This window comes from Enoplosus armatus, chromosome 12, assembly GCF_043641665.1.
Source record: "Enoplosus armatus isolate fEnoArm2 chromosome 12, fEnoArm2.hap1, whole genome shotgun sequence".
Lineage (NCBI taxonomy): Eukaryota > Metazoa > Chordata > Actinopteri > Centrarchiformes > Enoplosidae > Enoplosus > Enoplosus armatus.
In genome coordinates this window covers 3,979,561-4,051,322 of record NC_092191.1, presented here as the reverse complement: position 1 = coordinate 4,051,322, position 71,762 = coordinate 3,979,561, and the positions used below count along the sequence as shown (strand labels likewise).

At 39.7% G+C, this 71,762-nt stretch overlaps 4 protein-coding genes and 1 non-coding gene across 5 annotated transcripts; 1 reads left to right on the top strand and 4 right to left on the bottom strand.

The window, feature by feature from the left end:
- Positions 1–1,960: 1,960 nt before the first annotated feature.
- Positions 1,961–2,032, bottom strand: trnaq-cug (transfer RNA glutamine (anticodon CUG)). The gene has a single exon. It is a non-coding gene; the product is annotated as a tRNA-Gln (tRNA).
- A 4,435-nt stretch (positions 2,033–6,467) lies between these two features.
- Positions 6,468–9,048, bottom strand: LOC139294691 (homeobox protein Hox-D9b-like). The gene is made up of 2 exons (XM_070916618.1): positions 8,361–9,048; positions 6,468–6,712 (listed from the first exon to the last, which is right to left on the bottom strand). Exons 1-2 carry the CDS (start codon positions 9,046–9,048, stop codon positions 6,468–6,470), a joined length of 933 nt encoding a protein of 310 aa, XP_070772719.1.
- A 4,574-nt stretch (positions 9,049–13,622) lies between these two features.
- On the bottom strand, positions 13,623–16,868 carry LOC139293840 (homeobox protein Hox-D11b-like). Its single transcript, XM_070915443.1, has 3 exons — positions 16,223–16,868; positions 14,771–14,918; positions 13,623–13,716 (listed from the first exon to the last, which is right to left on the bottom strand). Exons 1-3 carry the CDS (start codon positions 16,866–16,868, stop codon positions 13,623–13,625), a joined length of 888 nt encoding a protein of 295 aa, XP_070771544.1.
- A 7,802-nt stretch (positions 16,869–24,670) lies between these two features.
- LOC139294316 (endoplasmic reticulum junction formation protein lunapark-B-like) lies at positions 24,671–32,417 on the top strand. Its single transcript, XM_070916172.1, has 15 exons — positions 24,671–24,697; positions 25,508–25,549; positions 25,642–25,692; positions 25,788–25,924; positions 26,147–26,205; positions 26,603–26,643; positions 27,061–27,144; positions 27,241–27,292; positions 27,445–27,558; positions 27,883–27,975; positions 28,171–28,276; positions 28,958–29,028; positions 29,157–29,327; positions 30,493–30,582; positions 32,084–32,417. Exons 1-15 carry the CDS (start codon positions 24,671–24,673, stop codon positions 32,320–32,322), a joined length of 1,377 nt encoding a protein of 458 aa, XP_070772273.1. The 3' UTR covers positions 32,323–32,417.
- A 4,954-nt stretch (positions 32,418–37,371) lies between these two features.
- On the bottom strand, positions 37,372–47,867 carry chrna1 (cholinergic receptor, nicotinic, alpha 1 (muscle)). The gene is made up of 10 exons (XM_070916649.1): positions 47,813–47,867; positions 42,102–42,244; positions 40,362–40,406; positions 39,698–39,807; positions 39,388–39,583; positions 39,061–39,298; positions 38,367–38,590; positions 38,145–38,259; positions 37,726–37,850; positions 37,372–37,500 (listed from the first exon to the last, which is right to left on the bottom strand). The coding sequence occupies exons 1-10, from the start codon at positions 47,865–47,867 to the stop codon at positions 37,372–37,374; spliced, it is 1,380 nt and encodes a 459-aa protein (XP_070772750.1).
- Positions 47,868–71,762: the final 23,895 nt, after the last annotated feature.

The window sequence follows — 71,762 nt, the reverse complement described above, 5'->3', positions numbered from 1 at the left end:
GCCTCTTTAGCTGCTAAATGCTCAACTATGTTCACCAGCTCGTCTCCAACTGAGTCTGTCTGCTGTCTGCTGCCCAGCAGGCAGTGTTCAGCGGGCTTTTAGAGCTTTTTCACTGAAAACGAAGCTATGAGAGCAGTGAGAGTGAACTCTCTAGGTAGGTTCATCACTATGAGAGACGCCTTTCACATTGTTTTCACGTTATCATTTGATCCACTATCACATAACAATGTCTCTTATCGTCGCTTTAAGATTTCTGTCATTTTTGTTTCCTGGAGAATAAGCAGTAAACTTCACGACCAGCCTTTCCTCTGCAAACTGAGCCCACAGTTAAGCCTGTTGTCTGAATAATCTGGGAAACATAGCAGACGACTAACTAAGGAAGTGAGGAAAGTAGGTTCAATGAAATCAAAGCACTTTGCTGCAGAATAACTCCTGGTTTGGTCTGATTCCTCTGTTTGGCCCACACTATATGTTGCTAAACTTTTCCCTAAGATGAACCAGATGTCCCAGTTAATGTTGATGTAGCATATTGCTAATTTAGGATGGCCATTTCCCCCTTGGCAGTGTTGCGTTTTGTAGCAATAAATACAAACACTGGATTGTCAAAACAGGGCTGATCACATGTCTTTTATGTGGAGCATCTGATGGAGGCATAATACTAATACATGAGTGCTGTTTCACATTATAGTCCTTTGATAAAAAGCTGTTTATTATTGCTGCTTCATCATCTTTACCCTTTAAAGATGTCAGAAATGTTTTTGCTTTCTGCGAAGGAAGATGGCCATAATAAAAACTGCTGTCGCTAGTTCTTAATCATTTAACTGCCTGACTTAAATTAGTGGTAAATAAGAATATATATATATATATCAATGGCTACAAGTCCACCAGAAGCTTATATCAGAGCATGATCAGAAACCCATTTCATTTTATTCAACACCTTGAATATTCCAGGATGGTCTAATTAAAATAATCATTCATTTATGTTCTTATAATTTATTTACAATGGCTCGTTATGATGTGCAGCACAGTCACTATGAAAGCAGCTGCCATAAAACTTATTTCCATTTTCCGACGGCTGCCACCACAATGCACCTGTACATTTCTACCATTTTAGTTTAAGGGAGTCCAACAGAAAGAGTTTTGAAAAACACAGGGAAAAGTAGAAAAACAGAAAGCATGCAATCAGATGTTAAAGTGCATGATTTCTCCATTTAAATACAACTTTCTGTTACAAGGCTACAGAGTTCAGGGAATTCTTTGATCTTTTCACGGGTTGCTCCATATATAAGACAAAAACTCATAATTAATGCTCAGTTTTTGCATTGTCACTCTTACAGTACTTTTTAATCACGCTTTCCTAATTTTGTTATGAGATTTGTAATTTTTCTCGGTTAAAAGTAAATAGCTCTAAATAAAAACACCATGAGAGAAGAACTAGAATCCGTTTATTTGTGTTCAGTTTTGTGTTGATTGTGTCAGTGCGCTGGCTTTATGGTTGAGACGACAGGAGGCCGGCCAGGTGACTGCAGAGGCCTTAACGTATTGGTTTTATTTATTTATTCATTCTTTTAATTAAGTAGCCTCACACGCCCCTCAGACTGCAGTAAGGCTCCAAGATGCCGGCGTTTTTATCGTTACAGTCTAAAGTAAAACAGGATCACCTAAAATGGCACAGGAGTTGTTATTTAACATTACTGAGTGGCCCTTTCCCTTCATGCATATACAAATTAGGGAAATATAGGTTGAGGTTGATTTCAAGCTTCTAACACTACAGCAGTTGTATTTTCTGCAGGTCTCTCATGCTGAATATTTCATCTTAATCCGCAGCCGTGAAACAGGCCAAACGTCATGGAGTATGAACGCTGTAATTGGCTAAATGCACTGGAGAAGCCGTACAACGTCACTTAATCACACTACTTCAACAAAGACACTTTGTCTCTGAACATCTGAGTGAAAATTCAGGTTCTACTGAGATTTGAACTCAGATCGCTGGATTCAGAGTCCAGAGTGCTAACCATTACACCATAGAACCGCCGTGATGTGGAGCTGCAGCTCAGGAGGTACAACACTCCCACCCAGCGGACACAGTCGGTAACTACACCTGCAGGCAGCAGGGCTGGGGCGTCATTAACAGTCTATTGACAAAGTGGATTTCTAATCATTTAATACTTTTATTCAACGTTAATTTTGTCCCTTTGAAACGACGCTTGTCTCATCATCTTAAAGATTAGAAGAGTGTCCGTATATGGCCGTATAGTGGGCTTAATGTCTTATTTGTAATATATTTCTATGCCTCTGTAAAGCACTGTAAACCGCCTTGTGTCTGAGCGGTGCTGTAGAAATCAACTTGCCTTGCCTTGTACTGCTGTCACTAGTACAACTTCCTCCTCACAATCTGCTATATGGGCATAAATAATCATTTTATTATATATTATAGTTTAGTACTGTGTTACTGCGCCGCAGTGAATTCATTTCACGTTACCGCAGACATTGTTTTGGGAAAAACATTTAATCGGCAGCAATAATTTGACCATTACTTGCCGTCCTATTTAATTTCTGCAGCACAGTAAGTATTCCCCTTGTTGCAGTTGGCTGTTAATGCGGTTGTTTCGTTCATTATATTTCATGACACCTTCTAGTTGGGTCTCATACATTTAATCGGATTTTCTAAACTTGTCTTTTGTTTTTGTTGGGTTTTTTTTGTTCCATTATAATTTTTGTAAAACGAACTAATTACTTATTTATTTGCTGCATATTTCAGTGTGTTTGGGGGTGAAACTGTGTCGTTTGGCAGATTTTTTATTTTGTTATTATGAAATGTTAAAATACATTTATAAAGAAGCTTTCTTGCCTTTCTCAGCTGTCATCGACTTATTCGTAATTCTATGCAAAGCTGTATCAGCGCTCAGTCAATATTTGGAAATAACTCACACACCGCGTGCGTAGTAAGAACTGACATCTTAATCTAGAAAATGAGACGAGAAGGTTCTTTTCTTCCCCTCAAATAAACGTCTTATTCATGGCAGTAAAACAGAAGTGCAGTTTAAATTCTGCCCTTCATTGTAGCTGTGTGACTGTCGTTAAAGCAGTAGGTGTGTTTCTTGTGTTGGCCTAAGTGTTAAATTATCTACAGCCTAAAATCATGGCGGTAATCCGAATTTTACAATTGGTGATCCCCGATACAACTAGTCTGAAGTCGCATTTAAGTAACAAGAAATCCGGATTCAAGCGCCATTCAGGCCTAAACGCCTTTGTTTTACGTTTTAATTCCCGCTATAATGAAATTTCCTGTGTTTTGTGTCTCGTGGTCTGTAGAAACGCGATTGAGGCTGTCTGGTCTCATCTGCAGACAATGACTTTAACATTTAGAAGGACTGTTGAGGCTCCAAGGCAGGAAAGGGTGTCCAATAAAACCATATAGTCACGATGACTGTCTGGGCTAAATTAGGCTGCTTTATGGCACCTCTCTGTGTGCGTCTCTCTGTCTTGAGTGTGGGGAAAGTCACGTTTATTCTCCAAATGCATGCTGTTGGTTTATGACCCTGCAGTAGGATGAGCGCCGAGCAGATTATATGGCCGCAATAAATGAGGGAAGCTACGAGGCGCTGCTCTGACTTTGACAAAACAAGGAGGCAGAAATGTCTCTCAGTGGACCGAGACTCAGACTGCGTACCTGAGAGCGGCGGAACACCTTGACGTTGGAATAATATAATCATAATAAAATAAATCGTGATATAATCCAGTGACACGTCAAACATGAGATACTGCTTCTGTGGTGTTTATCTCTTGTGGGATCACACCATAATAATATAGGATAGTACTATGAGAACGAGGCTAATTGTGTTATCATAAGTAGTCGTTTTAGTGCAGTAGTGTTGTAGTATTTTGTGTTTCTCTATTTGATACAAAAATATAAATAACAAAACAACTGCAATTGAAATACTGTTATAATACTGTAACCAAACGATCGCATAAAACAAAATGTGTATGATTATTAGAGCAGTAGTAGTAGGCTGGTATTATTATTATTATTATTATTATTATTGTGTCCGTATAGTCACGTAATGCTATAAACCGTACTAATACGGCTACTACAACACAAATAAAAGCCTAAAAACGACGTAGTCTACATGAATAATCCGTCGCAGGATGAACTGAAAAGGAACAAGAAAAACAATTAACAATGATGCAATCCATCTTTTATTTCATTAAAAAAAATCCCCCACGAGCAGCATATGGAGGCTGAAGCAGCCGAGAAGGCCTCGTCCCGCCGTCACATCTGGCCTCCTGCCGCTGTAGGCTAACATAGCCTGACGTCTTCCCTTTTCTCCCAGAGAGAAGGTGCTGTCTTTGACTCCATCTCATCCTCGTGAACAAAGAAAGAAAACACTAAAATACCTTTGATGTCTCTATGATGTCCCTATAATGATTCAGCGTGATGTTCCCATTCTAAAATGACATTAGGTTGTGTGTTGTTTCTGTATGTTAGTCCTTGTTCTCACAGGAGGTAACAGTGAAACATAACCATCAGACTGCTGCCACACCATAGCTTAGCCATGACTGGTGTGTGTGTGTGTAGAGGATGATAGGCATCTGCATATTAGACCCACAGTAACAACAGATACACATAGCAACGGTGACAACAACAGCAACAACAACAGCAACAACAACAACAACAACAGCAACAACAAATATGCCCTTTAGGCTACATGCACAGTTTATAAAAACAAAACAAGGAAGCTTATTCTGTTTTGAGGAACAAAATGTTAAAAGTCCTTTCTGATTATTATTTTTGGGGAGGCTGGGGTTGGTTGTAACACAGAGAACTGGTCCAATCAGGAGAAAGATTAAAAACAACAACAACAAAAGGCCTTTTCTGACAGCTTTACTCACCTGGACACACCTGAAATACACTGTGTGCTTTGATGTTGCACTTTTTTTTATTGTGTTTATCTAATGATTTGCTTTGTTTGTTTATTCTATAGTTCAAATTTTGAAAACTTGACACACTTTTCTGTTCCCGAAACAAATCCTCCACACTGAGGTTAAGATAACAAGCGGTGTAATAATCGAAAAGCTTGTGGATTCACATAACACATATTTCAGCATGTTGCAACTAACCTCAGATTGTCCAACTATTATGATCTATATTTTTAGTCCTGGACCAGGGAAAGACTTCTTAGCTTCTTAACTTTTCCTGTCTCATTGTCCTCATTGGTCATTTAAATGCAGTATTGGATCTACAGCCGATATAGCAGAGCATCCAGAGTCACTCCTGTAGCACCTCGCCTTGTTGTCGTGTGCATATTTGCTAAAGTGGCTCATTTATACGCTAAAGCTACACGATGTTGGATGTTTCGCAACAACTTCTCTCTTCTTCTGTAAAAAGTCAGTATTACTAAGTAGTAAAACAGCATTTTCCCATGTGATGATTCCACATACATGTTGTTTTAAATATAGTTATAATTATAATTTCACATGTAACATCTTGACGTGATAGATGTCAACCAGAACCAATGAGACTGAACAGCAGTACATTAAGAGTAAGTCCAGCCAAAGCAAATGTGCTTTGTTCTCCTAAGGTCAAATAACACTCAATCATTACAGATTACAGTGTTTTAAAGCAAGAATATTATCAGATTTCCCCTAACAAAGGGATCAGTAAAGTACAGTCAGTTACATCAGTTACCACAGAAACTACCACTCTCTTGTCTCTTTTAGTGTATTATAAGTGTCCGGCTGCTGTTTGTTTAGGTTTCTTCTCCACAACTATTTTACTTCGATTTCAAATAAACGCTCTGCGACTGTTTTTCCGGCTGTAACAGACATGTGCTCAGGCACAAGATCACTCATGGGATTTATCTTTGATAGTTGCCTCGTAGTACGGCTGCAGTCTCGTCTGGCAACACTGAAAGCAGTTTTTATGAGGACAATAGTTTTTAAAACATGATTCACATTTATGTGGAGTCAAGTATGTGTCAAGTAGTTTCAGTTTTGGACATGTGAGATATACAACCTTATCAAAAACAGATGTGTCTTAAAATGAGCAAAGTCTTTGATATCAACTAGTGTGTTTTACTAGTATCTTCCTGTAAATGTAAAATTTTATTCTGAGCATTATTTACAACTGCCCCAGGTTACAGGTTGACTCTCATCATTTTCATGCAGATGGAAGAATTGTACAGAGATCTCACATGAAAAGGCCAAAAGACATTGATGGGAATATATTTTGTGTGTTACAACACATCCTGGTCTCCCCTGTAGAGTTTCACAATGCAGTTTTCCAAGGCAGCCACGTTAGCTCCACAATCATTTGTTTAGTCACAGCTGATCATGCCAGCTGAGGTTCAAGATGTTGGGCGTCTCGGAGCACCGCATCTCTTTTATCAGCTATAACCTCACCTCCTCTTCGCCTTTCCTGGAAAAAAAAACAAAAAAAACAACCCCCAGCTTCTTCTCCAAATCCATCATTCATTCAAACCCCTCCTCTCCCGGGTCATCAGCTTCTTCATCTTCATCCGTCTGTTCTGGAACCAGATCTTGACCTGTCTCTCTGTCAAATTCAAGAGTCCTGCCACCTCCAGGCGCCGGTCCCTGGTCAGGTACATGTTGTAGAGAAACTCCTTCTCCAGCTCCAGGGTCTGGTGTTTGGTGTACGGACACCTTTTCTTCCGGGTGGACTTGGCATAGATCCAGCTAGCTGATGGGTTTTCTGCAGAAGATGAGACAGGGTGGTAGAGATTTTTACTTTAACCACACCTCACACACACCTAGTATATTTGCTTTCTGACGGCTGGTGTGGATCTGCGTGCCTGTCTGTCTGCCTGTCTGCCTGTCTGTCTGTCTGTGTGTGTGTCTGTGTGCGTGTGTGTGCTGTGGGGAGTTCAAAGACGGACATAAAAATCAAAGAAAATATTCTCAGGAACAAATTTTATGAGCCTGCAACTTTTGGCTCATTAGAAAAAGAAACACCACCACATGCTCAAAACACAGCCCCATAAATAAAGACTCAATTCATTTTTTAAAAACCATATTGCTCCTTTTAACAAGGCGAAAACAGTGATTGAGGTTTTTATTAGCATTAGGGTTGTTATTGCCTTCATTTTACCCATCCTTCATTTCAACAATTTAACATAATGTGACATCATGTATAATTATATTCGTGGTTTCTGATGTAACGAGACCTTTTAAAATGGAAATGTTTTTGGGAGGACAGCAAGCAGCAATAAATACAGTAGAGTGTTCCCAATAAAGATCTGAAGAGTCTAAATCTCAGTCTGAGTGCAGGTAGTGTTGATATACAGTTAAACTGAGCCTCATTTTTAGAATTATTAAACTGCAGTAGGGGAGAAATATCTGAACCTTTGACTGATATGAAATGCTTTATTGGCCACTTTAAAAACATAAAGCAGCCAGAGAGTGCTGTGTAATTATAGTAAGACAGAGAGCCAGCAGGAGAGCAACAAGTATCTGGGCTTGGTAGTCACACACACACAGAGGACATCTTTGCTCAGTTTGCTTCAATTTCTGAATTATTTATTTCATGAACTGGACTGCAGGTTGGCAAAGAGCCGCTGAGCTCTTAGATGAATTGTTTATATGAATATTTTAAACCTAATTTCTGACAGGAGTATATATTCTGTTGCACATACATTTTAACAATAAACCAACAGCCTATTATTAGAATTAAATCTTGCAAAGAAAAATATCTAGTAATAGCCAACTAATTGTTTTATTATAATCATTATTATTATTATTATTATTATTATTACAAGCCCAGTCATATTGTTTTGCTTAACGTCATGTCTTTTATTCAGTCATTGTAATTTAATCTTAAAACACTTTTCTGGATCTTAAGTTAAAAAGATCATAATGATAAAGGTTATTTGTCTTTGTTTGAGGTGCGCAGCATGAAGTTACTTCTGTGCAAGCTATGAAATATAAATGATGACGGTGTTTTTGGATTGACATGCGTGTTTCACATATTGGCTGTATATCACATTTTTGCTTCGAGCATTAATTGCAAGAGAAAGAGGCTCATCACACTCATCAGTGTTCCTCCTGCACACATCCACTCACAGCAATGCAGCGCGAGTCTACCTGCGTTTTCCCTCGAGTGACAAATTGTTAAATAACAACAATAACACCTTAATTATTTTAATGGACAATAAAGTTTTATATTTTACCGTTTACAAGACATTTATAGGGCTATAAAAGTCACACACACTTACTTAGCTACTCAGGCCACGTTCTCCCTCTCTGTCACACACTCACACACACACACACACACACACACACACAAACAAACCTGTGTATGCACATGCTAAAAACATTCCTGAGTTTGGTATATCTGTCTTTACCCAGGTCTGGTAGTTTCTGTGGTTTTCTCTCCTCGTCCTCCTTTTTGGGCTCTGGCTTCCTTCCCAGCTCCTCCACGGTCCCAAGCCGCTCGAGGACCACCTCAGCCGGGCTGGCGAAGCTAGAATCCCCGGGGCTGTCGTGTGGCGGCGGTGAACTCTCGGGTTTAACCGCCTCATACCTCGGGCTCAGATTGGAGAGGTCACCCTGAGCGGGGAGACACCCGGGAAAACCGGCGGACGCGTGTGACAGAGAGGTCTCCGAGGTGGGAGTCGCCCCCTCCCAACAGCGGACGAACCGGCTCTCGGAAGCGGCCGCGGATGCGAGGTGTTCGGCGTGGGTCTGCGTCTGCGGGCCGTAGTATGGGTGGTGGTGGCTCAGGAGGTGATGTGGATGAAAAAGGCCGGGGATGGAGGCGCCGGGGGTGGACTGCAGCTGCGGAGAAGAGGACGAAGAGGAAGTAGGGGTGTTTGTCCAAGGAGAAAAGCCGTTTAGGTTTGTTTGTTTGTTGGAAAAATGTGAAAAATCCGGAATGTGTGAGACGGGGGTCCCCTCCTCCTCCTCCTCCGCTCCCCGGACTGGCTTTGCGCAGCCGGCCGTCGGACCCTGCAAGCCTCCCGGGATGAAATGTGCACCGTACGGCTCCTCGGTCTGGAGCCCCATCATGGAATAATAATTCGTTAGCGACATGTTTATTTTATTATTTCAATAAAAAGACACTTAAGTGCGACTGTAAAACGTTAGATGGGCTGGTATAGTGGCTTACATCCTCCCCTAAAATGGTAGTAATTTTTTTTCCTGCCCATACCTTCTTCTCGGCTGCCCATTGGTTACACTGTGGATCACATGGCTGGACTGTATTTAGTCAGTATAGGAAATAAATCAAATCATTCTTTTGTGCTCAGAAATGTGATAGTAGGCCTACGAGCCTGCTGCCAGGTGGACCTGAATGTAGCATATAGGTTTTTAAAACTCTGTACTTGAAACACCGTTTTACAAGAAGAATAAAAAGTAGCAGGGAGTCGTTTACAAGCTTGTTTGAAGTGTGTGTGTGTGTGTGTGTGTGTGTGTGTGTGTGTGTAACGGGATTGAGATTAACAGAGGAAAGAGGGCCTTTGGCTTTTCTTTGTCTGGTCAAGTGTTTTCCTTGATCTTGAGCTCACGATGAAAATATTGTGCATTTCTTGGAAAACTGAGACAAAACTCTGGTGTTGGATGGCGCGACGTGCTGCGGGCTGCTAACAGGACCCTACATACTGTCAGCTGGCTTTGTGTCAGTCGGCTGGTTCACTGGTCAAATCGTTCCGTTTCTGCTGTTCTGTTTCAGTTATCTGATTTTTTTTAAAGCTCATTTGTTTTTATTTATTTATGCACGCAGACGTAGTCTACTTATTCATTATTAATTAATTGACCAGTACAATAGGCCTACAATTCTAATACCAGCGGGTGCAGAGCCGCCTGGGTTTTACGTGTCAAAAGAGTCTGTTTGTCTGTCTTTAGGTGTTTTGTTCTTGAGACCCGTCTCTGTCCAGAATTTGAATTTTTCAGAAAAGAACTGAAGTTTTAAGTGAGCCTTAAAATAAATGAACATTTCGGAAAACAGGCTTGTTTTTCTTAGCTAATATCTAGATCCATCTATGGCTGTTATGGGCTGCTGCACTTGTGTATATTAGCCTATCGAAATATAAATTATTCTAAGATGCTGAAAACTTTGCAATTCAAAAAACATACTTGGCCTCATGCCAATTAATTGAAAGACTTTCTCCATCCACCGTCATTGTGTCCATGTTTTTGTGTGAAAGTGACATTTCATTGGCTGGAGAAGAGGATGACAAGCAGGATGGGGGCGTGGCTTAAAGACACAAACGACCTGTGTGCCTTTTTCTTTCGCAAATTTTGCAACAACCCTCTAACTTAGACCTTGATCGCTGTCTCTTGTGCACTCTGAGCGCCATCTGCTGGCTGGATGAGTTCAAACAGGAGGGATCCCCAAACCTTCCCATGTAACAGGGCACAAATACTCTGCATCCACGTTAGAGCACAGACTGCATTTGAAAAGATCATTTGAGAATATTTCTTATTAAATATAACTCTAAACTCAAACATTATCACTGTGAGAACTTCCAAGAGGTGACATCATAGGTAGCCCACCTGGAACCACCTGCCTCTGGAAGTCTCAAGTTCATCTCTGACAATCGAGAATTTCCAACTATTCAACACAAAAAGTTTAACAGCAATATCTAAGCTGCCAGCCCTGAAGACCTCTGATCTATTTCAGCAAGCGAATGCACTTTTTTAGAATTAATTTAGCACATTATCAAGTTAGTTTAAGCTCTGTCAACTGGTCTTAGTAATAAAATGAAGAAACACATGAATCAGCGCTTGTAATTTAATTTAGCCGGACCCTTGAGGATTCAGGACAGATGGATGTCATTGCAGTAATTTCCTCTAGGTGGCGGTGTCATCATGACTGCTCTGGTGGTGGAGGTGGGGGTCAAGCTCAACCTGCGGTTACAGAATCTGGAATGTTACTAAAGCTATATGCTAATACTATTTATTACTGTTATTGTTAACTACTACTTTGCCATCACTGTTATTAGCACTAATACCATTACTTTCACTGGTAACACTTTAAGTCCACCCGCCATTTACAAGCATGCAAACATTGTAATAAATGGTTTCTAACACACTATAATGTAGTTGCAGGCAGATAAATGGACATTTTAAGTGTTTATTAATGTATAATATTAGTCAACAATTATAACTTCTCCTATGAAAACATATTTTATATTATTACAACTGTGTTTTACTCTATTGTCATTCATGTGTTTATACACCAGCCTCCACTTATGATATTATACACATTAAAAACACTCGTATCTGCTTACAACTACATTATAGTGTGTTATAAACCATGTATTTAATGTTTATATACTGCGTATAAATGCGGGGGTCAAAATAAAGTGTTGCCATTTCTATTTTTATTATGGATACTGCAATTATTGCAACTACTACAACTGCTGCTGTTTCTGCTACTAACTGCTAATTGCTACTGCTGACACTAATATTAATACTACTACAAATCTTAATACAGCTTCTACCAATACTGCAATATACAACTGCTACTGCCACTTTTTCTCCTTTTAACAACAATGCTGCTGCTGCTACAACTACTACTGCTAAAAATACTACTATTACTAATACTACTGCTGATACTATTACCCCTAATACTGCTTCTTCAACTACTATTATTGGCACTACAATAGCTACACATATGCCTCTACTACTAGTTCTATTATAAGACCTACATTCAACTTGTCAACCATTACTGTCACTACATCATCCATTTCTTTAAGACTGTAAAAATCAAATTAAACAACCCAAATGGTTGGCAATAATAATAAAAGAATATCTGAGTAAACCAGTTTAAAACGTGTCTGTGTTGGTGAACGAGGCTCAGGATGCTTGTGGTTGACTTTATTGTAGGCCATTAGGTTAAATGCCTTTGATTCCAACCAGAAACACAACCTCTCCTTTCATCTCCTTGTCTTGTCTTTTTTTTTTTACATCTCACACAAATACACACTCATGCACACAGACTGAGTGAATGTGTGAGACAGAGAAAGGGAGAGACAGCAGACTGTCTGAATTGCCCCAATAAAAGTCATTAGGTTGAGGAAATGGTGGTTTGTGACGGCGTCTGCGTGTTGTGGCTGTTTTTTTGCGGTTCAAGGTTCATTTGCAGCCTTGGACTCAAAGTCTGGGTCAGAACACCAGAGTGAAAAGAAGAGAGAATTTAAAAACTATCTACTACTTTTACTTATTTTCCTTTATAGTTTGACACTTTTACTCTTCACTTGTGGATGTTTCATTTTATATTTGTGTAAACTTGGGACACAACGACCTGCCTTTTAAAGTAAGTATGGTTTTGTTTACAATTAAGGCATCATCCAATGAAAATGTGAGCCTATTTAATTCTTTCTGGGTATACTTTTTTGTTGCAGAAGTGATCGTTTCATTTTATCACTATGTAAAAACATTCAACACCCTGTGAACGTCCCAGACGACGCTGTAACAAGAACTGCATTCAAAATAAACAATATTTCTGGAGTTTGTGTAAATATTTGCTTATTTTATGAGAAATTCTACTTTATATAGCACATTTGAAAAGTGTCTGAGCAGGTTTGTGTCATTAAAAATTTCCTATTTAAACTTTCACAGTTAGACTAAACCTAAACTCTAAATGTCACATTCATGTCTTTTGGTTTTAGAAGTTTTAGAAACCTTTTGTAGGAAGGATTACACACTCCTCCTTCTCTGTAGTTTCAAAACAAACAACAAACAGTTCCCCTTGTAGAAATATTGTATGAGGTTGTCAAATACTTTAATACATTGTATTAATTACACATTCAAGTGTACATGTGTTGAAATATGATACATAACACAAACATAATATAATACACTTGAAACAGAAGTATAATAATGACTCATTGGTATCATAATGGTATATCATTCAATATTTAAAAACAAGCAATATGATTGCACTCATGTTTACATGCAGTCGGTCTTTACAGCCTAAAAACAAAAGCAAAATGGTAACAATACCAATATTAAATGTCACGAATATCAGAATAATTGATTGTCTTCGCTTGCCTAAAATGATTATACTAATACGCTAAATAGATGGTTAAACTGGATCTCGTGTAGTATTAATATATTGTCATTAGTTATTAACTTTAAGCAAATTCACATGAGCAACAAGGCGACGTCAGGACCACACTCACACCATTACAGTGTCAGCAGTGCAAGTCAGCATAAAAACACGTGAAAAAAGGATGAGTCAAATACTCTCAGAAAAGTGAAATCTAAAACATGAGGCTCCACAGACGAGCTACATGTGCGTTGGCTGTTTCCCCATATTTCGTTTACTTTTTCGTGAGAAGCGTGAAGACTGTATGTCCTTATTCCTTGGACGTGACATGAAGGCCTGAGGCAGAGAGAGGGTTCATTTCTTCACAGTAAGACACATGACTTCAGAGGGACGTTGGGTTCAAATGAGGCAAGAGGAGACGTCTGAATGTGTTCTTGATGAGAGACAGAATATAGGGAAGTTGCGGTTTGTACTCGAGACAATTTTCTCCATTAATAGCGGGAAGGAACTGTGTTTATTTATGATTGCGGTGATACAGTGCTGTGACAAGGTTTGGCAGAGTTGTCACACAGTTTGTGCATGACACTGAAAGAAAGACTGTCTCTTACGTCTCTCAGAAGAGGCGGTATCCTGCGTGGTACTGCAGTCTCTCTGTTTTCATTTTCTTCTCTTTCATTCTTCTGTTCTGGAACCAGATTTTCACCTGTCTGGATCAGCAAAGAATAGAGCAGAAACATGCTTTTACCGTTTGATTTCTTTGTGCTGTTCTTGCTGAGTTTTTTTTTTTTTAAACAAACGCATGCAGAAACACAACAAACGGCAATATGCAATGATGCAGAATGCATTTTGGGCAAAACATATCAGAACGTAACCGCATGACGGCCATCACCAACATTTTTTGATTGGTTATGTCTACAACACACACACACACACACACACACACACACACACTTGCCAAATAAATATGATTATGGTGAAGTTTAAAAACTAAAAAGATCTGGTAACTGAAACATCATCATTTGCACTGTATAAAGTCAGGTCTATTTTATTGCCGGAGGGTGGAATAATCACCTCACCTGAGCATTAATTTAACATTAACAGGGCCGCAACTAACAATTATTTTCATTATCAAGTAATCTTCTGCCAATCACTTTCATGATTAATCGATTGGTGTACAAAAATCTGAATTTCCCAGAGCCCAATGTAACATCTTCAAACGCCACAAACCCAAAGATATTCAGTCTATAATGATATAAAACTGAAAATAATCCCCACAGAATTACAAAACAATTAACTGATTATCAAAATAGTTTCTGATTCATTTTCTGTCAATTAATCGACTAGTTGTTGGTGGTCTAATTCCATTAAGCTTTTTACTGTTTGCAATTAGAGCCATATAAACAATGAAAAAAACATGGAGGCTTACCTTTCATGCTCAAAAACTACCATTAAATATTCCTGCTAATCATACTTCCATAGCCTCCATAGCACTTTGCTACCAAGTGGAACCAGACACCAGTATGGTAACTGCGTTTTACCATATTACAGAGTATTTAATGAAAGTGCTTCACTGCAGCCTGCAGTTTAGTGGAGTAACACCCTATAACCCTATCACCCCTAGCCCTGATTTATCCTGATGTAACCCCAACTGGAGCAAGGTTGTGCCTTTGCCCCAGGTGTAATTGGGATCCTGTGTCCTCGGCTATATATAGGTTTTATTTTAATTAGGCTAAATGTAATTAAAGAAATATTGCAAAGCACCGATCTGTTAGGCGCAGAAGGCGGGACAGCTCCAAGCGTCTGTCCTTGTTGATGTAAATGTTGAATAGAAACTCTCTCTCCAGCTCTCTGATCTGCTGCTTGGAGTAAGGACAACGCTTGGTCCTCCTCACACAGGGCTCTGTTGGAGACAGAGGGGAAAGAATAAACATGAAATGATAAGAAACAGTCACAGAAAAGGGCTCTACAACTGAATTATAAATCCAGTAAAATAAGCCAATAACAAAGGCCAGTATTCTTCACATCTGTCCAGGTCCAAGGTGCCAAATAGTTGGGGTGGGGGTTTGGATGTTCAGACTATCTCCTCCAAACATCCAGCAGAGGCGAGCAACCGCTATTAAATTTACTAAAATCAAACTCATGTGAATCAGAGTTGAATTTAATGAATTTTAACGTTTAATATAAGTTGAATGTCAAGGTCTAAGTCAAAACAGTGAGCTCAAGAAGTTAATTATTATTTTCACATTAGGTTAAGTTTTGCACTTGTAGATCTGCACTCTGTAAGTTGTAGGCAAAACCATTTTGCTATTTCTACAGGCAGAGTTGGGCGTGCAACTCAAATTGCTAACAAATGGAGAGAAAATTGGAGCATTATTGATAAGTAATAATCACATTTACCAGCGCTGTTTGCCAATGCCAGCTCTTTGCATAAGTCCATTCACATATATGAGACAGACCCGTGTGTTAATATTAAAAGTACGATATTTAAAGGTGTAAACATCAGCATGTGGGCTTTCTCTTTGTAGGCCTGTATTCGATTTGAGGGACATTATATTGTTATATTGGGGCCATTACATAGCCTGCATTCCTTCGGTTTTATACTTGTACAAGAAAAGTACACAATTTCTATTCCTTTTTTTCTTTCGTTAGGCTAATAGTGATATTCAGTCCTGTATCTCAGTCCGCTTTATTTTGAAAAGACAAACCTGGTCTAATAAAACATACATAGGCAAAAACAGATGAACAAATACATCAATAAAACAGTTAACTACTGGTCTATTTTCAGCCTTGACAAAGCTTTATAAATGACTGTTGGCTGCTCAGTTTGGGCCTTTTCTGGCTCTTGACAGCATTTTACGTGCCAAAACGTTCAGTCAGCTTATGTAACATTAGCCGAAGAGTAGCCTATATATTCTGTGTCAGAGCATGGAAGGAGTCCCTGATATAGAAATGATTATATATATATATATATATATATATATATATATATATATATATATATATATATATATATATATACACACATGTAGGATATCAAATAGTTGGATCAAGTTATCAGTACAAATCACTCGTGAGATTTGCATATCAAGAGAGCCCATGTGGGGTCGTGATGACTCAAATCAAAGGTCTCCGCGTGGTCCCATTCAGTAATTAAAGTAATTAATTAACATTATAGTGGGCTATTATTAGACTTCCACTCACTCGGGGCATGGCTGTAGTCTCCTCCGCTGCCGCTGGATAACGGCGCATCCTCCTCGTCTTTCCCAGCCTGGGGTGACTCTGACCCCGCCCTCACCTCGCTGCTCTCCCCGCTATGACAGCTCGTCCACTCGGCCCGGTTCGACTGTTGGCTCCCATGTGTAATCTCCACTCTCGGATGCACTCCGTCATGTGCATACTCGGAAAACTGGTCAAAACCCGGCGGCAGGATTGCGTTCCGCTCTGCCGAGAAGAGGATTCGTGAGTCGGGATTGAACGTCGTGTATCTGCCGGGGAAACTCCGCGGGTCTCCCGCAAAAGCTTGTGCGTGAAGACGGGGACCAGGGGCGCCGTAAACCGCGCCACCGTACCGAAAGCAGTCCTCACTGGTATTTAATATCGTCTCCGACGGGGATGGTAAGCCCTGGTGATGGACAGCCTCACCCGGCAGTTTGAAGCAGGGTGGCGGCGGGGAGGTGATGGGACGCTTCGCCTGGTAGAGGGTCCACGGAGGAGGATACTGCGGCTCATAGTAGCAGCAGCCTCTGTAGCCCGACAGTCTTCTCGCTGAAGCGCTGCTGTGGTCCAGCAGAGCTGTGCCGTTCTCCGTTAAAAAGCCAAAGTCAGACTTTGACAGAAATGTGCGGCTTGGTAAATACATGGATAATCAAAATAGCCACCTTTAAATGTGAACAGTGACCTAACAAAACCTTAAGATTGTCATAAACAGGGTTCTCTATTTCCACATGGGGCACAGCGTATTAGTTGTTACCCTATAGCCCTAAATGCAGCAATTCAAATCAATATAAACTTGATAAAAAACATAGCCTGCATCCTGACTGAAGTCCTGAAAGTTAAATCAAGAAACATAAACTTATGATATAAATAATACGTCCATCTCCACATCTCTTCATTACCCCCAAGACCGCAATGAAACCACTTCTCAGAGTCCTCTGGAAAGTGAGGGAAACAGTCTTTGACCTTGAGCCTGCCCAAACTGGGTCTACTGAGTACAATTAGCAAAACTTACAGTACAGGCTGGGCTGCTCGTTTTTACAGTCAGGCCAGCCCCAAACACTCACACACTCACACACACACACACACTCATACTCACACCGTTCTGTGCATCTACTGCAACTACACTAACAATAATACTGTAGTTCAGCCTCCATGGCATTCTGTATAAATCATACATACATTGCCAGGAGGTGAGATTGAAATGTAAACCTTACTGGTAATGTTATATCTACTTTATGTATCCTATAATAAAAGATCTGTTTTTCAAACACAAAGAAAAACATTCCTCTTGGATGCATGTTGACTCTTTGTGCATGTGTGTAGGTCATAAAACTTCTTGGATATTTTTTTACGTTTAAAGCTAATTTATTCAAATTTTCATGGAAAACGAAGGGGCACAAACAAGTCTTGCAGGAGGCTGGACTTCAAAGCCCATTTTGGACATTTATGAGGGAGGCTTAGTTGGGGCTAAATGTATTTTTCAAAAGTTTCTGTCCTCTGTGATCGTCCGTTTTGTCCTTTGTGCCCAGGCTGAGTCCAATTAAAGGAAAACATCTTAGCAATCCAGCTAAGATGGGAGAATCAAAGCTGTATTAGTCGAGCAGTAGTCCTCAGGTTACAGCTTAGTGATTTCCTTTAAGAAGTATGCAGTATATAAAGTATATAAGAGCTTTGTAAAAGGAAAACCTTGTGGCATAAAGGGATTTTCCCATTTATTGCTTAATAAACAAATGCGTTAAATCAAAAAATATTTCCTATTTCATGCATTCACTCATCATGACGACATTTCACTGAAACACTTGTTGTTCTGATAGAAAGATCATTGACACTTAATACCCAGAGTTATTTTTTTTTTTTGCATGTTCTTGTTGTATATAGACCATATCATGTGTTCACTCCTGACACGCCCTTTGATCAGCCTATAGTCACTGTTGCTGAATATAGATGCATGTGAAATAACATTACTGTCATGCAGAAAATAACGTCTGCAGAGCACACTTGCACACACTCACTTAGGATCAAGTAAAGACCTTAATATGTTAGATGCCACTACTATTTGATATTTTATGAACAAACAAGATTCAAACTTACAATCTTATCAATTTTAAGAGAAGAAAGAACAACCAAGGCCTAAAGTACCGCAACGACAATAATCTTAACTACCCCAAAACAAAACCTGGACTCAGGACTTCCAGCCAAAATCAGAATTAAGTATATTAACTATAACTTAACAAAAGGCTTTGTGCTGATGAGGAGCAGGGCTCTCTGTCTCTCTGTCTAATCAGCTCCAGTTCATTAGGCTCTGGAGAGAGGACGCAGAAGACGCGAGAACAGAGACAATAGACAGAGGGTGAGGGTTGGCTTACTGGCTGATTACCTTTGTGTGAGAGTGACTGTCGACAGCAGAGGCCTTCAGTATGTAGGAGATGTAAATCACAGCCGGGAGTGGCTTTTTAATGTAACAGGACCCGTACACGCCATTGTCATGAAACATAATGCAAACTGTCCGCATGTATGTTAGTTTTGCATGATAGTTAAGTTATACAGTATAAATAACAAAGGCCGTCTCCACAGAAGACATTTTGACATGTCACAGGATGAAGCACAGGTGTAAATAATACAATGGTGGGTGAATTTCATTTAGCTGGGTCCTGTTATTGTTCACACTGCTGGGACACTTAAGAACATTGTTAATGTTATTGGTAACCGCTGTGATTTACCTACTATGACAAGTCTGCTGTGACAGCTTGTTGTTTGCCAAACAGTGCGTTGGATAGTGTATGTTCAGTTTTCATAAGATCTCTTCAGCAGGTGGCTGGTGGGCAGTTTCTCTCAATACGAAGGTGTTCACGGATGCTTCTCTGAGCAAGAGAACTGACTCCAGGTAGCTGGTATGCATTCTTTACACCAACAGGTTCTTAGCCGGGTGGTTTTGTTTCTGGTTACATCTCATAAATTTGTGTGATACAACTTATAATTTACAGCAATGCAGGGCTGTTGCGACCAGAGTGAACTCAATGAACAAACCAGATGTAGACCTAAGATTATAGCTGTATTTAGGTCATCACATATCATATGGAAGTCCTTAAAGGAGCTGCACCAGAAACCCTTATCGGCCTATAGCAATATAAATGCCATAGTGGTGTGTGGGGATTTTCCATTTATTGCATAATACATATTTATGTCTAATTAACTCTATTTAATGCTCAGCAACTGGACATCTGAATGAAACACATCACTGGATGAAACAACGGACATCTCTTCCTCTGCTACTCCTGTTTTTGATTATATACTGAACATGTGAATCACCGGAGCTCATCACTGTCGCAGGTTTAACAACCCCGAACACCACGTGACGGCCTCCGGTAAACATGCTGCTGATTAAGCCTCCTTCGATGTGACAGCCCGGAGCCGGTGTCACGTGGCTCGGCTGGTGTCGTAGGTAATGTCCGGTTGTGTATGTTTTAAATCAAATTAAAATAAACGCATGGGAGAAAAAAAATAGCTAACCAATTATTCTCATGTTAGCTTTGAGCTTTTCAGTTTGGTTACACAGTGTTAGGAAGACAAACGGCAACTGTGACAGAATGAATGAGTGAAGCTCATAGTTGAAAGTAAGATCACGGGGGCTGTTTCCTGCATTGTTGTTGCACTTTAGTATTTGATCTAAAACTGTGAACAAACCGGAAACCTAAGATATTATATGCGGGTGGTCTCAGGCTTTCGGATGAACTTCCGTTGTTAAACCAGTACTACACACCACCAAACCTCTTACAAAATATATAAATAAAGTAAAACAGTGGACCCCAGGCCTGTAGTTTTCATGAATACTTTAAGATCAACAAATAGGCCATCTCAAAATTCATTTCTGAGCAACTCGGGGAAAATGTACTTAAGGGTGGACCACATTATTATTTATTGCTATTAGTATTATCATTAGTAGGCCTACTAGTAGTAGTAGTAGGCTAGTAGTAGGACACCACTGAAATCGCCCAGCAGCATTAACGCTATTTGAGTGTGAGGTCCTGAAAATCATCGTTTGCCAATTCAAATATATCAAAAATCATGTTAATTATTAAATTAACATATATGAACCCCTAATAATGAGCGTTATCCTGTGAATAAATATAGGCCGAATAGGCCGAAAAGTCAGGCCTGGCATGTAAACGCTCTTCAGTCCATGCTGATTTTCTCCTACAATGTATTAAGATAAGATAAGATAATCCTTTATTCATCCCTCAGCGGGGAAATTTGCATCGTTCCAGCAGCATACAGGATAGCGCAATAGGGACATAAGATATAATAAATGACAGGCCTGTAATAGTAATGGTTATAATACGTGCAACAGTTTTTACTTATTGTTCATTTAGCAGTAAGTAAACGAATCAAAGTTTTTTGGCCATAAGACATTTAGTTCATTAAAATGCATTGCTCTGCGTTACATTCAGTGAAAGTGCAGGTCAAAAGTTAGCCTATGCATAAAAAGAGAATTTAACGAAGGCATTTCAACGCGGAGCGCTTTTACAGAGAAAGCCTGATGCGCTGAAAGGGAAACATACCCGCAAACTAAAGAAAGCGAAGGAAGACAAGGACAGAAACACAAGACGAAATGAATAAAAATAATCACACACGGCAAGTGTGCGCACCTATAGGTTCTTTGAACTGAAATCAGCAGGATAATGGAGGCTTACCTTGTTGGGTGGATGAAAGACAGAGCAGCAGCAGAAAATCCAGGCCAACTTCACGGGCTGTGCGTCGGCATGGACATCTGTCCCAAAGCAGGTGTCTCCTGTTTTGACAGACACACACTGACTGCCAAGTCCAATAAACGGTCCAACCCCATAAACTAAAGTGTCTTTGAACCATGTGCCGTCCACTCGAAATGTTCAGTCAATAAGAGACACAGACAGCAAATGGTGGCATGCAGGAGGCCTTTCATCCTCACTGGAAAGGCCTTTTTGTGGATTAGTACAAGGCAATATCAGTACCACTATAATACCAAACCATGGCTCTGTACTATGCCAGTTGAGAACCACAATTGTACCACAGCTCTAATGATATAAATGTTAGATATTTTTAATCACCAATAAGTAAGACTGAAAGGTAAAACACAAAAACAAAGTAGAGTTTTAATGGATCACGTCAGAATGTACTTTTACTTTTGCGCCTCTGTGGGACAAAAACTGCTGGAATTACAGTTATACATTTACACATATCTGTATGCTCAGACTGGTCTGAGTCTCATGTAAAGTTAGTCAGGAGTTATCTAATGAAGGCACTAACAATGCTGTTCAAAGACAAAGTTTGTCTTTAAACAAATTTAAAGAATACTCACATTGTATTTGATTGTATTTTATTTTGTCGGATACATTCACATGATGTGATTACTGTTTGGTGTTCTGTGACTTAACAACATCCATTTGTCCCACTACACACACTTAGTGTATGTCTGTGTGTGTGTGTGTGTGTGTGTGTGTACTTTGTGTAAGTGGGATGCTGGATGATTGTTAAAAAAAAGTCCCTGCTGTTCATTTTCACTCAGAGTGTTTAATTTATTAAGGGTTAATGAAACGGAAATAACATCAGCATCAGGATTACTCATCAGCTATAATATACATACGTGTGTGTGTGTGTCTGTGTGTGTGTGTGTGTGTGTGAGATGGAGAAAGAGGAGGGGGGAAAAGAGAGTTTTATTAGGCCCATAACTCTCTTCAGACTCCAGAGGAAGCTGTAAGCATTAAAGCTGAAGGCCAAATCTCTGCACACTGCAGCCTAATCTGAAACAGCTCAGATGGGAGTTGAGAAAATGCTGCTGAATATTAAAGAAATTCCACAGCTTCACAACATTTCTACAATGTGATAGCAGTGGAAACACTATGGGAACTAATGTGTGTGTTTTAAGGAGCTGAGCTTCACTCTAATTAGTTTTGGTGTGTGACATTCAGCAGCCCAGATTTTTGTTTTGCAGAACAGGTCACCTGTACTGAAAGGAAAACTACAAAAGTATTCACTTATATTTTAAATGTGTATCTGAGGTTCTGCTATAAACCATGTGTAGGGAGCGCATGGCCTCAAAAAGGCCCCTGGCCCCTGCAAAGTGCCTCACCAGCTGTTGTTACCCGCAGAGAGGGCATTATTGTCATTTCATAATTCTTCCCGTTGGGCTGGAAAGGAAATTATTACATTGCAGATATTTTGGAAGTGCTTGTAATAAAATAAAACGACATGGTGACATGCATGATGGCAAGATTCATTGTTTAATTAAAAATTTGATATCATCACAGTTTACCATATCATATATTATTCTCTGTCCCACTGATCAGCTCTCAGTGATGAATTTGTATATACATGTAGTTTCATCTTGCGCTTGTAATCTTATTTGATTTATTTTCTTATCATATTTTATCTTATTTTCCCTATGTTTTTTGTACAGTAACCTACTGAGCACCCCCCTTCATTTCACTGCATGTTTTACTTTGCATCTCTGTGCATGTGACAAAAAAACCTTGAACCTTGAATGCTGCGTTGAAATAATACAATTGTGACATCTAGTGGCGAATGTTTGACTTACATCATAAAATAACTAGAAAAGCACTACCCTGTATTTGGGTTCTTTTTTGGACTTTATCTTTTCGTATTTGATGGCTGGCTTCATATTATTCTACCTCTGTATTATTTTTTGTATAGCTGACTTTTCATTATTTGACTTGTCTAAATGTCATGTTTGGCTTTTAATGAACTGCAGTGTGTATTTGATATTCGATGTACATATTCAGTAATTATTGTGGTCACTTATTATATCAACAATTGTTTTGTGTTGTGTTGTGCTGTGTTTGCAGTGTTTGGGGTAGTTAGGGGCGGTGATGTTTTGGTCAACAGGACTTGACCCAAGACATTCCATTCAACTAATAATTACTTTTTTGACTAATAAATTAGTTGATTGAATTGATAAATGTGTCAAGTTATTTTTCAATGCAGTCCTTATATCAATCTACACTCCCGATATGGTGAAAATTGCATGACTTGACCAAAAGACCACAAAAGACTACAACACAAAGGACTCTGGGAGACAAATCAACCTCTGCTTCCGGGTGACGTCATCATGGGTTACGCCCGATACGTCCATGGGTTACGTCTCCACGCAGCGCCAACTCTCGTCTCGCTTGGCAGTTGGGATGTCAGTTCAGGTAACAGCAAAAGTCTGCTGAGTGCTTGTTTCTGCGCTTACCTGAATACATGACCGCTTAACAGAAACACCTAAACACCAACTAATGTAAGTACTTATTTAGATTAATGACCTAATGAAGATGACAGTGATAACCTTAACGACAGTGTGTTGCTAGTGACGTCGGTACTAAGTCTGGTAACGTAGTGTTATTGTTGCAGGAGCTAACTAGCTAGCTACAGTAGTGAACATATGTTGCATTTTAGGTATGTTTTTGTTTAAGTCACACCAAAGGTATACGTGAAGTTAAAGCTTTGGTGACTAACGGCTTGTCTGTCTGGTTATAAAACGTTACTGTTGCCTGCTGTCCAGTGTTTTGACGGATCAGCTAACGTTAGCTATAAAGCTAAAGCTGCTCAATAGGCAAATGACTTATTTGGCTGCAGACAGCTAACTATAGTTACGTTATAAATTCTAGGTCTCAAAGAAAAGCCAGTTAACCCCAAGTCTTTTACCGTCTTAACTTAAAAAAGTTATAAATGTAGAGGTCTGCATCTTTTTACCTTTTAGGTAATGTACTGAAAATGTTGTTGCCAAGAGGGCAAACCATAGAAACTTTTTGCAAAACTAAAAAAGCTACACACAATTTAATTGTAAGCATATGCTGTCCTGGCTGTTTGCTGTTGTCTCTATCTCTTTCTGCTTATTGGTAAACTCACATTATGATAAAACACTGTACATGTCTTGCTGGTTTCCCATTGTCCTTTAAAATGCTCTGCTGGAATGACATCTGTGATATCACAACAGCAGCCACATGTAGACTTAAATCATGTGTAAAAATACCTGAGTCATGTTCTCACAAGGTCAAAAGGTAAACCACTCCTGGATGTCATTATAACCTTTGAGTAGATGTTGGTCTTTCTCAAGAGATAAAACAAGAGCTGTTCATAGTCAGTTCAGGAATATACCTACCTTGCTGTATGATGTTTGTTGGTACTGTACAGTCCTATGTTTGATGTATTCTTTAAGTTATATAAGGAGCCATAAGCAAGGCTTTGCTCAGTAAATCCACAATAACAAGAGCAACCATTGTGTCCAGTTATTCTGAAGGCTGCTTTCTAAATCCTGTGATGATGTAAGTGTTGTGTAAATGTCATAGCAGAGCTTAAACGTGGTGTTTAAAATCAGCAGCATAAATTATGTAACTGTAACAAAACTGAAACTTTCTGTTCCATAGTGACCCAAGGGAATCAAAGAGGAAAAGACTATAATTTACAGATATGGGGGCCTTGATATCCCGATGGAAGGTAAGTGGATAAGAGATAATACAGGTCTAAAAAAAACTTAATGAAAGTCTGTTTTAAGAAGAGATTCAGCAGATGAAACTGATTTTGTTGGCCTGGGTTACTCGGGGAGAGAGCCTGGACTGACATTTAAAGGGATGCCTTTCATCACAGGGATTTAAGAGGGCTGATAAATAACGTGGGGCCAAGTCATGCAGTATGTCAACCTGTGTTAGTAAAATCTTACAATCGGTTCAAAAATATACAGGCAATGATTGTAGATAGACAGAAGTCAATAAGACTGACCCTCTACCATGACCAGTCCAGTTACATGACTTGGACAGTGAGCGAAAAAGTTTTCTGAAACTTTTCTGAACACAGATTCATAGCAGATTTTGTTTCTTCTGGAGAATTTGGTTGTGTTGGCTGTGAACACACTGAACCCTGCACCCGAGCTAAGTGAAATTCATATACTATTTTTAGACATACTAGAGAAGTCAAAGGGAAAGAGAGGGAGACAGACAGAGATGACAGTAAGAGAGAGTGAGCAGTAGAAAGTGCAAACCTTGTTTTTTGCATTTAGCATAAACAGAGGGATACATACATATAAGTACAGATATAGAGAAATGGTACATTACATTTGTTTTTATTTACATGTAGCTGAGATATATCAGTGAACCAAGAACTGACTGCTTGATAAGTAAGCATGTGTTTACAGGAACAGGGTTTATTGTTTATGGACTAATCAGTCACTTCTGAATCTGTTGACTGTGAGTGACAGTGAGAAGCCCAGTGTTAATTGTTCTGATGATGTTCTGATCTTTATCAATACAGACAAAGCCAACCACAGTTGAGCAGCTGGAGAGCATCGACAAGGTACTGACTATATATTGTATCTCATTGTATGTACTCACACAATGCTTATAACACTGTTTAAATAACCTTTAACCTCCATGTTTCCCTTGTAGGAGATTAAAGAGCTGGAGGAGTTTAGAGCCAAGAACCAACGTCTGCAAAAGGTAAAGTCGGCAAAACATCCAAGACGTGACAAGCGATACTCTTGAATCGCAGTTTCTTTTTCCTCATCAGTGTGTTTGTGTCTATCTGTCTGCAGCTGTGGGTCGGCCGGCTGCTTCTCTACTCGTCAGTCCTATACCTGTTGATCTCTCTGATCGTGTACTGTCTCTACCTACCTGAACAATGGTTGCAGAGAATAGCCATGGCTCTGCCTTTCTTCATATACCCTGTGCTGTGAGTGCTCACATTGTTTAAAATATCCTTCACCCACCTTAGATGTGTTATCATAGAATATCATTTTAATACCCTGTTCCTTGTATGCAGTGTTATTGTATTGTATTTATAAGCTGTAAAGTGAGCAAAGACAAGTGCTTGTGTTAGTTGGTAAGTTTGAATCTGAAGTTGATTATTAAGAACAACTACATCTCTCTCTTGGCTTCTCTTTCTCGTCACCAGGGTGTGGTTCATCAGGAAGTTGTTGGTCTTCCTCTTTTCCAAACGCACTGAGAGAAACAGTAAGTTGTCTATCAGTCCCTCTCATTCCATCTGTCCATTCAGCTAACACGTAACACATCTTTTTCTAGCTTTTGTTGATTTTAGGATGAATGCCACTTTGACTGTGCATTCTTACATAGTTTTTCATTACATCTCACAAACTCAACACACTGTTATACTTGTTAGACCTTTTACAGAAGTAAATTGATTTTACAGTCGTCCTTTAGAGGCAAATAGCTGCGATGACAATCACTAAGTGACATTTTAAACTGCACAACTAAAATAATAAATGTAACTTGATGATATTGTAATAATGCAAACTCTGTAGCTTAATAATATGCTAAATATGTTTGATATAATATATTCATTTGATGGAAATGAAACTGTTATTAAAGTTATTTCTGCATCTTTTTTTAGATGATAAACTAGAAGATTTAAAGGCTTCCAAAAAAAAGATTGTAAGTGTCCAATTCTTCACATCACATTTACTGTATGCGTCTTTTACTGGCTTGTTGAAAGAACGTTTGGATGTTATGGTGTGAATGCAAAGTTTTACCGTTTTTTTCCAATAAACAAAGTAGTATTTTTTTTGTCATCGCCACAATGACTCGTCAAACAAGACTTGCTGCTCATCCTTTGCATCTGCCTCCTGACATTTAATCTTCTGTTTCTTTTACAGTTTAATGGCTTATTTCAACACCTGTTTTCTAAGCTTTTTGCTTTGTTTTTTTATGTCGTGTCTCTTCTCAATATTTAGGTTTTGCTACTTTGAGATAAGTCGTTCTGGTCTAGTTTATGCTCCTTTGTGTTTTAATCAAAGCACCACAATTCAGTCTGCATGTTACAACCAAAGTTTCCCTGGTTTGTGATTCCAGCTGGAGGAAGTGATGGAAACAGAGACGTACAAAAATGCCAAACTCATCCTGGAACGCTTTGATCCCGAAGCTAAGAAGAAAGCTGTGAGAGCTATTGTCTATTTTTATTGCTTTATCTGTGTGTTTGTTTCGTTTTATCTTTTATTGTAACTTCTTGTTTTGTTTGCTGTTATGTTGTAGGAGCTGGAGTCGACTCCAGTGCGTCCTCAGATGACTCCCAGGCCAGGACAAGGTACGACGCGCATCAATACACAACAGGAAGATAAAGCCTCATATTTAAAGTTTGTTGAGTGGTGTTTGATGGAGCTCAAAGTTATCCAAAGACAAGAGCTACAAAAAGTGATAAAGAACCAATTCTGTGATGAATTTCTCTTCTCTATGCAGAGATTCGACAGAGAGGGGTGGCAATGAGACCCATGCCGATGGGCACCCCGTCTGTAATGACAATGACACCCGTGGGAGCACGGCCCCCATTGGGACCAGGGGGCACACCTGTGGGTAAGGGGGCACTCAGAGATACTTAATATTAAGTATGATGAAGTGTCGCAGTTTGTAAGTGCACCAACGTTGATGCTGGGTCCACACAGCACCGTGAGTTGACAGTGAGAGCTTGTCAGTGGTGCTCTTTCACCAAGGAATATTACAAGTCAAGTGTCTGTCTGTCTATGCAGATTCTCAGGCATCCAGGTTGTGGGCGAAATGCTAAGTCAAAGGCAACCGGAATGAACAGCAAGTCCAGTTGCCTTTGACTTAGTTCTTTTAGACATCTGTGTGTGTGTTTATTCCATGTTGCTCTCCCTACAGAACCTGTCCCTCTCTCAGCTCCAGGAGGACCACCGGAGAGATCTGCTCTGTCTGCCTCTGTCCTCCAGGGACCAGTACCCAGGACCCCCTGCTCTCCTATACCAGGTGTAGGTAGGTTGTAAAGCCTTTGAGTGCATCTTGGCATAAATGCCTTTAAGTGTGCAAGAAAAAAATAAACATCTGCTGTACTGAATGTAAGTTTGGTTTTGTAGGACCCAAATTCATATGATTTCTGACTTAAAAAGAGTAATGCATTCTTCTCTGTGTGTGTGTATTAATTTCCATGTGTGTGGACTGTTTTTACAGGCATGCACCCACCAGGTCCTCCATTAGCAAGACCCATTCTGCCCAAAGACAGGGGAGCTGTGGATCGAGTCATTGAGTACCTGGTAGGGGATGGACCACAGAACAGGTGAAGATTTTTTAAGATTTAAAACCCCTTGTGGAAGCAGCTTGTAACTTACTCCCAAAGTCCCATTCTCATTTAGCAGTTTCTCCACTAGGGAGTGGTGTTCAGTAATTGTCAGACCACGTCTACCCATACCACCCTGCACTGTCGATAGGATTCAGAAGTAATAGTAGCAGCAGTTCAGCCCTGCAGATGAAGACATATTGATATCTCCTCCTACTGGAAAAGTAAGGAATAGCTGCAACAGAAACTGTAAAAAGAAAAAGAAGCTTCAGTTGTAACACTCATTGCCAGCAAGTGTTTTAATTACAGAAGCATTTAATGTCCTCTCCTGTAGATGGTGCATATCGGCATGTCTTCATCTGCAGATGTACTGTTGACGCAACCTTTCCTGCCTACAAGACTTGTGTGGAGCCCTCTATCACACACCCCTGGTTTGTTAGTTAGCTGCACCTATTCAGCTATATGTTTACCTTTGATTGAAAAGTAACATACATGCTCTGGGGTACAGGTCTCCTGGGGTTATCAAAAGTCTGCTGGGAAACAGGTGACGGATGTAGATGAGGCAGGTTAATAGAAATGAACTTTTACCACATCACTCCTGGAAAGCACTGAATATCACAAAATGATTATATCAAACAGTCTCTCTCCCTCTCCCTCCTTCTGTCCCTCCTTTCTTCCTAGATACGCTTTGATCTGCCAACAGTGTTTTTCTCATAACGGCATGGCTCTGAAAGAAGAGTTTGAATATCTAGGTAAGAACAGAAATGCACCACTGCATTTAATGGCAAGGACCGCCTTTGTCAGAGATTACGAAATAATACAATCTCTCTTTCTTGTTTTCTGTCTTTCTTCCTCCCTCTTTCTTTCTACAACCCTCCAGCGTTCCGTTGTGCGTATTGCTACTTCCTGAATCCGGCCAGGAAGACACGCCCTCAGGCTCCCAGGCTTCCAGAGTTCAGCTACGAGAGGAGGCTGCGAGCAGAATCACGTTCCCCTGGACCAACACAGCGTTCTGGGACAGACACAGAGGAGAGCACGCCCCCTTCTGGAGGTACTGAAAAATACAGCCAAGCAGCAAGCAAGACCAATAAGGTCAGGTCTGAATTACGAAAGCAGTGAAAGGGGATTATGTTGAAGTTGAGAACAATGCTGAAGCAAGTCCTAATTTGAACCAACGCTAAAACTGTGGACAAATGCAGTATCTGTCCTGATTCATACACACTGGAAGAACAGTCAGACATTGTTTGACTGAATAAACTTCTGAGATCAGACAAAATGTAAATCAGGTCTGAATCTGAGACTGGAAGGGAATTGAGAAAATTGGTTCAGACTTGAGACGAAGACACTGAACATGTGTGCTAGAGAGACCTAAACACACACACACACACACATACACACACACACACATACACACACACACACACACACAGACACACAGACAGACAGACAGACAGACAGACACACACACACTCATACTCACACCATTCTGTGCATCTTTGTTACTTACTCCATGTCCTAACTGCCAGTGTTACATGCTTCTTAGTACATTGCTCCAGTTGACCTGTTTGTGTTTGATTCTTTTCCCAACTTTAATGATCTCATATTTTATCCATGTGTAGTTGTTAGTGAGCAATGAGCCAGCAGATGTGAGACACCGCCCCCAGGAAGCAACAGTGTTAAAGAAATTATCATTTTAAACTTGAGAAATACAACTGGCGTCATTTTTACCAGATTCAATCAGTTGAAAAATTTAATCCTGACATGATTCCTCAGTTGCAGACAACCTTCTTGTTTGTTGTCACAGTAGCACAACACAATCCAAGTAGTAACCAAACCAGTTCAAGGAATAATTGCAAACAAATTTATTTGCTTGCTCTGATTTGAACTATTACAGGGTGTCATACTAGTTATCGATTGTATGTCTTACCCACAATGCTAATTAGTTAGTAGCATTTTGCAAGTTGATTCTGTGCGTGTGGCAGTAATCGGGCAAGTAGCAGAATACAACAGAAATAGTGAATGAAATACTTTCTGCATTACAGATTAGTTCAACAAATTGCTGAATGCAAAGTAGAAGCAGCAAAAATTAGCCTGTATTTTAATTCCCTCAGCAGCCTGCATCCATCAAATTCTACATTCAAAGAAGTTCCTCAGCACATTTCCTTTGTCAGACCTGTGAGCGACTAGTGGGTTTAACAGTGTGATCTTGCCTCTAGCCAAGGCTCCGGCTCCGTGGAATTTGGTCCACAGTTTCCAGATCCAGCAGAGTCCAAAGAATCCTCAGAGCCGACCTCTGCAGAGTCCAGGTTCCCCTCCTCTCCCTGCACTGTCTGATCTGGCTTAATTTGAACTGATTTGATAGCTGTGATTACCCCAGAATGGATCAATTTACTTTGCTGTAGAATCCATAACATTGTAGAACGCAGACCAATGCCTATCCCAAATTGCTACTTCTAATCACACTAAATGGAAAATGGATTGTCTACACCAGACCTGGGTTAAATAAAATACATTTTAACCTATTTAAAGAATTAAAATTCATCCTGCGAAGTTTAGAAAGTCACAGAAGCTCCTGTGAAAGTTGTATGCTACAACTGATCTCGTATTGTCTGAATTGTCCTGATGGATTAATCCTCAACATTTGGTGCCATATGAATTTAAGCAAATGCTAAACAAAACTATTAATAAAGTACACTTGTTTGACCCAGATCTGGTCTTCACTGAGTGTACAAAATATTTAGACGAGCTTCCTAATTGATTGATTTGCATTTGCTCTCCAATCTACATACTTAATGTCTAAATTGTCTCTAAAAGCGTAAGATTTTCTTTACTTCTGTCATCTACGCCTACATTAAGTCCAAAAAATATCAGTGTCATTTTGTGTCTGGTCATTTAATCCCAATTTGGACAAGATGTATTTTTTTAGAGGAGCTTGGGTGATATCAATATAAGAGCTCTGATTGGTGGTTTTAATCTTACCTTTAGCACATTTGTAATCCCAGCTGTAATTAGCTGAGTGCCCAATGCCTCCTTTTTTTGTGTACATGTTGTTCATCCCATAGTCCAATCTGCACAGGCACCTTGCAAGTATATACTGTATTATACTTGTGTTCCCAGTTATTTTCAGTTCAGCAAGTGTAGCATTTGAGTTAATGTTCTTGTTTTTTTACAAACCACCTCCTGCAATTAGACAGTGTTGTCCACAACAGTGAGTTTAGTAACCCAAGAGCAGGACGACTATTTTATTACTCTTCCTGGAATATTAATCCAGTCCACATTGGGCTCAAGTCTTCCTTTTGCCACGGTCTGGACTTATCCTATTTTGATTTTTAAGTCCACACTGAAACATACTTAACAATACATTAAGAAGCAATGATTTTAAAAATGTAATTATGTTCTTAACATATGTGAACGTGTAACACCAGAGCCTATGGCGTTGATTTTGATGATGAAAGGGTTTTTTGTTGGTGATGAACAGAGACTCTTTACAGTTTTAATTATCCTCTTGAAGCTGTGTTGTTGGATGGAAGGAGGGAGATTTTAAGGGATGTTAGTAAAGCCTCTTACGTTCTCTGCTTCTCCCCTCCCTGTTGTTCAGTTGCTCTTGTTTAACTTATGCTAACCCTAACAAAGGGAATGCTGCTAATTTTCTTTGATTTACCACTGATTTTAACTCCCAACAACCAATCATTTGTTTTATTACAGACTATTGACACTATCTTAGATGCTCCCTCTTTCTCTCACCCTTCCCTATTATCCTTTGCTTACTGGTTATACACACGACTTACTTCCATGTCTCTTCCTCAGATGAAAAAGAGTTGGGGGAAGACAAAGGACCCACTAAAGAAGTAGAGAGTGAAAGCCAATCAGAGGAGCAGGAGCAGGAGCAGGAGCAGCAGCAGGAGCAGGAGCAGCAGCAGCAGCAGCAGCAGCAGCAGCAGGAGGAAGAAGAAGTAGAAGAAGAAGAAGTGGTTCAGGAGGAGGAAGAGGTAGCGTTCGAGCAGAGTCACAGCGCCCCCTGTGAGACAGAATCTCAGCCATTGTAGTTGCAGAGAGTCCAGAAGAGGACCAGAGACGTCTGACCATTCTGTCCAAATAAAAGGTGTTGGTATTGGCCATGATAGACAGGTGGCATTTTAAAGCAATATACGTAGGCAAGGATTGTCACCAACAATAGTTTAATGATGTATTTCTTCCTTGCAACCAAAAACCTCATCAGTTGTGTGTGTGTGTGTGTGTGTGTGTGTGTGTGTGTGTGTGTGTGTGTGTGTGTGTGTGTGTGTGTGTGTATTGTTATTGAAAAACAATGCCTGTGAGGATCCAAATTATTATGTTCATCATATTTAATAGTAGAATTGTCCAACGATATTGCCTAAAATGATGCCAACATATCATGGCCTTAACATGTGACTGGTTGACTGGGAAGGTGTCAGATGATGAATGTAGTTTTAATCTTAAAGCTGTTTCTCAATAGAGATAATGATAATGCTGATAATGCTCTAAATGTGGTGGCTGACATAGTTAATTTTTCAGTATTCTATGATTTACACTATAAGGTTCTTTTAGGTTTGAAGTAGTTGGCTGCCGTATGATTTGTTGATGAATAGGGTTATGATTTTAGATAGAACTGCTGGTTCACAAATGGTTTGTCCTCAGATGCAGTATAAACAAAAACATGCTGAAGTCTAAATGTCTTCACTGACCCCACTCAGAGTGGCAGTTTATTAAGATGCAAATTTAAGTAAAGTACATACAAGTTATTCTGTTGGGTAATGTACAAAAGTGTCTCACTAAGCGTCAGTGAGGAAAAAATGTAATTCAACAAAGTGCATCTTAAAACAAACCTGTTGTGAATTGGGACATGATCAATTGTGTTTACAGTATATGCATACAGGTATGCCATTAAGTTTCAGGATACTGCTATGGCTCTTTTCTTTTGTTTTTAAGCTCCCATCCAATGCATGTACACATTTTATCCTGCTGAATTTTTCAAGGTTGTTAATAGATGTTTGAGCAGCTTGTCCCAGACAAGTGGTATCTGGAATATGAGCTGTTACCCATATAACTGCAGTTTGTGCATTTGAACTAATCTTCTCCTTGTTAGCTGCATTCAGATCTGCAAGGAGCAAAGGTTCTGAAGTTGAGGAACAGGCCAGGGTGTGTATCAAGGATTATATCTCCAGTAAATGGAAGACCCTACCCAGAGAAAGCAGCGGCTGCAAGTCTATACATGAACTGTTGTTGACTATTCGTGCTTTTCTTGGTGAGCAAGTTAAATGCAGTCTAACTTTTTGTAGGCCAATGTTTGTCAGCAGCAGTTACCCAGAACACTGTGCTCAACACCCAATAACTGAACTCAGATCAGCCGTCAGGGACGTGACAGAAAATATGAGCAGAGACGCATGTTTGTTAGTAGGCTGTTTTAAATGTGTTACTCTTTTCACCATTCAGTATAACCCTGCTGCTTTGTCTGTGCTCACCCAGGACCGAAATACTGACTCATCAGGTCTGGAAAAGTACTTACTAAAGACTCAAGTCTGTAAATACAGAAATAATCAGATTTCAGATTCAGACCGAACCAACTTTTTTGCAGTTTGGGAAAAGTGAACCTCCACAATTGAATTGAGTTGCTGATTTTATAAAGATGTGGCCTGTCAATGTAAGATAACTTATTAGCCTAAGGATAGCATTAATGTTGATGAGCAATGCTAACAATGAAGTGTCTGAATAAACTGAACCTTTAAACATTTGGCAGGTGAGACAGAAAAACTAGACTGGAGCTAAAACTGCCAATGTATCTCTATCTGGTCGTTGCCAATCATAGTTCTCAATAGGATTATCATTTGCCAAATGCACTGTTGTTTTTTGTGTATTTTCTGACTCCATTTGCACTGAGTTTTCCTTTGTATTTATTTGGCCATATTGTGTTTTAATGTGTTGTTCAGGTATTGCTGCACCGTTTGGTTTTAAACATTTAGAAGTGTAATCTGTACATGTTATGGTACTGTCACAACTATTTAAAAGTATGGTCTTGTTTGAGCTCTGCAGCCCTCAAGTTGCTGCAGATGAGTATTTGTTAATCAAATATTTTGTAGTGTTTTATTCTTTGTGCTCAAATTGATTTTTAAGAGTTTTAAATATGTGCACTTACAGTAGGTATCTGGTGCAATCTTAATGCGTGCTTTGGTTGCCACTGTTTTCAGTAGTTTATAGTGTAATCTGCCCTATGTCTACTAACTGTAGCAACATCAAAATTAAGGAGGTTCATGGTTCATTTGGCAAGCACTGTTATTAAATGGAACCAGAAGAAATAGTGTCTATGCAAATGTAAATATGTTGTATTACCTGACAGGTCCTAGAAGCACACCCAGGCTAAGTGGGGAAAATATTCTTGAATGGTACACAGACGACACATTAAATTCTATTTAATTCTATTTAACAAATAGAATAAAATTCTATTTAATGTGTATATTTTAATGTGTTATATTTCTGATTTTCACACTAATTCTGTGTGTGTTTCTAATTGGTTGTTGACCTCCTCAAAACCTTACAACAACCCACAATCATTTGGCAGAAGTTGGCCGTGAAGGTTTGGGCTAGCCTTCTGAATCTGTACCTGGCAGCGAAAGTGCTTTTGAACAAACCTTTGTTGAATGTTGAGCTGAGACCATGTAACGGATTTAAAGTTGCCTGACTCCATGCCTTGTCCACAGCTGGATGAATTTTGATTTTGTCCTGTTATTTCCCTCCACCAAGCAGCTGTGTCTCCAGAAGCTGCAAAATGTAGCATCATTGCACCTGAACCAGCTTATTGACTTATGTTCAGCTGAACGGCCTGATGGTTTTATTCCACCTAATACCTGCTGGTGATGAAAATGTGGTAAAAAAAAAAATTCAAAATATAAAGCTGTCACTTTAATATTTAAAAACTTCTCAGATCCTCTAGACGTTGTCTCACACACTGACACATGTAATACCTGTTTACTTTGTATTTGTAGATTTGTTTTTCCCTGCCTGATTTATCACTTAGGCTTCTCCCAATGCTGGTTGTCATTAAGTGTGCGCATGGCACGCCTAATAAAGTTTTTCAACAACAAAAGGAAGGCAGGAGTTGTTCTGTTCTGGTTCTTACATGCTGTGTATGTCCTCTTCAGATTAATTTAGTTTTAAAATTAAACCATTTACAAGGCCAGACACCTCAAGGGGTAAGTGAGAAATTCTTTGCTTATTGTGAATTGGGTGAACTTTCTCATTCTACACAAAGTCCACATTTAACCCATGTGGGCCATCCCTTGTATCCTAATCAGAAGCTAAGTATTGTTTTCTACTCAGAAAAGTGATAGTTTGTCAGGGACACAATGCACAATCAGTGCACAATCGCAACTAGATTGTAGGCCTGCTATTAAGAATAAGTAATAAAAAATGAATAAAAAATGTAAGATTCAATGATTGTATTATGTCAGAGAAGTCTGCCCTTTGGATAACAATACAACAATAAAGAAAGATAAAATGGTTCAAAATAAATGAATGATTACTTTTATTTTTCATTATTTCACATCTACACAACTGCAAATATAAAAAAAATACAATAAATGATCAGTGCAATTTGACAGCAGAACTTTATTGTATTATTAAATCAAACTAAATGAAGGGTCTTTTGTGATAAGGCATCACAGCAGCAAAATAAATCAAGCTGCCTTCAGCTGGTTGCTGTTAACAGGCAGCAACACTGCAGCTGTGATATTTCAAATTTAAATATGAGGAAATTTTTCACATGTATTGCTTAACCATCCTTTGCTATGTTTCTGTTTGTATTATTTGGTGCAATTAAACCCGCACAAAACACAATTCAATCATCTTTAATGCCATGTTCCCAAAAACGATTCATCTCCACAGGCAAGACGTGACAAAGTTATAGAGGAGAAGCACACCAGCTTGGTGCAGCTTTGAGAATGGAGTTCCTCTAACAAACTGCATGCCTTCGTTGGATCTACATTCACCAGTAACTCCACCTACACACAGACTAATTTTTACTGAAAATATACAGATGTTTTTTGAAGCAGCAGCAGATCAGTTTAAACAGATTTCCAACCACAGCCCTTTGATGTGGTTGAAATAATATTCCAAACTAATGAGCTCTTACCAAACTGTATTACAGAGTTAGAAGAGGAATTCACATGCATCCGTGACAAAGCAAACGATCTCACTAAGCCATGAATATTTACACAATTCACAACCTTAAGCCATACATATAAATGAGAAGTTTAGAAGTGAGTGTCAGGCAAAACAAGGCAATAAAACTTCCAGGCAGGAAAATATCTTTCCTGCACCACAAGACAAATACTATAACATCAACCAGACTCAGTCTATCTGGCAATGAAAAAGGATTGAAATACAACAAATGAGTAGCTCTTCCCCATCCTGTAACATCGAAGTCAGGCCTCTACATAGACATAGACTCTAAGCCTACAGTAATAGGATGGGGATGGGGTTCATTTTCAATTCGCTCAAAATGTCAATATAAAGTAAATTTGCTAATGATATAGCATCCATTCTCAGGTAGTTTTCAGCACAGTGGACATGAAAACGTGCTCATGTTAAAGGTTCTTTTCTGTTTTAACATGTAAGAAAGAAAAGCTGCCAAAAAAGACAAAATAAATCAATAATTACTGTTATGTTTTTTACACAAGAGTACTAAAATACACTCGTAGAGCCCACCAGAGTGAATTGCAGCAATATAACACTGTAGAAAAACAACTAAAACAATAGAAAAACTGTTAGTCACAAGAATAACTTCAAGTATGACCCATACAGATCACGAGGCTCACGCCTATAAGATGCCTGGATTTAACTGCAGTCTCCTCAAATACACAAACTAAAACATTCGAAGGAGACACAAGAGTGACACTTTACAGCATTTAAAAATCAACACAAACTGTGTCTGTGTGAGAGACAGATGGCGAAAGAGAGCAGACGCAACCTGAACCGGTCCAATGATAAACACTTCTCTGATGCATCTCCAAGTGTGACGTCTATCCTGACAACACACACACACACACACACATATATATATATATATATTATAGGTCAGGCCTCTACAGCATGTTGAGCTCGATGAGTCTCCCAGCGAAGACGGCAAGCGTCCCGATGATGCACACGGCCATGAACACACAGAGCAGGATGTGGTCCAAAACCATGGCAACAAACTTCCACTCCTCTGCTGCCTGGAACGAGATTAGATGAGGAGGCGAGAAAGTCAAGTTTTTGGTCCATATTTGTTTGTCGAGTTGGCAGGATATTTAAAAAACGTAACATCAACACAAGATTTCAATCTTTGTAGTTTTTAAATAAATATATGGATGGCTGACCAGCTGAACTCACAGCTGTTTTATGAATTTTATAAACTTGTATAGGCGCATACACTTGTATTCATGCAGGCGTCGTCTTACATTGTTAGATTCCTCGTCTGATTTCATGGTCTCAGCGATGTACTTCACCCCTTCAATGGCGCTGCGAACATCAGGGTTTTTAGCGATAGGAGACTGGTAGGTAACGCTGGTGGGGGTGGGGTTACCTGCAGAGGAGAGAGCAGGGACACATTAGTAGTTCTGGGGATACACAGAAAGATGTGTATTTTGCTTTTTAATCATAAAGCATATTACAAATGAATCATGTTTTAATAGTGTTTCTTCACATTTGGGGTCATTCTGGCATTATCTGTGTGATTCACATTATCTATAAATTTCCCCCAAACAATAACATCTGCATGTTACACTGACATGCCCACAGCATAAAAAAACATCTGGCTTCCTGCCCAGAACATGCACCACTTGTCTTATGTCACACGGTCATTTAGTTGTAGCCTTGCCTGAGATGTCAGAGATGTCCATGTCAGTAGGGAACAACCTCTTCTGCCGGATCTCCTGACTGGGACGCTTCATTGTTGAGAAGAACATCATGTTGGGAATGGTTTCGATGAAGACCTGAGAGACAGATGCAGGTATTGATTCATGTACGTTTTTTTTTATCAGTCACAAACAACAACAATGGCACTTCTTAAATGATCTCAGGTAGATAATAAAACATAAACCTTGCGGATCCAGGCGGGCATGGTGTGCGTGCTGGGCGAGCGGTGATGTGTGTTGATGACGATGACAGTGATGATGATGGAGGCGATGACGAACACCATTGTGAAGAGCATGTATTTCCCTATGAGAGGAACAGCGCTGGAGGTGGAGGGGATGAGCTCCACAATAACCAGCAGGAAGACAGTCAGAGACAGCAGGACAGAGATGGACAGAGTCATCTTTTCACCTGGAGACAGAGAGGGACACACAAAGACAGACATTCAGGCTACTTTTACACTGCAGGTCTTGATGACAAGCTTCAAATATCTGCCTATATTGCTTATTATTTCTGCCATTTATTGTACCTTTTCACATACATACTACATTTTGAGCTGCACTTTGGTTGTTAACAAAAATGGTGACTCCATAGAGTTTAGATTTTAAAAAGCTCTTATAACAGAAACTATTGGCAATACTGGGTTAACATTTCAGTGTCACATCCTATTGGATTTAATAGATTTTCCACATATGAAAATGTTTCTAAAGGGATCTGAAAAGATTTGACTTCATAATACTGATATACGCCACATGTGAGCAGATACATCTGAAATGCGTTACTTGTACCAACCTGTGAAAATGGGGAATGGTTTTACCTACTTTATTTAGTCACCTTTAAAGTTTTAAAAATCACTCCAAAACCCACCAGGATCTACGTACCAGAGTCAGTAGGCAGGTAGAAGACCAGTCCGGTGAGAAAAGAGAACAGCATGCAGGGAATGATGACGTTAACAATGAAATAGAGAGGCAGCCGCAGCATCAGGAAGTGGTAGGTGATGTCAAGGTATGGTGTGTCGGGACAGCAGGTGTAGTAAACCCAGTGTTTCCAGCTCCTGTAGTCCTTTAACACCCATTCACCAGACTCCATAAAGTTACTGAGGTCAGGCCGATCATTGTCCTAAAAGACAGAAAGGTAGGAAATAATGCACTGCAATAGAAAAGGATATTAAAAAAAGGGGTAAAGGTACATTTATAAATTACACTTACTGGGTTGATGACGACCAGCAGTCCATCGTAAGTCCACGTTCCCAGTTTCATGCTACAGTTCTGCAGGTCGAACGGGAAATGGAGGACAATAATCTCACAGTAACTCTTAAAGATGGCTGGAGGGTTCCATGTGATCATCCCAGTGTGCTCCAACAGGACTTTGGTTTCATGGATGATGGCAAAGTCACCATCAGCACTGCAGAGGAGGAGGAAGAGGAGGACAGGGACAGAGGAGAGGAAGAGTGTGAGAGGAGCTGCGAGACGTTTAAGGATGTTCAAACTACCAAAGAGACAGTTAATGTGTGTTTACTTGTTGTATAGCACCAGGTCAGGTTTCCATATGTCGGTTGAAGGGACTCTGATCTTCCTGATTCCTCCGTATTCATCTGGATTCCACTTCAGGTTCACATCTAACCATTGCTGGGGTGAAAATTGGAAAACTTTAGATCATTTGGTCCTCTGTGAAAATACAAGTTGCACAACACATGCACAGCAGAACAAATAAAAATCCACCATGTCACAAATCCTCTCTTATTCACATTTCAAGACTTTGTTTCGATCACCCTCTCCTTTTGAAATAATCATGCTGGAATTTAAAAGATCATTCATGTGTGATGTAATCACCAGGTTAATACAAAGCATTTAGCTTGATATGATATGTTTATGATAACCCAGTAACTGTACTGTAGGTGTCACAGGTGTATCAGCATTAATTTCTAGGGAATGAGGTTACATGAGCAGAAACACTTTGTGTTTGTTGGTTAAAGACACTGCTAAAGCATTGAAATGACTGTACAGAAGTAATAGAGCCTATCTTTCCGACAAATATTGGGCCTAATTTCCAAATGCTTTTAAATGTAGGCCTGCGTATTTGTTAGGGTTAGGTTAGGGACCTATCTATCTTTGATATTGGGATTTCTAAATGAATTGTTAGCATATTTTCTTGCTGTCATGAATTCAACAGTCACTTTTACCTGTTTGAGACGGACATTACTGGTCACAATCTGGTTAACTTCATCCTGAAAGATACAGAAACGGACAGAAAACAGTCAGAAGCAAGATAGAGATTTCACGACAAAATATATTTTGTGTTTGTTCTTCCTCCATTTCATCTTCAAGGTAAAGCACTTCAGAATGCGCATGCGCAAGCTTAATTAGTTAACGTTAGTTTACTAACGGTCGAGCGAACGCGAATGTGACTTCGGCCTAAAATGTTTCCGACACCAAACTTTCAAGGCAAAGACAACGTTTTAGGAGATGGACACACCAGCCGCCTTTCTGTTAAAAAGGCCATTGACGTTAAAGGTTTGTTCAAAAGTTTGTTTCGGTGTACGTTAAGCTAGTCAACATTCATGTGAGGAAGAATGACTGGTTTTGCTAAATTAATTTAACTAGTAACGTTAGCAGTAAAGTGCTAACGCTAATTATTTGTTGTCCACTGTCGACAGCTTGTGGGAAAGGTGGTTATTGCGACCCGAAGAGAGAAGAAGTTTCTGAAGAAGGAGAAATATAAAGTGTCATCGAGGGAATTTAATCTTTACAGCCTGGTGGAGCTGGCTGAGGACCCAGAAGGAGAGCTGCGAACAGTAAGAGCTGCTCATCTTTATTTGCTTTGTGTTGCTTGTGTAATGTGGTCGCCGTGCCATCACTGAGCCCACCTGCTTGTTGTGGTCTATGGTGGTGTGGTTGGGGGGGCATACATGGCCGCCGAGCCTATTGTTGTCGTTATGTCAGTGTCACCTTGTTGCATTGAGTGTGGCTTATGTGAGTGAGTAGCTTTGGTCTTTACAGTGTGTCTACACCGCCCAAACTCCTGGCTGTTGTGTATTATGTTTGCATTATTTTGGCAGCCGTCACAGGGTGTGACGACGTGTGACTTCCTGTCTGTATGTGACTGATTCTTAGAGCTAAACCTGGTGTGTTGATTGTATTGCAGATTATGTAGTTGGAAAAAAATGCTCAGGTATGTTGTTGAATATTTTCTGTTGTTGTTGTTGACAAATGCATATAATGTCATCCTGTCTGTATTGACTAACAAGATTTTCAAATCTGCCCTGTTTATTTCAGTACCAAGGACAGTGCTTTAAAGCTCTACAATGATGTGATGTGCTATAAATTAATTTGATGAATCCCATATTTAACTTGAGACATGTTGGCAGCATGGTTTTGCTTCATGATTGTTGTTAGCCTAATGATGCTATGTTACTTGCCACAGCATGGTGTGGAGAGGCATTTTTACAATCTGTTTAATACGTTGACTAGTGCTGTATTCGCTGGCTGCCTTGTTTTGGACCCTTGCAATACAATCAGAACATGTCTTTGAGTTTGTAAATTAAAACGAATTGTGGTCTGTTTTTTAATAAGCTGTGTTTTAAATGTGTGCAGTGCACATGTCCTAGGGTTTAAAAATACTAGTGTTACAGAAGCAGCAGTTTTTGCTTGAGATAGAGCATAATAGTTACAAGTGTCCCTAAGCAAAACTAGAATTACAAATGTTGTAATTATGTATTCTTAGAAAGTATAAAGACAACAAAAGAGCTGCTAAGTTACAGTCATGACTGTTTTTAATTTCTTGAGAAATTGTATCACAGATGGCTGTCACAAACATGCCTAAAATATTTGGAGGATGCCTGGAAGCCTTGAGTGAAAATGTTGTGAGAAAAATGTCATAATTTTTTAATTTAGCTTCTACCAACTCTTTTCCTCTGCCTTACCACACTGATAAGCTGTATTAGCTGCAGTCCGACGGTGACCACTACGGCTTCACTGAAGTGGTTAACGGGACGAACCACCTTGTTGTAACCAGTAAACAGGGTTTTCACTAGACGAGTCTCGTCCTCTGAGCAGAATACTGGACCTAGGACACACAGACGCAAAAATTCAGTCACGTGGTCAGACTTTATTTTGTTACATGCTCTTTAGTTGATGATAATCTTCTGAACATATTGCACTGGGAGGTCAGAGTTCAGTCAGACTTGGGCTGTGGAGGTGGTGGTGTGGAGAAATTGAACTTAAAAACCTTCAGACTTTGCTTGGAACAAATGTCAGTAATGTACAATTTATGCTGTGTGCCTACCCAGCTTCATGAATTCATAACACATTTTATTTTGGGCTCACTTTAGCTGAGGTACACAGTGAGTCTGACATGTTGCCATACCCAGCTGACGCCCATGTCCCCACAAATGTCTTCACGCCGGAACTGAAATCACAGCTGAAGCGAGAGAGAACTGTGATTCACACATCAAACATTGGCCTGGCGTACAACCAGCAACCTGAAACCCCTCAATGTGACTGAGAGAGAGAGAAAGACGGGAAGTGAGAGGAATTATCAGATGAGAGAGAGGCAGGGACAGGCAGATGCAGACAGATCAACAGTAACAGCAGTCAAGTGACTGGCATTCCTTATTGGCGAAAAGCCTTCGCACCGAATGCCCCATGAGCTGTCTAAGCACTGCGATCAAGTCTGTTTCTGTATAAGTCCTTGGAGCGAACCTAATCTGAGTGCTAAGAGGGTGTTTGGGAAAGCTAGCCTTGGCCAATCCACTTGACATTAAGTCTGGCTCAGTCAGAGTTCAGAACAGTTAACCTGCATTTAACACCTTCACACAAAAGGTGTTTCCAGCTAGCAGACACATGCCTTTATGAGCCCATAAATTATGCTATGCCTATGGGACATGCACCATAAAAATGTATTATAGCGCACTACAGCCGAAACCAGTTACACTTGTTGGTTTCTGATGAACTAGAGATGTATTTTTGGTTACAGAAAATATCAAATGAGTTAATTCATTAATTAATTATTTACTCATAGTCAGCCAGTCTGCCCTCCACAAGCTGTTAGAAGGCATTGCATTGACAGCTCCATTGAACCACAAGCATTTATCTGTGGTACAATGTCCTTGTTCCAGATTTTCTTCAGATTCACTTGGAAAGCATTTTTGGTTGTTGGTTAGATTCTGTCAGTTCTTTGTTTACGCGGCTAAAATTGGTGTTTTGTGTGGCTGATGTACTTACTGCAATAGTGCAATAACAAGCCACCTACCTCAATTAAGTTGTGCTAATTCCAAAAAACAAAAGCTGTGTTGTATGAGTTTTGACCTTTAGTCTCTGGAACATTCCCAACAGGTTATTATGTGTGCATATTAAATGACCATCTAAAAATCAGCAGATGTTTGCTGTAGTTGAAACCTCAAGCTACTTTACCAACAATAAAATTACAGTAGTTTTTTGGACCCAGTGAGAGCCAGAACTGAATTTGTGAAGCTGATACTTAAAATTAAAATGTGGGAATTTAAAGACTCTGCCAATGATATATTGCAACACATCTGACATACATCCCTCAAATTTGGTTATCAGTCAGTATCAGTTGACTTTGTGTCTTTTCTTGCCCACATGTAGGCACTATTACTGTAGAAGGCTATACTTTGTACTACAAGTGGACTGTTGCATCACATCACATCTTTGTTCATGTAATCACAGTAAACACATCACATGGTTTGTTATAATATGACCCAGCAGATTAGCATAGTGCTGCTAGCCAGTTACATCCTTTGCATGATATTTCTGGAATCTGCTGGCGATCCACACTCAGCCTGAACTGAGCAGGCTAGGATCTTGTTTCATTTAGCCAGCAACGGCAGCACACACACTCACACAAACCAGACACACACATTTGCAGTTTGTTTCAGGGCTTCTTGTGGTATCTTTCTTAAAGATGTGGATGAGGAGTGTGGTGGTGTTGTTGTGTACAGTGCTGATGTTCATTCCCCTGCCTGTCAGCCATTGTCTCTGTCTGTTGGCTGGCTGCCTGCTCCCTGTCTGTTGTCCTGCTAGCACACTTTGATCTGTCCACATATAAAAATAGATGGGAGGCGGGACAGAGCAGCCACTTGGAGCTGTCAATCACTGCACACTCCCAACTCCAATTTCCGCATGATACTGAACCACCACTGCAAAATGAAACAGCTAAGGCTCTTTCCACTTTTTTGCCATTTTCTAGTTGAAAGGTAACACGTGTGGGCGTGGAGATTATTTCGAGTTGCATTTGAGTCCATGATGATATTGTGGCCATGAAGAAAGCTTTTGACCAAATGTCACTGACTTGAGTCACCTGACAGTCTAGGAAAATGCTGTTGAGGAAAGTGAGTCAGTCCTGCTGACAATGTCCTTGAGCAGGGCTTGAAAAGAAAGAAAAACGAGATAGCTACTTACCCTCAAATTGCCTCGTGTCTGCTTTCCCAGTGACTTTTTGCAACCTCCAGAGAATGGGCATGAATGGGCAGTGAGTTGGCTTACTCTGACCATTGCATTATGTCTGTGATGACTGCCACACCTCTTACACAAAACACAAAATATCTCTGGTTGCATTCCATTCTTGTCTATGAAGGTTAGTCAGTGAATAAATGAATTATTCCTCTTCCTTGATTAAATTCTTGTGACCTGAATGATAGAAAGCCAAGAAATTAGCAAATTGTTGAGTTTTTGTGTTTCTGACTGACACCAAAACCTGATTTTTCTTATTGATCTTGTAGATAGCTGAAACATTTCTGCTGTTAATCTTCCTTGTAGCTGCAATCTCTTAATGAGACAGATCTGGTCTATGTTTATGTCTATGGTAACTTTCACTGGATAAATACAACCTTAAACTTTTAACATGCTGGCCTTTCCATAGACCACAGACAACTGGAGCTTTATTGTTACGACTGAGAATTCAGCCATCACATATAGCACCCCATATATCTTAGCAGCTATTTATTCTTTCTTGTTTGTGAATCACTTTAAATGACATCAGTTGTATGACAGGTTGATTTTATACATATTCAATTAATAAACATTATGAGCATGATGATGGTTATTATACAATAGTGGTGACTTTATAGGATCATAAATATTTGCCATATTGCTTTATAGGCTTTTATAGGGAAACAGGTGGCCCTGAACACCTGTTTTCAGAATTGTGAGGGTGAGATTGACTGTTCAGTTTATTCATTTTACCTTTTACCTTTTTCACTAAAGGTAAGCTAAATAATAAAGAACTGAAGATGTTCAATCTAAAATAAACTACCACATTTACTAAATATGGCAGTCACTCTTACAAAAAATGGCATGAAATGTATTCTACCTGAGACAAAACAATCATGTTTTGAAGCTGGAGTAATCTGTTTGATATGCTGACATACAAGCTCCAGCCAGTAAATATTTCTCAAAGTGGATGTGTAGCATCCGGGTATAAAAACCTTCAAATGATTTACCGAGCACCATTTTTATTGTACATCTGCAGCGATGCAGATAATGTCCAACTGGTGGCTTACAGGCTGCATCCATTCATCCTGACACACCGCCTCTATCTGGCCATCACATCAATTTGTCTGCACTGTGTTTCATAAAATGTGCCAGTACCCAAATCACTGAATTGGAAAGGATAAATAAAATATTGAAATGAATAGACTGGTAATCTCTCTGGTGCAGACACTGAATGCTTGATTTAGAAAGAACTAATAAAATAAACGCTGAACATTCAATCGAAAATCAGATAAAATCAGGTTTGCTACTAATGCACCTTTTTAAATGAAAAGTAAATTGGCAGTTGTGTTGAACATAACATCTTATAAAGCACTGACTAAAGTAGTTATGAAATGTAAAATGCATTTTAAAATGCATGTAAAATGTTCTATTAAGACCTGGTCAAAACTTTCTGCTAACCATTTTGGGTTAAACTGCATGATATTGTATATCAGGGAAAGTTCACTCAATCGATGTCATATCCTGAACCACATTTAAGCCTTTTTAGAGCTAATATGTAGTATCTTTGAGGATAAAATTCTAAGGTTTTACTTTAACTCTCAAGTGTAATTTAATAGCCATGTAATCAACACAGAGGAGACTACGACATTTTCCTGCTCTTGTTCCTTCTGCCTAATTTCATTTACAGTTAATCTTAAATCATATGTTCTCCTTTAGATACTGCCAAAACCCCAGTGCTTCATGGCAGGTATGAGTGGGTCATGTAATTTGATGTTAAGTAGATGTTTTCAGTAATTAAAGTCATGGTCTATTCATTTGCTTTTTGCTGCTTACCAGATAAACCAGTCACATTATGTTATAATTACTGTTTTCCTTTCAAGGCAGAGTCTGTAAAATACATGGGTATAAGCATTTAATTAATGTGTAGTGTAACACTTTGCAGGGATCATTTGTTTAAATCTTATAGAAAATAATTAAAGAGAAGATCAAGCATAGCAGTATGGATGGCAAATTTGTAAAGTGCTCCATGTTTTGGGGAGGCAGGGTAGGCCTGGCTGTTAGACTGTCCAGCACTTGAAAGGTCGCAGGTATAATCCCCCCAAGAGACAGTGTGTGCATCAACAAGCATGTGTCCTGTCCAAGTGTCCTTGAACAAAGACACTAAACCCATACTTACTCATTGATAAATATAAATCACTCTTGAGGAGGACATCAGCTACAGTAAATGACTTGGGTATGAATGCAGCGAGGAATGCCAACAATGCTGAGCTGCCTTTTTTAGGGTACCTGAAGGACAAATGCTAACACACTTTCATTTCTAGAAGTGCTTTGCATTGAAAGTAACAGGCAGAATTTCAAAATCTAAAAAGATTCAGTAGTATACTGTTAAAATGTTCCTTCATGTATATACAGTAGTTGGGATGGGCGACATGGTGAAATATTGTATCTCTTTATTATCTCTGGCTGTGTTAAGCCATTGTGGGAAATCTTGCAAATCAATGAGCAGGTCTGCGTTACGGCAGTATTGGATTTTTATGATTTTGGCATTAATGTGATGAAGCACTTTGTCAGGTATTTAATTCACTGCATTAACCAAAACCAGAGATTCCTGTATGGTTCTTTTTTCTATAAACTATAGTTCAACAAAATGTACTATATCACAGTATATGTTGATATTGTAAAATAAAATTAACTATACCATGATAGAGGATTTTTTTCATATTACCATTGCCTACCCCTAGTGTGCATTGTAGCTTTTTTTTGGTTGCCAGGCCATGTGTCAGCAAGCTGTCTCCTGTTTCTGAGCATGGCCACTCGACATACTAGTACAGTCTCTGGAGAGATCAGTACTTTATCCACGGAGATCATGAATTTAGCATCATGCTTTGCTTCAATATGTATCACATACAATCTTTGTTGAAAATATAACTGACTAGATAATGGCTTTCATAAAAACAAACAGCTGGGAGGTTGTCTTCTAAGTAGACTTGAAGAAACAATGGGCCAATCCCTCCTTGATAGCTTAAAAACATATATATTTTTGCTATAGTTAGTAGAACCATTCAAAGCCCTGTTGTTTTCAGTACCTGTGCTGCTGCAACATGCCCAAAAACATAACCAAGAAAGTTGAAATATCAAGACCTCCACAAACACACACATACAAACACTCAGGAAGACTTACCAGCAAATGCACAGAGAATCCATGCCAGCAAGATCTGGACCTTAGAACGGTTCATATCTCCACCAGACGTTTATGAAAACAGCCCTGAAATCTACAGCATCTGTTTAATAATGTGTCGTTAACTAGTTAGCAGGTCGCAAGCTAACCTATTAACTGACTTTACATAGAAGCAGACATATGCACTACAGCTGAAGCAGTCACTTTGGAGTTAAAGTGACTACTGGGAAGTTGGATCGGCCAGTAAGTGATCTCTGGTTTCTCCCTATCACCTCCCCCACCCAACAACATCCCAAACTCTCAGCACACTTCAAGGCATGGGAGACAGCTGGGAGTGTGTGTTTGTGTTTGTGTGTGTGTGTGTGTGTGTGTGTGTGTGTGTTGAATATACACATATCAACACTATCATCATTTCTCATACATGTGGAAGTTTTTCTTACGGTAATGCCTCCAGTACAGCATCTTATACAGCATAAAGCCAGACAGCACAGGGGAGAGGAGGAAAGACATGCAGACAGACGGTGCAGGGGACAGAGACAGGGAGGCAGACAGGAGGACAGCTGAGCGCTGTCACTGAGGGAATGAGAAGCACGTCCACACATGCTGTTACCCCGTAATACACACACACACAGTACCCAGCACCCTGCCAGCATTCATGCCATTACAGGAAACTCACCAGTGTTTCTGTCAGACTGAACAACTGACCAGTTATACATCTTATGAAGACAACAAAGGTTTATGGTTTCACTGCGTCCATTTTATGTAGCTAAACGTTCAGTTAAGAAATAACTTAAACCATGCATTTTACAAAGCACAAGTCAAGTTTTTACATTACATTTGGCTCTCATAGCTTGTGATGCACATTTGTCATTATTGTTACTGATAGATCTTGACAAAAAGACGAGATTAATAGCGAATTTGTTGTTTGGTCCCATCAGCAATCCAAGATATAATTCAGTAAGCTAAGTAAGGCTAGTTCAATTCAAAATCAGTGGGAGAGCTTTGAACAGGACCTGTCACATGTTTGTGGCCAGGCCGAGGTTGTTATGTTGCTTTTCATCCACTGGATGGCAGGAAGCAGTTGAGGAAGCTCAGTCCAGAGCAGAGGCTTAGAGCATCAAACCAGGAGCAAATATTAAAACAAAATGGGCCTGTGGGTCGATTGTCTTGTCTGATTAATAGAGTGAAACCAATTGGATCCAGCATTTATGAACCCTCTACGATAGAAACTACACACATGGTAAGCAGCTCAAGCATTCACGTGGGAGCAGTAGTATACCCTTATGTTCTAGCTGCATTCAGACACAAACTCGGCAAACTCCAAGAAAGAATCCAAGGGTTTAGATGTTCCCCTGGGATAAATCTGTAGGGACGTGCCAAAGGAGAATGCAATTTACAGTGGAAGCAGACATTTGTAAATTCCTTAACACAAGAAAGACGAACAAAGAGTTGTCCTTTAAGGTGAAGGTATAGGGTAAAATGGGCAAACCACAGCCAATCACAGGACACTGTATAAAATTTGCAGGCAATAATGTATCATGGCCAATGAACAGGTTCAGCTCATGTAAACCTGCCGTTTTGACCGTGCTGCCAGGCTCATGCTGTACTGCTAAATACAACGATATAACCTCTTGTTCTTCATGCTAACTTTATGACAATGTCAGTGTTCATGACTAGCGAACTTACGTTCTCCCCCAGATCATTCCCACTGCAATATCTCTTTTACACATCACTACTTTTTTAATGCAGCTTTGCACACTTGCTTTTATTTATTTATGGAATTATCTGTGTTTTAATGCAGTTTTATGTGAGCCTTTCATGGGTGTATGTTTTATGTAGTTTGTGAGCCCCAAACCTAAGACAGTTTTCTATCATTATGTGATAGACAATAAAGTTTTTTGAATCTTGAACCTCTTCTCTGTTTTTTTGCTTGACTTTTAACTGCTGGTCTGCACATTTCCACCATGGGGTGATGTCAATGTCTAGCTTATCTTTTCCTTGTTAGCTGTCAAGACTTTTGCAGCCTTTACCAATGAGTCAGGTGTTTTTGTTAGGGTTTGTCTTGTGTCCATAAGATTAATTAGTTCGTAGCAAGTCACTCAGTTATAACAATCATTTGAATAAATTAACACAAACCTGAATGAGTCAACTGCTGTCCCCACTAGATGGCAGTACACGACTGAGAAAACACAGCACAGGGCACATGGCTTGATGACATTATGGCCTACACAAGGGTGGATGTGTAAATATAATTGTGTGTGTGTGAGTGTGTGTTTCGGTCTGTTTGCCTGTTTTTCAGTCTGTCTGGCACTCTAAGGTATGGTTCTCTCTGCCAGTCTGTACATTTGGCACAAATTGGTTTCTCTCTCCCTGTCTGTCTGTCTGTCTGTCTCACTGTTCTCATGTGCCTCTGCTTGTTTTCCTTCCTTCCTGCCTCTCTGTCTCTGTTTCTGTTCAGGAGACACACACACTGACCTCCATCTTTTCCTCTTCCCTCACTCACACGTGGAGTGGAAATCGAGACTGAATTTTGAAGGGAAAATGAAAGAGCTCTTTGAGATGAGTAATGTAAACCTCATATCTCAGAAATTTCATTATTTCCATTCCCACTCTGGCCTAAAATCATTATCCAAAGTTCATCTGTATATCTATAATATATTGAAGATAATCCAGTGCACCTGGGGGCTGTCAATCAAGACTTTGAATGACCAAATACCCTTTTTAAGAATTCAGTTCAGTCAATTTCTTCACAGTAAGTGTCACCTCTTTGAAATGGCAGATATCTCATTTTAGAATGAAACTTAATTTACTTGTTGATGAAAAGGTTATTCATTTGAAGAGGCAAGCTTTCAACAGGAAACTGACACCAAACCAGTAACAACAATTTATACCTTCAAAAATTGTGTTTTTGATTTACTGGAGGGGCAGTTCAGAGGTTGGACTGACTGTATCGTCTGTGTTTACCTAAACTACTAATCCTACGTGCAAATGAACCTTCTTTTAAATGTATTATTTAGATATACACCACATATAGACAAGGTGTGTCTAATTTCAGCGTGTTTTTGTGTTCTTGAGATGAACCGATGCTTTGACTAAAGAAACCTAAAGGAAGAAGGAGATCTTACTCTGTAGAAAGCTTCTTTTTGTTGTTTGGTTGTTGTTGTGTGCTCCACCACATACTCACATATTTATTTTTCCAAAAATGTGAATCAGGGCCACAAAGGGTTAAAAACATACTCTTTTTTTTTTTTTTTCTTGTTGAAGTTTTTAAATACAACCACAATGAGGATGAAGGCAGCTCTTCACAGAGTAGAATATGGTGCCATAAGCCTTCTCTAGTCTGAACTGACATTTATCCCTTATAAATACAGCTAACTGTCAAAGAAAAGGAGCTGCCAAAGTAAATGAAGGATTTGGGCTGCACACAATTCTTTTTTGTTATACACTCAAACTATTATATTGTAACAAAAAATGTAATGTCTCTAATTGTCATCAGACTACTGATTTAAGTTTGCAACAACTGAGAGAGTTAAACTTGGATTTCCCAAAGAGTTCTTATCTTGGTTGTGGTTGTTTTTATGTTTTGACTCTGGTTCTGTTTTATGGTTAACTGTTAGGTACTGTATTTACACTTGAAGCTATAATTCAGGTCATTTTAAGTACATTTTATTTATGTATCCCAATCACAAAGTTGCCTCAAGGGGCTTTACAGTCTGTACAGCGTATGACACCCTCTGTCCTTAAACCTTTGATTCGGATGAGGGAAAAACCCTTTAACAGGGAAAAAATGGCCTTAGGAAGTGCAACAAAATCCCTAGATGTTGTGTGTACATAATAGACCAACATACAGTTTGCACCGTCATGATGACAAAATTATAAATAGTTTGTAAGGTACATGAAGAAGAATGGATCCGGGAGGACGTCAAGCAACTTCAGGCATCGCCAAACAGATAGACTGAGACACACAACCTCCTGTCCACCAGAGAGACAAAGAAAACATGCAGAGAGATGAGAGGAGAGGCTGAAGCTCCTGGAGGATGAAGATCCAGATCCAAAACATCTGGAAAGAGGCACCGACAGACAGGGGAGAGAGAGAGAGAGTGATAGAGAGAGAGTGAGAGAGATCCCAGGATGGCCAATGGTCCAGCACAAAGAAGCCTGAGTGAAAAGGGAGGACAAGGAGGATAAACTAGATAGATAGACTAGAAAGAGTCCAAGCACTAATGTAAAACTTTTTAATTTGTTTGTTGTTTTGCGGGGGATATATTGCAGATATATATGTGTTACATGTATAATTTTCTCAAGCAGAGGTGTTGATGTTCCCACAGTTGGTAAATGGACCGAGACTGGAAGACTGGTGGGGAGGTGGGTGTAATATTTCACCCGTGCAGGATGCTTGGAGATAAACTCTGAATGCTTTCAGATTCAAAGGAGCAGAATTCTCCAGCTGGCTGAAAGATGTCTGGTGAAGAGCTCACATTCCTGTGGTTGGAATCTGAAAAGAGCAAACAGAAATATGTTTAACATATGTTGAATTAAAATGTTCACAGTTAGAGGCTCTTGATGGTAATATAAAGTGACGCATATCGGCCATGTGAAGGAATTGATTATCACATGAGTATGGAAAGTAAAGGACAGATATATTGTAGATCCTAAACCAGAACAAGCCTTCAGGGCGAGTGTAGCCAGAGGTTTTCAAAATGAAATCTATTTCAAGGGGTTTTGTAACAGGCCTTTGTTGTGAGACACCATCAGGAGAATTGAAAGTGGCCTTACTTGGCACAAAAAAAATCAATTTCATTCTGTTATGGTATTTGTGAATGCGGCTTTGTGTAACAAATGATTTTGTGTAATACTGATGCTGCCCTAAGAGGATAGTTATTTGTAAAGATAGGAAAAGGAAAATGTGTGGATGTCTTCATGAGTATTAAATGTTTTAAAATATATTACAATAGAGAGTAAAAAAGATGGAAGTTACATATTTTTTAACACATCGCCAACCCACAGGGTGGTCACATTACTGAGCATTATCTATGAAGCCAGGAGAAATCTAAGGCAAACAATGTCTTGCTGAAGGACACTTCAGCAGGGTGACTCATGCTCCTACAAGGAAATTGTAGGCAGCATCGAGTGAAATGAGCAGAAAAAGACTACTGATAAACTGGAGGCCATTGTCATCAAAAGCTGTCTTTGAGCAAAACATTGAATCTATATCTGCCCCTAAAAAGTTTTGTAGACGTTTTGGACCTAAATTATTACACGACAGCTACACCATCTACGACTACAACATTCAGACTGTGCCTAGAAATGATTTATTCAGATCAGATGTATGCCTGGCATAAAAGTATTCCTGTTTAACATTAGCATTTATTATTTGGCATGTTTACAGATGTGTCTGAACTGCTTCCAGAGGTTTCCTGCTTGGTTTATTGGATAAGGCATATACCAAACCACATGTTCCCAGCTTTGAATTGTTCTAATATACTCATCATCAGTCATCCGCACCATCACAAACGCATCATTTTAAATAAGATGCCACTAGCTTGGTGCTAAATCTGGAAGAGATTTGGAACTGGAAGTCCTTTCACACAGTGGATACTGAACTCAGGCCTATATTTTTGGTTTATTATACTATGGCTACTGACAACATTGTTTATTTTTGGCTGGTACCTATAAAATGATATGCTTGGACACTTTAAACAGATGTTTAATCACTACTTTAAATAAGGTCTTCTGCTGCTACTTCTCCACTCCTTGTTGTTGCGCTGTTTTTAACACAGTGAACAATACAGACATTCTGATGTTTAGTATGTCTTTGTTTATTAATTTAAATTGTATATTTTGCTTTGCGAAAGTTTAATGTGAGAATTACATTACACAATCATGTTCATTGTGATTGAGAAGAGCGGAATATAAGGTTAAGAGGGCTGGGTGATACGGACAGCTGTTCAAGTGTGCAAGGAAAGCACTTTCAGTTGCTAATAGATCTGTAAACACAGAACCAATGATCTTCCAGGTTGTTGCTTCAGTGTGACAGGTGTATCAGAGTATTTGCAAGTGTGCAATCATTCATGTAATGTTTCTTGAAATGTTGTGGAACAGCCATTCAACAGCAAAAATGCCAAAAAACTATCTGACTTTGGTGCATATATATCTTTATTTAGAACTACATTGCTGAGATCCATCCAGATGCATCATGTTAAAGGTTGGTGTTGGATCCATTATGACCTTTCAAACGTGTTTGTTGTTGTTTTTGTGTTTGTATTCCAGGTGAGACAGGGAACAAAACAGACTTTGTTAGACACATGTGTTCAGGAACTCAACTCTCTGACACCTCAGCACGGAATATTGACTGGCACAGTTTGAAAGTAGGAGACAGAAGGACAGACAGGGAGAGAAATTTAATTTGATGCTGTTTCAGGGCCATCCCCCCCTGTCCTCCTTCTCTTCCCCTTTGTGAGTTCTGTGGTGATGATTCTCTGAAGTAGCAAAAGGCCTGACCTGCTCTTCTGTTTAAAAGGAAGTGTCTGAGGGAGGGGAATTCAAAAGACAAATGTCCCCTTGAACAGGCCCCAGGTGAGAGACCATTACTAAGTAGAAGTCCCCAAATGGTAAGAGTCCTAGTATATTTTAATTAGCCTGGATTCTTGGTTGAGATACTATATTTACTCGCATTAAGTCCTTGTAAGATGAGAGCACTCGTGTTTTTAATTTACCTACATTTACTAAGTTTTGGTCCCTGGCGGACAAAAGGTAATATGACTGGGTCCCAGGAAGCACAGCGACATTTACCTGGTTTGGTGATAACAACATGAAGTTTGCATTGACGTCACCGTTAAGAGCTGAAGGCAAAAGGTGTTGAGGGACCAGCCTCAATAACCAGGATGAGGGTCATGTGACTGACTTGCAACAAGGGGCAAATGTATCCCAGACCCTCAGATTACTTATAGTGACATTATCACCCAGCTGTTTTGATTTTAGGTCAGTCCCAGTGTTTTCAGCAAACAAGCTCTAATAAATAAACTGACTGCCATTTTTGCACTGAAAAGGTAGAGTTGACAAAGTTAGTGACAAGCTGGTGAAGAAAGTCAAACATCTAGCAGCTTTAAGAGCCAGCTATTTTCCTCAGGGGTGAATGAAGACCAAAACCAAAGGAGAGTCAATATTGGACTTGCATTTATCAGGTAGACAGAAATGTAAGTCCAATGTCTGCTGGAGGTGTAAATAGTTTGAGAACATAAGCAGAAACAATTTTTAAGACAATTATATATCAGATGTGTGTTGTGGAGCGCTCACCCCAAATGGCCCCCGAAAAAATTAATAATTCAGCCTTGAGAGCATATGACAAAACTATTTAGTCAGTTCCTTTTTATAATATTTTGTCCTGTATTTGTTCTAGATTATACTGCACCATACTTATTACTACATTATATACCAGGATGAAAAGTTCCATTTTCCAAGTAAAGAAATAAATACGTCTAGAGTTTGAATAAACTGCTGATATATGCTAGATGTAAAACTGTCCTGACTGTGCCTCAGTACCACAGTGTGAAAATAAATATTCAGCTTGATTCCCTACATGACAAGTGCATTAAAAGTTTTAATGTGTCTTGGACCGAGACAAAGAGACTGCATTTACTGAGTTTGGAAGCAATATATTTTGGCATAAAAACAGTTCAGGAGTTCATCAAAAGCTGTTCGTCAGCCGCTATTGTTCAGTTGCTCTTTTACCTTCTGTGTTTCATTTTAAATTCAAAGGAGCAAAAGTTGCCAGTGCACTTAAAATTGACATATGACTTAGAAAAAACAAATTCAGCTTAACTGATGTAAAACTTTATTTCTTATCTGTTTCTCTCTCTCACATTTACATTCACACACGCACACACAATATATGTGATCCATAAAGTACACAATCAGACCACTCCAGGACTGTCACTCCCATAAACACTGGGGGTCAGTGTGTGACCTGCGTATAATGGGGTTGTGACCCCTCCAGCCACTGTGGAGAACTCATCACTGGGCTCTGAGCTAAGTACACCTGACAGCGCTGGTATTCTCTCTCTCTCACACAAACACACACATTATAATCACACGTTTCACACTTGCCATTTGCAGTAATCACACACACAAATTCATGCATATGACATATGATAACACACATCACCTACACAGATATATTAAAAAAATGAACACATGATCATAGACACACAGGGTATGGTCCATATACCAGCAGTCCTCTGGAGATGAGGTATCCTGTGTGTGTGTGTGTGTGTGTGTGTGTGTGTGTGTGTTATTGTGATTATCAGTGTAGCCTGATGCGTATGATTTGATAGAGAAGGGCAAATCAATCTTTACCCTCCTAAGAGAAGATCATACAACTAGAAAGTTTTACAGCAGACATCTTACAGTAGCTGCTCATGGAAAGATCATTCAGAAGTCTTGATTTGTCTCTGGAATTCAAACTATGGATAGATAGAGGTAGATACAGTAGATTGATAGTCAGGTGTTTGTGCTTGGATCTAGTGGCTGCTTTGTCCATTCATTACACAAATCAATGATGCAGGTATTTCTCTCTCTTGCATTTCCTCTGTAATATTATTATGTGTCATCATCATTAAATTATTTTTCGTTGCCAAATTCAGCTTTTGGTCTTTGTCATAGTGAGTGAGGCTGTTGTATTTTTAACAGCTCAGTCTGAAATAATTTGTTTGGTTGTTCTAGTAATGTAATTCACTTGAACATAAAAATGGCAAACATATCAGAAAACAATCTACCGTAATGGAAGTTCAGCGCTTTCAACTTATAGAGCTGAAATCCACAGTGGTTTTCATTCATATACATTATATAACATTGATAACAATGCACTTGTCAGAGGAGGTCACCACATTGAGATACTGAGAAACACTGTTATTATCTTCTTATCTTCTATCTTATCACTTTGATAAACAATTTGGAAGAATTGCAACTTTGTGAAAGCTGAGATATTTCGATTTTTTAAATTAAACCAGCCTTTGCGTGATCACTGCTTGGTGTTTTGTTTGTGAGATGTTTATGGAGATGCCTTCAAAGTTCCTTCATGACTTTTCCTGAATGTCCTGTACAAGCTAGTGCTCTTCAACATTATTTAGGTCATTAATCAGTCAATGTGCATTTGAATTAAATTCAGTGTTATATATGAGTTTAGGGATGTGTCTTGCCTAGGTTGTTTTAAAGTTTAAAACATCAAAGGTATCAAAGGTGACAGTTACAGCGGCATAAGACTTCAGGCTACATTCTGCATTTTGCTGAAAATTCCTTCATATCATTCATCCTCGTCTGTCTGTTGTGGAGATGAAGCGCTCCTCTGTAGACATTTCACACAGGCAAACAAAAAATCTACAAGTCAAATAATGCTCTTGTTTTTGTATTTATGATGTCATCTCACTCTTTCACCTCTTTCCATAATGTACCACTCAGAGCATGGATGGAATAGTTTCTCCACGGGGTGAATATAGCTTTTTTTCCATAATCTTTCCATAGTCCTCTTTGACGCCTTGTCTTCCTTTGTTTCACTCTTTGTACTGTAGATATACATATCTATCGCTGTCCTTTGTATCAGTCTGTGTACCCCACTCTCTGTTTCGTTTTTGTTTCCTGGCCTTGGTTTGACCTCTGTTTTGGCAGAGGAATTAACGTGCTGTCAAAGTAGAGGTGGGAGGCATAGAGGATGAAGGAGAAGCAAGACATACTGTACTCGTATGAGTCATTGTATTCTGCAATTACTTTATAGCAGCAGCAGTCATTCTTCACATTTTAAAAAGCACTTCAGTGCCAGGAGCTGAGGAATGAGAAAGGTCCCCTCTGCCATCTGGTCGCAGGGTTCAGCTCAGTAAAGCTCAACCAATTATATGTGAATTCAGTGGGACAAATTTTATTGGCTTAAATTCTTAATATCATTTCTCAAAGGGAAAATTCTGTATTTTTAAACCTGGGCCCTATTTTTACAAATGCTGGCGTCTAAAGAAGTGATATTTACCAAAGATTTTGGAATTGGTCCAGTAGATCGCCTCAGCCGCGACCAGGCTGCAATGGCTGCAACGTATTTGTTGGGGGCAACTGTGCCCGAGAAAAGTATGTCCACTAAAAGTGCTTGTTTTTTGCCAGTGACAGGCTCAGATTGTTACTCTAAGTGTCTGACAACTAGAGCTGCAACAAATGCTTTTCTTTGTCATGATAGTATTGATGGGGTTTTTGAAGGCGTCACTTTGGGCTCTGGGAAATTTTATAGACTAAATGATTAATTGATTAATATGACAATAATCAGCAGATTAATCAATAATGAAAATAATCGTTAGTTGCAGCCCTAATGACAACATTATGCAGAAGATCCCTACAGAGATAGACCTTTTTGTGAAAGAGTAAGATGGCTTATTGACTCATGTTTCCACCGTTGTCTTCCTGGAACAACTCACCTCTCACATGATTTCAGAGGAAGGCTTCTGGTTAAACAAAAAGGATCTTGCTAAATAAATCTCCTACTAGCCAAACATTCCCAAAATTTGAATTGTACAGAAATGGAAAATGAAATTTGAAATCGATTTTGTGACCACCATCGATCAGTCAGATTGAATCTGTTAGATTTCTGAGGGTACTGTGGTGCGTGGATAGCTTTTTACAAAATTGTATAACTTTTACTTGCCGAATTTTACATCAGACAGTCTGACTTGACACAGTAAGACTTCTACTTCAGAATATATAGAAAAGCACTTACCTGCTTCTTTCCACCCGGGATAAAAGGCGACAGATGTGACAGAAAAACAAAAGGTGGCAGACAAGGAGTGGCTGCAGAAAGATCTGCAAAAGAGTGGTAGAGAGAGAGAGAGAGAGTGAGAGAAAGGACAGAGAAGACCAAAGAGAGTTGTTGTAGAAATCCTCTTGATGTTTGATATGGATGTGTTGTGATGTTCCACGTTGTAAAACCTCACCTAGACACAACATCTCTCTGGGGCTTCACATGTCTGCTCTCCTCTGTCGGTCTGTTGATCTATTTTTGTTCATCCGCCTGTCTACTTGTCTGTCTATCTATTGTGTCTGGAAGGTGAGATGTACAAAGTCAGAAATCTCAGCATGTGGCCAAAGTATTGCCTGATTTATGGGCATTGATCAATAACCTCATCAAACCATTGTAATTTTCTATCACAGTGCAGAAAAAAATGATTTAGGTGTAACACAGCTCAGGGTTTTTGACTCTATATAGCCTGGTTTTAAAACAACCTGCAAGATACATAACACTAAAACCATGTCTAGTATGGGTTGTTTGAATGTTGCTTAGATCTGGTCAAAATAAAAGCCCTTTAGATGTCTCTGGCAGTGTAGTTTGGTCAGCTGGGTGCCTGTCAACAAGCCGTCATCTTGTATCTTTGCTGAGACCACTGGAGGCCAATGTAGGCCAACAACCGTAATGTTTGCCCTCAGTCAGTCTCATGGCCAACACAGGCGTAGGACATGTGCATGTCAGTTTGGCAAAACATGCCTCATCTTCTGTAAACAGCTGGAAGCTGTAGGGCTAAATACTGTGTAACCTTGAGGAGTTTGATGCCAGTGTTATGTATGTCTTCTCCCCCGCAGTGAGCATAAATTAACTGATTCCCCCAGAGCACATTAGCAATGCGCGGTGGGTCAGTTCGTTTGACCCAAGCCGTCAGACTAGCAGCATGTGGCAAAGAACCAGAGGAAAAACTCTCAGAGCGGAGTCAACAAACTGCAGACAAGAGTGATCTTTTCATCTTGGCTCAGAAAAACTGAAAGAGCGAGTGAAAGAACAGAGGCAGCAGAAACTGAAAAGCACAGGAAGGAAAAAGACAAGGAGTAAGACAACCATATGATGAGCAAGGACACAAACAACATATCCTCTCATCTCTATTGAAAAAAGAAAAAGTATGGAGTGAAGAGAGGAAAAAAAGGAAAGGGAGAGACGGATGAGTACTGACAAAACAGAGTGAGAATTAAAAAAAAGAAGCAACAATCGGACGGAGGCAGAAATCACACCAGTGAAGACAGCAAACAGACAAATTTCATCTGAGCTTCAAAAGAGGAAACCAGAGTGGAGAGAAAACAGAAAGAGGGAAAATAAGAGATAATCTGAGTGACAGAAAAACAGAAGCTACACAAAACAGAAACAGTAAAACACCAAACATGTTGTCTAATCTGTGATTCACTCCTCTGTTTTCTGCAAAGGAGGTGCAAGTAGAAAAGACAGCAGACAGCAGAGCAGGAAAAGAGAGGAAGGAGAAAGATGGAGAGAAGAGGGAAAGAGAGGGAACATTAGTGTAGAGAGGGGAATTCAGTTACACGTCCCAAACATTGATAAAAAAAATAGATTATTTTCTGTGTCCTTGTTACACTGGCTTTGTGAAAGCTGTTAAATTGGCAAAACAAATCCAGTTTATCCAGAGGATGATGGTCAATCTGAGCATGATCATGTTTATTTCTAAATTCTTGAAAAGCAACCTTTTGTGCAAGCAGGATTTCATCTGAAAGCGACCATTTTTGATTTCTTTGTAAGATGTTCAGCTGCTTCTAGCTGTCATTTCCTTTGTTGTCGGGAAGAAAGCAATCAAGCCCCAATCACGGTTACAACAGACTTACCCAAGTCAACCCTTGTAGTGTGACTTACTGTAATGCTTGTTCCATCTGTTGCCGTTGAATGATGTCCCAGCAGTAATAGTGTTCGCCCTCTGAAGCTCACTGAAGCAATCCCCAGAAAATCCCCATTTTTGTCATGGACTGTTTGGAAAATACCTCCCAGTAGCTATGAGGGACACCCTGCTGTATTAGGAGAACTGAAATCAAAATCAATCAACTTCAAAGGCCAGTTGACATCACTGAAACATAACCATATTATTATTGAGATGTCAGTATAATTATCAAAAGCAAAGGAGGACAGAAAGAAAAGTGTGGCATGTTTCTTTTTTCATCTTCTCTGATGCCTTCAAGCTGTGTGCTATCAGGTTGACTTTTAGGGGATCAGCGAAAAACAGGAACACAGTGCTGCTTTTCTAGCACATCACAGGTAGGCCAGATGGAAAACCACTTCCAACATGATTATCCAAAGACGGTATAAAAAAAAGGGAAAAAGGTTCAACTCTAAATTTACCAGCAAATGGTGTTCAAAACATAGACTGTATAAAAGAAGTGGGGGTTGCCACAGTGACGTCACCCATTAGTTAGTGGGCTACCGTTTTGAAGCCTTGAGTTTGTCATTTTGGCTGTCGCCATCTTGGTTCTTTGGAACCAGAAGTGACCATATTTGGACGAGGGGGTGGAATTGGGGATCTGAGAACCTGAAGACAATATGCACGCTTACCCATACTGGCAACCTGACTGCACCTGGCTCCTGGCTGCGCCATGTGAAGTAGCTTCTAACAAAGTGAGCCTGTAAATGTACTTACCGGGAAAAAATGAACAGCTGACTCCTTGAGTGTCTTTAAGTACCCGGAAGTTGGTGCTTGATTCAAAATCACATCAAGTCATCAATGGTAGATAATCTTTCTTTCTGCTGGTCACCAAACTGTGTAATTCTCTGCCACTAAATCTGACAATAACATCAATTCAGGCTTTTAAGCAATTGTTAGAAACTAGAATCTGTTATTGCTACTCTATTGTCCAAATGTTGTAGATTAGCTCACATACTGTACAGCAAACTAGAAAACACTACCTTTGTATTGGCATGGACAAAGCTGTTATAATCTTACTGCCTCTCTTTCTAATTGTTGCTCTTCCAGAATGGTATGTGTTTTAATCTTCTTTAATTTGTGTCTCCTGGGTACAGAGGTTAACCAATACAATCTGCTATAACCGCCTGAAGACATAGGAACAGTGTGTTGATTATTTATTATTTTTTATTATTTTGTAGTCAGGGTTGTTCCCCTTGGATGACCTTTCCATGCAAAGGATTGGATCTTGTCAAATGCTGTCAGAGCGTTAATAGCCTTCACCTTCCAGGGCTGAGTAAAACTCTCTGAATGGCGTTTAGCTTCTCAGAGACTGTCAGCGTAGAGATTATGAAGGAATAAACATGTTTGCTTAAAGCCTCTTAAAAAGGCGCAATGACTGCATGTTCTAAACAAGTGTCTCATTAGGGTGGAAAGAATATGAGCTACAGTGAAACTGCTTTTAAAGGTAGGATAAGTCTGCGCCAAACAATAAGCCTGGTTTAAAGCATCAAGAATTACGGTTGTCTTAAGATGGAGGGAGTATTTCTTTGAATAAAACTATTAATGTGGCACAGCGTTTATAAAATAAGCAACAATTATTCTATGGTGAAAGCCTCTGTCCATATATTTTATTGTTTCAGTGGTGAGAAAACACATTAAGTGAATGTGGACATTCACTGCTACTTTAAAAAAGACTTTCAGCCATTAAAACCTTCACTGATTTTTTTAACAACCCTCTGCTCCAGCTCTTTATTTTTATCACTATGACTGGCATCCCTTCAGTTGATACTTCATACTGATCCTTTCTTGCATTTTCTCCTGGCCAGGAAACAATATGCTAAATTGCATTTTATTGTGATTTAATACAAACAATCATAATCTAACACGAATCTCATGAAAACCAGTTTGTTTCCTTTGGTGGGTGAAAGTTTTCTGCAATGCAGCACACGTTTACCTTGAAACTTTAGTACCAGGGCTCCATCTTTCCCTGTCTGTTCTGTTATCTTTCCCTTTTTTTCATTTAGTCTCATCTCATCTTTTGCTCTCTTCAATATCTTTGCCATGTTACTCTATTCTCTTTTCCTCTCACATTCTCTGTTTGCATCCCCTTCTCTCTCTCCCCCATCCTCCGTCTGTCTGTGCTCTAATCTAGCTGTCAGTCATCTTGTCATGGTGCTTCCAAAGTCTCATTTCCCGGGCAGGAATACATTAGCAGAGGGCTGCTCTGCTATTACCTGCTGAATTACCAGGCTGTCCCTGACAATTAGTTGGGAGACAGGGGACAGCGGGCTGTGGCCATCCTCACAACTGGAACCCAGCCAGACTCACACACCGTAGAAATACAGGGCTTTTCCATGAATGTGCATTATGTCTCCTTTCCCCCCAGAATTATTAGGGAAGTTTGACATCTTGAGAGTGACCTCTGATATTTTGTTAACAGTATGATTACTACATAGCACATCAGTATTTCCAAAGAAAAAATACTTCATTGCAACCTATGACTGGATTGTTCCCCCTTCAGCCCCCGCTGGCAGCGGGGCCCACGGAGAGCAGTGTCTGTTCGTCGATTGTCAATCAGTTTGTTCAGGAGAGCTTCACACTTGCCGATCATTCCCAGTGATATGGGAAGATTTAATTCGCAAGAAGTTATCTTGAAAACCAATGGCAATATTTCTCAGTATTTTACAAGACTAGCATTGACAGTTGGCCATTTATAACATTAAAATTCACGCAATGCAAATCTTTATGGTAACAGGTTATCCGTGTGGGCTTGTGACTGCAGGTCGCTGGTTCAGTCAATATGAATGTGGAAGTTAAATGAATACTGCTGTCTCCCTTTAATTGAAATGTGTTTCCTGAAGTCCACAGAGCCTGGCATTGTACAGCCTATTAAATCATTACACAGTGGTCAAAATGCATTATGCACACAGGGGACTTCTTGCAGTTTTTCTTGCTTTTTGCTTTAGTATTTGCATAAAATACACGCCTGCATTAGTAATGGTATCTCACAACACTCCATATGGTGGTCTTTTAATTAATATTTTAGAAATAAATATAAGATAAGAACCCTGGATTTGTCTTGTAGGCTTTGCAACATCACTAAAATCAATCTTTCCAAAGCAGGCTTGTCATTTAGTTTGAAATCAGATTGCTGTAATCCCATTTCATCTGTCGCTCCCCAAATTTTGATTTCCAATCTATCCCAGGCTTGTTCTGCCAACATCGCCCATAACCTTTGATATCAATTCTCTCAGAGCTATGTGTTGATTGCTTATTTTCTCTGGTGTGAGGTGAGATGTTTTTATACGCACTTGAGGTGTTCTTTTATGTCACCTGCACAAATTAGTTTCTCATGCTGTTGCTTCTTTCCTCTTTGGGTTTGCTTTGGGATCCATTTTAATATTTCTTTAAATATTGCTCGTGGTACTTTTACCAACCCTTATGAAACATGGTTTTGACTGTCCTAGAAAAGACAATTTTAATGGATGGATCATTTCCAGCATGATGGACGCTGCATTCAGGCAGACGCTGTGTTTCATCCAAAGCAGCTTAGGCTACATTTTAAAGAGGCACTCCGATTTTACACATGAAGTTCAGTTTATTAGTCATGGGAAGTAATACACACCCTGTGAAAACTGTTTTATAATATCGTCTGTGGCTCTGAAGGAGGCTCTCTAGAGTCTGAGAAAACAACCCTGATGATGTCATAGAAACCCTGCATTACAAACTGGGGCATGAAGAAACGTGTGCATTTACCAGGGTTTAACACATTATTCTATTGAGTTGCATTGTGGGAATGTAGGACCAGTGTTTTTTGGAGTTTGCCCATACTAGGAACTATAACTCACTGCATTAGTTTTATCCATTTTATGTGTTAAGTGTCCTAACTTTGTGGAAGTGCAATGCTAAATCCAGTACCAAGTACCATGCATGTTTTGCATGCCTCCAGTTACCTTGTAAGTCATTTTCTTTCTTGGTCTAGGTTATGTCCTTTATGCCAGCTTATCATGTTGGGTGTGTGGAGAAATGTATCTGCCCATGTGTGCATATAAACCTCAATACTCTGTAACCAAAAGGTCTGTCTCTGTAGGGACCCTTTCCTTAATGTTGTCACACTTGTTGTCTGAGTTTGTCACAAACAAGCACTTTTAGTGGACGTACTTTTCACTTTTCACAGGCGCAGTTGCCCGCAAAGATTGCATTGCAGTCATTGTTGTCAGTCTCAGACTCAAGCAAAAATCTGTGACCAGGATGTGCTGTACCTCTTTTTATATCTGAAGGCAATGCATCCACCAGCAGCAGTCCCTGCCCGAGCCTTTCCAGCCTCTTCATCTGTCCTTTCTGTGGGGACACTGCTCAACCAGCAGCAGCTTGCTCTGGGCTCCTTCAGTTCAAACGAGTGAACGAGGTGTGGCCGTAAAGTGTGGATGTAAATTTAGTTCTCCACAGTAAGGAAAGGAAAGGCAAGGCAACTGTATTTTTACAGCACAGTAGCATTCATCTGTGCAGACGTAGGTACCACAGGTTTGGAAAACAAGCACACTTAACAATTTAACTGTCCGATATGCTATTTATTAACATTGCACGAACAAAACAGTCCCATCATCACCTTAAAGAAGAACGAGGCATGGGTATGGCAGACAGCCATCTATACTCATTCGTCCTTTCAGATTCATAATACCCTAGACATATGAAAACAAGATCTCCAGTAGGTTTCTACAGCCAGAAGCACATGTTTGCATTGACTTATTGAAGAAGATGTTGTTTTGCAGTGTTGCCGTCCTTTTAATATCTGATTAACATTCTTACCCAGCCTTGTTCCGTCAACATGTGTCTGTTTGAAGCTGGATCAGACAAAGAGAGCAGGCTGGACATCAGACCTTTGATCTGACTGTCCTGTGTGTATGTGTGCATGAGTATGTGTGTGTGTAAAAGTGAGTGTGTGTTTTCTGCTCTGGCTATTCCACATTAAAGAGACACACTTGAGAGAGAAAAAGGACAGGTAGAAACTGGCCTTTTGATCCTAACCTTGGATGAAGAGACAGGGAATGTGTGTGTGTGTGTATATAGAGATCCTTGAAACTGGAGCCTCAAGTCTTTTTAAGTGGCAGAAGTGCAAATGAGGAAAAAAACAACTTAGACCATACTTTTAGAGAGAGAAAGACAAAAGAACATTGTGATAGAGTCCAGAGAAAATAAATTGAGGGAATGACGAACCAAGGAGAGGAAGGGAAATCTGAGACATAAACCACACTTTTATTAATTACAGTATTTTTTTGTTTCAGGCTAGTCAGCGGATGGACAGTAGGAACTAGTCATGTCAAATTTATTTATATAGCCCAATATCACAAATTTGCCTCAAGGAGCTTTCAATCTGTACAGCATAAAACACCCTCTAGTCTTAGACCATTGACGAGGAAAAACTCCCCCCCCCAAAAAAACCTTTTAACAGGGAAAAATGGAAGAAACCTCATGGAAACAGAATACAGGTCGTCATCGTCAAAGCAGTTGAGTGCCTTGCTTCTCTAGCCAGACGAGAGATTTAAACCAGCAACCTCGTGCCACAAGCTTGTTTCAGTGAGAATTTCAGTAGGGGAAGGTGAAGTCTATGTTTGTGTTTCAAAGTCACTGAATAGAGACAACCAAGGGCCAAAAATATAAGACTGCTCAGAGAGAGAGCTAGAGCGGAGGTCATTTTCACCCAGCCATATCCAATTGGCACTCTCAGTCAGTTGGAATCCGTTCCCTTAACATCAGCTTTGAAATACATCATACTGCAGCGTGTACACACATACCGACTCCATTTCCAGTGGAAACATTGCTGGGGTGTGTGTGTTTGTGAATGAATGTGTGTGGGGGACACCATTTGTACTGGTTTTGTTGTCAGCAAGGGAAATAAGCATTTTCATCATGTTGTTGTCCCATTCCGTTTTAAAATGATATCAGGACGTCATTAAGAGCCTACCCATTCTATTCTGTTCTATTGCATTCAATCCCCAGACATCAGAGAGATTGATGGTACAAACATTCCCTTCCGTCTCTCCCGAATCCAAATTACACTTCAGGTAAAGCAAAGGCAATGGGGTCAGCTTGTAATCTGCTAAAGCATAATCACTCTCATGCATAATAGAACGGTCTTGTGGTGTAATAATAAGGCAGACATGGAGATAGCTAGTTGCCTGGGCAATCAGATATTTGCTGCAGACATTTCCATATGACGTTTCAGGCATTTAACTGCTGCTGGAGCTACTTACACTAAGGGCACAGATAAAAAATGAATGGAGAAAAAAAAGTTTTTTAAGGCCTCCTAACCTGATCAGTAACTTCTTTATGCTTTCATTTTCTCATTTTTGCATTTCCTGTCGCAGTTATGCAGTTGTCCAGAAAAACAATAGTGGCAAATTAGGCTGTCAGTCAACTGTGGGTGGGTCAGTCAACCATTTCTGAGATGTGACAGCTCAGGATGGCTTTGGAGGGTTGATGCTTCCTCAGCAATACGAAAAAAAAAGAAAGCTAAAAGAAACCTTAATCCTCAAAGTGAAAGACATGCTTCCACTGCGTCTGAAAGGAGTCCCATTAATTTCAAGAGCAAAACCAGAAACAAATGTAGGTTTTTCCCCTATTGCACATTACTGAAAGTCTTTCGGAGTAGTCACCCTGTATTAGACTGATGGCTGGCCCGACAGGGACTTACTGCACAGAGGTAAAAAAAACGCTGTGCTATGGTAAAATAAGCTAAGTTCACAGGTCAGCCTTTCTGTTGGCTCTGATGATTGGGAAGCCAATACTCCTGGTTAAAAATGGGATGAACAGCGCTGCTTCATTTGACTGGAGGCCAGACATGCGGAGGCCAGACAGAGCTTCTTGAACTTGAGCCTGCTCATCTTTCTGTATATTTTGCTTTCATTTTTAATGTCTGAATTTGTCTGTGTGTAAATGTTTGGTTTTGTGCTTCTCTTAGATGTTAGCAGTCTGCGTCTGTATGCACATGAATTTGTTTGTGTCTCCTCCAGAGAGGTGAACTATTCTTTCTGTCTGTTAAACAGTACAGACAGACTTCATGTCTTTTCTTTTCTCTTTGTGTGTGTGTAAATGTCAGTGAACTTGTGTTGTTCGGATGCCAATCAGTTTTGTTTGTGTTTGAGTATCTTCCTGTGTGTGTTTGTGTGTGTGTGCAGCACTTTCCCTCAAACCTATTTCAGTCTGATAATTGCAACCCTCAGACTCAGACTGATTTCCACTTGTCTGAACTGAATTTCAATATAGCTGCTCTTTAACGCCAAGGTCCTCCATATGTCTAAGTGAGAGAGAGGGAGAGAAGGACAAAAAGAGAGGCGAGCTAAAACTTAAGAGACCATCATCCTGATTGTGTGTCTGTCCTCTTTCAGTCTTTGTCTGTCTTGTCAGTATAGAAGTTAAAGTTGGTTATTTTAACTGGTGAGGGAATTTCTCAAAGCTTGTTGATTTGAAGGAGAAGGTTAGTTCAATCATTTTCAAAGCTTCTCCTCTTCCAGACACATCTCACAAGCATGACGAGCACAGTTTCAAGTATATCGAACAAACCGTCCAGTTGCATTCTGAGAATTGCAGACAGACACCAAGCAAATGACCAAAGTCTAACCAATATATGTAAGTTTTTGCTTCACAGTTTATTTCTGTATCTATTTGATGCTTGCTGTGGGTGGAAGGAATATTTTTCTATTATCACAAAAATTTCTCACAATCATTGTCTGTTTATAATGTATGCAGATGTACCACACACCATTGTTTTCCAAAAACTACAACTCCTACAAATGTGTGAAAGAACATTGCCATTCCATAAGTGATTTACTTAATCATAACAATTAACATGAAAACTGTAGTTTAGTTGAACAGTGCCACAACTATTTTTGTTCTCTGGAGAGTAGTTCCATGTTCAGCTGCCTGGGAACACGCTTCAATGTTTAGCGGTTGTCCGTTTTCGAGGATCCCCTCTCCGTGGATCTTGAAGGGCTCTCAGTTTATCAGGGTCTCCACTGCCCAGTGCAGCTCTTATCTCCTTGGTAGCCACTCTGCTCCTTAATCAGTATGTCTTTCAGTTATTCACCTTCCCAGCCTTTTAGTCTTTCGGTCGTTCAACTAATCCAGTTCATTCTCGATCAACTAGTTCTTCTCCTGCCCCTCTGTTTACTACCTTTCCCTTTGGCTTTTAACCATTTAGTTGTACTCTCGCCCTCCTGCTGATTGAGTCAAGTCCTTTAGTTTCCAGGTAGCCCAGTTCCCCTGGACTGCAGCAGTCATGTCCCTGTTTCTGTTTCTGTTTCTCCTTTCTTGAGTCTTAAGGCTTTTTACGTAGCTTTGAAAAATGAATGATACCAACCTGTATTCTGTCAATACACTTCACTTAGTCAACCTCCTGTATGTGTCCTTGCCAAGAAGAAAATGTAATTTCCACGAACATCAGACACTTGCCGTGTTATTAGAATAGAATTGACCTCTTGGAATAGCAGAGACAGTAATCATAGTACAGGGAGAATAATAACAGGACAGAGGCGAAAGATCATACACAACCATCAAAAACTGTTGCCGATTCAGATTGGCCAAACTTGCGTTGGGGTTCTTTGTTGAGTGTTTATCATGTTCAAAGACAGCACAAATTTTTCTGTTAAAGAATAGTCTCTGAACTGGTTTCCTTTCTTGTTTTTCTCAGTTATTTCTTTTCATGCGGGTGTGAGAGGGAATCAAAGCTGAGTGCTCCGCTCCCAACCCAGTGATCAGTGTTTTCATGGAGACCCTCTTTGATGCTGTAATGAGCCCAGTGTGGTAGGTTATTATTATCCAGAGAGACAGCGAGCGGAGAAAAGATAGATGGAGAGACGTAGAGGGAGACAGGGGGAGGAAGTGAAAGCAAGTCAGTGGGTGGCATGTTTGGCACAGTTTATCTGATGAATTTTAACGTGCGATCATCACACATAAACTGCATGAAAGTTGGTCCCGTTTCAACTAAGTTGCTTCATGAAAAAACATATTATATGCAAAATGCCCCCAAAATCGCCAGTGTTGGTAGTCAGTGATCAGTGTCTTCTTATCTGGTAAAAGACCATAGAACTAGATAATGGCAAGTCCATAACCAGAATGTCTAAAGTAAGTAGAATTGTATTACTAAAGTTCTGTTGTCCTTAGGAGCTACTTGTGTCTCCATGTTTATTTAGTCTACAGGCCCTGGTTGTCTTTGTATTGGTCAGTGTGAACAGCAATGTAAACTTTACTAAGGTTCAGACAAAGGAAAACACACTGTAGGGGTGAGAGACTTTTAGCACCATTGGAGCGTGATGATCCCAGTCAGCATTAAGAAGAAAAATAGAGGACAGAAAAGAGAGAGAGAGTTGACACTTAAGAGAGATCAAGAGAGACATAGAAATAGTGACTTAGAGAGGAACAGAGGGAGGGGAAGATGGAGACTGCAACAGCTGTCTCACAATCAGACCCCAGCAGCTCTGTGATAAATAGCTCTGCACTTGAAAAGAACTGAGCGTGGTTTCTTCAGTGTTCATGCAGCAGTGGAGGGCAGCCATTGGAGGTCCACCACTGCTACCATTAAAGCTACATTACTCTTAATTCTCAAGAAAAAGACATCCAGGCCAGAGGAGCTTTCAGTGTTTTTGAAATGAATTGTGGCTTCACAAAAGTCCTTCAGTCACTCACAAAAATTCTGCCATATTTGGGGAAAACCAGAGTGCGAAGTTGCCAAGACTGTCATAACTTGCAGTCTGACACAAAGCATTACTTGGAATGTTATGACATTTTGTCAAGCCATCTCTTTTGTCTGGTACATTCAAGGATCTATCAGAGAAAAGGAACTAAATCTACCAAAATGTCTATTTTGAAATGTCTGTGTAACAAAGAAAAGGCAAAAACCTGTTAGACCTTGTGGATATGAGGATTGCTATGTCACTTTCCGGGCCTTTAAAGAAAATGATCCAGTGAACACATAATACTGAGGAAAAAAGCTTTTCACAAGTTTACTTGTCAGTGATTGTGTCAAAATCAGAGTTTTTTGTACTTGTTGAGGTCCTGCAAAATACTGAATTGTAGAATATTACAGATCAAAGAATGAAAGGAGCAACAGCAGAACCATCTCTTTATAAAATGACAAATCAATGCATTACAAGCAAATAAGGATGCAGATTCATACATAAGGCTGTTGTAAGTCAAGAGCTACTCAGTGTGAAAGTAGTCAAAGTAAGTAGTTTGCCCTTTTTCTTGCGCTGCAAGGTTACGGTAATTAGGGGTGTTTTTCACCAAAAAGCAGGCAGCGTTATTATTCCAATTGGAGTGCTGAAAAATCACCCAGTAGCACTTTACAACGTTATGCAGAGTAGAAAAAGGACAGAGAGCGAGAGAGAAGCTTATCTGAATGAAAAGCTCTTATCATGTTGTTTCCGCCTCTCTAAACCATCGCCGTATCCCCAAGGTCAACAGCTAAATAAATGTCTTTATGGGGGATGTTTGCCAGTTTTATGCAGAAATCTTGTCCAAATATACACTTTTTAACTCTGTCAAGTGACATGCCACCCTTATCCCCACCTTCTACACACATACACAGACACAGACACACACGTGTCTGTATTTCTGACTCCAACACCTTGGCAACTCTCACCAAATGCACCTCACATGTTCATTGTAACCATCTATTGCATTCATTAAGTACGGTAGGTCAATGTTGAACGAGTATTGGGAGTGAATGAAGTTCATTTTAGTTTGCACACCAAATAAGTAGTTGAAATGAGTGGGTTAAATTGTATTTGTATCTGATCACTTTTTATAGTGTTTGTTTAACCTATAGGAATGCTAATCAGAAAAATGAAAAAAGATGATAGCCACGTCTTCAAAGCGTTTAGAATTTTACTTTTTTAGGGATTTAGGTAATGCATTTATTGTTAAATCAGGTATGGCAAAGCATGCAACAATGAGCAGTTGGCTCACTCAGCAACAGAGACAGACCCAGATGACTAAAGAAGAGGCTTTCATTCATGTGAACTTTGTATGAACACAGCACGAATCCTCACTTCCTCTTTCTCCAGGAGGATTTGTTCTCTCCATCGCCCCCATCACTCTGTCCCTTACTTCTCTCTCATGCTACTGATGTCTTTACAAAACAAGAGTACACACACACATACGCATGCACACACACACACACACACACACACACACAGACACACTCACTCACTCACTCACAAACAAAACTACTCGCACACACAGAAAAGCCACATAGCTCT

What these genes read in the sequence shown, in the direction of transcription:
- LOC139294691 (XM_070916618.1), bottom strand. Translation starts at nt 9,048, where the DNA reads ATGTCGCTAACGAATTATTATTCCATGATGGGGCTCCAGACCGAGGAG. An exon ending in ACAGAAACTACCAGACCTGG is followed by an intron (nt 6,713 to 8,360) that starts GTAAAGACAGAT and finishes CATCTTCTGCAG; the next exon opens with AAAACCCATCAGCTAGCTGG.
- LOC139293840 (XM_070915443.1), bottom strand. Translation starts at nt 16,868, where the DNA reads ATGTATTTACCAAGCCGCACATTTCTGTCAAAGTCTGACTTTGGCTTT. An exon ending in CGGCAGCGGAGGAGACTACA is followed by an intron (nt 14,919 to 16,222) that starts GCCATGCCCCGA and finishes TTTCCCCTCTGT; the next exon opens with CTCCAACAGAGCCCTGTGTG. An exon ending in CTTCTGCGCCTAACAGATCG is followed by an intron (nt 13,717 to 14,770) that starts GTGCTTTGCAAT and finishes TTGCTGATCCAG; the next exon opens with ACAGGTGAAAATCTGGTTCC.
- LOC139294316 (XM_070916172.1), top strand. Translation starts at nt 24,671, where the DNA reads ATGGGGGCCTTGATATCCCGATGGAAG. An exon ending in CTCTCCTATACCAGGTGTAG is followed by an intron (nt 27,976 to 28,170) that starts GTAGGTTGTAAA and finishes CTGTTTTTACAG; the next exon opens with GCATGCACCCACCAGGTCCT. An exon ending in GAGCACGCCCCCTTCTGGAG is followed by an intron (nt 29,328 to 30,492) that starts GTACTGAAAAAT and finishes TCTTGCCTCTAG; the next exon opens with CCAAGGCTCCGGCTCCGTGG.
- chrna1 (XM_070916649.1), bottom strand. Translation starts at nt 47,867, where the DNA reads ATGAACCGTTCTAAGGTCCAGATCTTGCTGGCATGGATTCTCTGTGCA. An exon ending in GACCTGGTGCTATACAACAA is followed by an intron (nt 39,584 to 39,697) that starts GTAAACACACAT and finishes CCTCCTCTGCAG; the next exon opens with TGCTGATGGTGACTTTGCCA. An exon ending in CTACCTGCCTACTGACTCTG is followed by an intron (nt 38,591 to 39,060) that starts GTACGTAGATCC and finishes CTCTGTCTCCAG; the next exon opens with GTGAAAAGATGACTCTGTCC.